The sequence below is a fragment of the Desmodus rotundus genome, chromosome 4 (assembly GCF_022682495.2).
Source record: "Desmodus rotundus isolate HL8 chromosome 4, HLdesRot8A.1, whole genome shotgun sequence".
Classification (NCBI taxonomy): domain Eukaryota; kingdom Metazoa; phylum Chordata; class Mammalia; order Chiroptera; family Phyllostomidae; genus Desmodus; species Desmodus rotundus.
Genome location: NC_071390.1, coordinates 176,547,360 through 176,619,000, shown reverse-complemented (window position 1 = coordinate 176,619,000; position 71,641 = coordinate 176,547,360). Strand labels below are relative to the sequence as shown.

The following is a 71,641-nucleotide window of genomic DNA, read 5'->3' as shown; positions in this document are numbered from 1 at the left end:
TCACAAGCTTTACAAATATCCATAATAGTCGATGTGATAGTTTCATTCCTGAAATGCGTCCTTAAAAAGAGAATAGATATAAACATGTTCATCACAGCATTATTTGCAATTACAAAGATCTTAAAAGACTTTAAATGTGAACAAAGAGGGTTGATTACACATATTCTTTATTTTTAGCCATAAAGTGATATTTACATATGAATGTTATATCATGAAAATTTTATCATAAATGACAACTTAAATTGGAACATGCAACTGACTATAGATGTTAAACATGTATATATCAAGATATGCTATAGATACTAATATAGGCTATATTTTCAAATGTAGTTTTAAAGCATATAAAAAACAATAGCTACGAGCTTTACATGTGCCCAGAATGGGCTAAGATGTTCAAATGCTCACAACCCTACTGGACAAGTGCTGTTAATACTTTGGACTCTACTGTATAGACATCAGAACACACGTCCAAGGTCAGAGAGCTGTTAGGCGAGACTGAACTCTGAAACTTGTCCTCAAACGAAATCCCATACTCCTAACCTATGCCTTTGGGCCTATGTCTTTAGAAGAAATGAAAGAAAATATACACTCAAATAATAATAATGACTATTTTTAGGAGATGGGATTAAAATGATTTATTATTATTAATGTTATTATCGTTACTATTATTACCATCATAATTCCTGTATATCATCTTATCTTCTTCTATGTTCTTTCTATTTTCTTAATGACTATGCATTCATTATTAATTATTTTAATAAACAAAATTAAGGGAAAAGTAGGTTTTTGGAATGGATTCCATTTCTAGACACACGAGGAGATGTACAAAAAGGATTTTACTTGCTCTAACAAGCTCATAGGAGAGATGAGGTTAGCATGGTGACTCTGGGGTCTAAGGTGACAAAATTGTCTGCCTACAAAGATTCATCCTGTGCCTCCTTTTTATTGCCTATGTCCACAAATGCAAAATGAGGAGGTTGAACCAGGTTATTTTCAGGCAGCCTTCCAACTCTGTCATCCCGGGATTCAAATGGTGTCATTTAAGTGCTAATATTTACTTTCCCTAATAGAAATTCACGTTGTGCCCCAATAATCACATAATTATTTCTCTACAAAGAAAGTATGCACTTTTAGAAAATGAGTTGGGGTTTCCTATGCCAAGGCGTTTTCCTTTGTAAATTAAAATCTCAGTCACAGAAAGGGATGGGCTTCAGAGTGTTCATTCATCTCTCTCTCCACATCAAGTGCCATCAGGATGCTGCCTGCGGAGCCTCTGTTTCATCCTCACCGGGGTGACTGTGCTCTTGGTAAGGACCATACACTACATGCAGGGGCTGGAAGATATTTTCTCATAGGCCTTAGACACATCTGTGAACTTCCTGCCCCTGAGACTCCCTTAGTGTTTTGTTGACACCTTTCCCTTGGAGTTGAATGGGCTGTGGGCTGTTGGGTGTCGTCTGAGCTTTGGAGAAACAAACCCACATTAATGACCCCAAATAAACTATTTTTGGCACTTGGTGGGATCTTTTCCACTAAATTATTACTGTGAATTCAAGGAATTTCCTTTCATCTTCCTACAATTACTATAAATGGGCATTCAATAAAATAGAAGCTCTAATGCAGTCAGTCATGCTCCATTATGCCCGTTTCTGGAGAGGGTGTGCACTGAATAGCAAGTGGTAGAATAAAGGATCAGGAGAAGGTTCACATGGGAAGGCTTCAGAGCAGTGCTGACCATGTTTCGTTTGAGCTGCTCGTGAGAAAATCCAAGTGCAGAGGTGGAGTGGATGGCCTGGGACTCTAGGTACAGATCTGGAGTTGTCAGGATGTGGGTGGATGACTTTTGAAACTGGTAGTGGATGAGCTCACCTAGAGGAAATATGCAGAGACAAAAGTATCCAGGAAAAAAAATCCTGAGAAACTCCAATATTCAACTCTGAGATGCAGGAGAATGAGGCACAGAACGTGGGAATAAAGAAGGTAATGGAAGAATAAAGATGGAAATATGTCTCGGCCTCCAAAGAAACACACTATTTCATGGGAATTTGGTTGTTTGGGTCAACTAATGACAAATCAAGTAAAATGACAACTGAAAGATGTTCCTTAGATTTTTCCACAAAGTTGTTACCAGAGCCTGGGGTAGAAAACTATTGGGTTTTTGGGTGTTTTTTTTTTTTTTTTTGCTCGCTACTCCTCTTCCCTGGAAATTGTTCTCTTCACTCTGCCCCTTGTGAACAATCTCCCTTCTCCCTAGTCAACCTGGATGCTCCTCTGGGAGGTATTCCTTGGTACAACTGCCTCCCATCTCCTGGCCGTAATTGCTTAAATCGATAATGAATACCTGGCTCAAAACATGCCAATGAGAATGCTTGGCTGGAAATTGGGTATTAGATTAACATTCAATCTAAGCTTGGTTTCTATCTTAAATTCAGAAGAAGTAAACCAAGAAAGTGTTGGCTATGGCCATGTTTGCTCCATCCGGACCACAGGAAAGAGAAAGCCTGTCTGCAGCAAGAAGAATACAGAACGGTGTGGGAGTGTGTGTTTCCACCTTTCCCTGTGTTCTGGCTTCATTCTGGTCTTAGCTTCTATAAACGTGCCATTACAATAAATCCTTCTTTTTGCCTCAGTTTATTCTAATTTAATTTTGTTATTTGTGGAAATAATATATTGAACAAGTAAATGATTTTATACTATGACAGTTAACACATATTACTAAAAATGTGTCACACTATTTAATCTCCTTAAATACTCACAATAAACCTATCATTAACTCCATATCATAGATGGGGAAACTGAGGCACATAGAGGTCAGGCAACTTGTCTAAAGTCATGCAGCCAGTGGGTGGTAGAGCCAGTGGGTATTAACACATATACTCTGGATCCACAGTGAAAATTTAATGACTTAAAACAATATAATTTCCTAGTTGTTTATTCTGCAGCTTGGCAGTTGGGGCTGGGTTCAGCCAGATGATTTTGCCTGGCTGAGCGGGTCTCATTTACTGTGTCACTGGTCAGCAGCTGGCTGGTGGTCTGCTGGCGCTGGATAGTGTAACATGGCCCGGTTTCACTTATGACATCACCTAGGGCGATAAGACAACTGGACTCTGTCCCTTCAATCATCTAATTGGCTTGTTCAAGCTTGTGACTTTCAGGACCCTGAGAAAGGGAAGAGGGCGAGCCCTGACATGGAGGCCCTTTTCAAGCGTCACGTGGGCAAGACTTTGTGACCAAAGCAAGCCCTGTGGTCAAGCCTGGACTCAGAGTCATGGAAAAAGCATCATTTTGGGGGCATTTCAATTAAAATGTCAGCGGCTGGTACAGTCTTTCATTTTCGTGGACCCCTATCATTTATTTCTGAGAGAAGGGTTACAGCACCGAAAGTTCTTCCCTTTCAGAAGTCGGGTCAGCCCACGGCTGGCAGTGTGCTGGGCTGAGCTCCAGAATGATGTCGTGTTGACAGAGTTAAACGTTTATGGAGAATGTGCTTTTTTATCACACAATCTATTTTTAAACTTTTATTGAATTTATTGGGGTGACATTGGTTAATAAAATTATAGAGGTTTTGGGTGTACAGTTCTATGATACATCATCTGTGTGTTGTATTGTGTGTTCACCACCCCAAGTAAAGTCTCTTTCCATTACCATTTACCCCCCTCTTTGTCTCTTCCCCCCAATCTCCCTTCAATCACCATACTATTGTCTGTGTCTATGAGGATTTTTCTTTGCTTAATCCCTTCATTTTTTTCACCCAGTCCCCAACTCCCTTCCCCTTCGATAGCATTCAGTCTTTTCTCTGTATTTATGAGTCTGTTTCTGTTTTGTTTGTTACTCTACTTTGTTCATTAGGTCCACATGTGAGGGAGATCATACAGTATTTGTCTTTCTCTGCCTGGCTTATTTCACTTAGCATAATACTCTCCAGGTCCATCCATGCTGTCACGAAAGGTAAGATTTCTTTCTGACTTTAATTTTTATTTTTTTCTAAGAAAAAATCTATTTTAATAGATTTATACAATCAAAAAACTATTACTGTATAATCTTTTTTTATAATTTTAATTTTTTATTGTTATTCAATTACAGTTGTGTGCCTTTTCTCCCCATCCCTCCACCCCACCCCAGCTGAACCCCCCTCCCTCCCCCACCTCCACCCTCCCCCTTGATTTTGTCCATGTGTCCTTTATAGTAGTTCCTGTAATCCCCTCTCCTCACTGTCCCCTCCCCACTCCCCCCTGACCATTGTTAGATTGTTCTCGACTCCACTCCAGGAAGACAAACAACCCAATTAAAAAATGGGCAAAGAACTTGAACAGACATTTCTCCAAGGAAGACATACAGAGGGCCCAGAGACATATGAAAAGATGCTCAGCATCACTAGCCATCAGAGAGATGCAAATTAAAACCACAATGAGGTACCATCTCACACCAGTCAGAGTGGCCAACATAAACAAATCCACAAACAAATATTGGAGAGGATGCAGAGAAAAGGGAACCCTAGCGCACTGTTGGTGGGAATGCAGACTGGTGAGGCCACTGTGGAAAACAGTATGGAATTTCCTCAGAAAACTAAAAATGGAACTGCCCTTTGACCCAGCAATTCCACTGCTGGGATTATAGTCCAAGAACCCTGAAACACCAATCCAAAAGAACCTGTACACCCCAATGTTCATAGCAGCACAATTTACAATAGCCAAGTACTGGAAGCAACCTAAGTGCCCATCAGCAAACGAGTGGATCCAAAAACTATGGTATATTTACACAATGGAATTCTATGCAGCAGAGAGAAAGAAGGAGCTTATACCCTTTGCAACAGCATGGATGGAACTGGAGAGCATTATACTAAGTGAAATAAGCCAGATGGTGAGGGACAAATACCATATGATCTCACCTTTAACTGGAACAAAATAAATAGAAGAAAAAAGCAAACAAAATATAACCAGAGACATTGAAGTTAAGAACAATCTTTCTGATTTTTAAACTCATATTCTCTAATCTCCTTGAGATGCTAATAACCCATGTTTCTTTCTGCTCTCCTTCAGGTTTTTTGACAGGAGTAAAATATCTTTTTGTTCTCATTTATTCTATAAAGAATGACATCCTAGAGGGCATGATGGCTGCATAAAAGGATATTGCCAAGAATAGGAGTGGAAGAAATTGACAAGAACCTATTTTCAATCCAGTCAGAGTTGTTGGTCCACATAGCATAAGCTGGTTGGTTGGAGCAGAATAAGCAGTACCGAAGAAAGGATTTGCACAGATTAGTTATGACACTAGGTCTGCCTTTTCTCACCGTTGTGACCTTTGACAAATTAACCCCTCTGAGACTTATTTTCTTCATCACTAACATAAAGATAATTTTTTATATTTCATTCCATGTGTTAGCTTCCTATTGCTGCTGTAACATATTACCACACATTCACTGGCTTAAAACAACACATGTTTATTACAGTATAGTTTGGGAGGTCAGAAGTCTGTGATGGACTGGCAGAGGTGGTTCTTTCTGGAGGCTTTAGAGGAGAATCCATGTTCTAGCCTTTTCCAGCTTCCAGGGGCTGCCTGCATCCCTTGGCTTGTGGCCACACATCACTCCAACCTCTGCTTCCATCATTACTTCTCTAACTCTATCCATCCTGCTTCTCTTTTGGAAGGACCTTTGTGATTATATCGGGTCCATCTAGATCATCCAGAACATTTTCCCATCTTTAACGTAATCATGTCTCCAAGTCCCCTTTGCTAGGTGTAAGGTAACCTATTTATAAATTGTGGGGCTTAAGGCATGGACATCTTTGGGACATTGTTCTACCTAATATGTCCCATATGGTTGTGGTAAAGATGACAGCATCCTTGAAAACACTCCACACATTGCTTGGCACACAGCAAAATGCAAACAGACACTGCTGCTGCTGCTGCTCTGCCTTGCCCCACTGCCGTTCGCTGAATCCTCCCACACCTGCAGGAAAGTGTCCCAGCTCCCTAGCATGGCCTGGGAAGGGCTCAGAGACCCATCCTGATGTCTTGAGCCTCATGCTCTTTTCACCCAAATCTGATTATGGCCCATTTTACTCTCTTTCTTATCATTGGGGCTTCATGCTTTCATTCAAACTATCACCCACCTCTATCCACAGAATAATCTTTGCATCCTGATTAGATGGTAAGTTCCCATTAATTCTACAAAAATCAGTTAAGGCTTTATGTTCTTCAGAAAGCCACCCTAGATCCCACATGAGAACAATTTTCTCTTATTCAGCTGGGCCAGATGTCTCCTCTGAGCTCTACAGAGTCTGAGCTCTTGTTTCCCTTCCCTTTGTCATGGGACTTCTCACACTCTCTTGCAACTATCTATTAGAGGTATCTGTTTTCTCAGTGAACTGTGTTTTATTGGGGGAAGGTCATCTCTGCATCTTAAGTGCATTTCAATGTTTGGTGCACAGTTATCTCTCAACTCAAGTTTGTTTCTATAGACACCCTCAGGGCAGTGATGTGTTGTATCGCTCTCCAAGCTGCACTCTAGACAACCAAATGGTAGCAATGCTTCTAGCTAACGGCAGAGACAGCACTGGGGACCTGGACAGATTCACCGAGCTCTTTAGTAGTGAGGCAGAAAATCCAAAAAACTAAAACCAGGCAATGTTTAGGGACCCCAAAGATGTTGGCTGAGAGGCAAATCCCCTTCAGAATCACTGTGCCAGTGACGAGGGTGGATGGTTTTAGACACAATGTAAGTCAGTCTATGAATTAACAAGATGTGCTTGAGCACTCAAGTGAATCCTCCTTCCCAGATAGGTATTCTTTGTCTCCCAGGTGCCCATTGTCCCACTGAAGAAAATAAATATGCACACATTCAGATGGCAAGGAAGGGTCCTGTGGGGGATGCAAAATAGGTACAACTTTAAGAAGGGCTCTTTGCACTCTACAGGTGATTATTCTGAGACGCAGCTGGAGATTCAGGACATGGGTTCGGGTGCCTGCCATGAGGAGAGGGCTTGCTGTGGTTCCCACATTGCTGTGCACAGGCCCTAGGATCCTTAGAAAAGGAAAGGAAGTCACTCTCTGAGTGTCTGCGTACTGTATGCACACTGTTTTCTAGACTTGAGGTGCTCACATGGTTAATTTGCAGAGCAATCCAATGAAGGGGAAGTTTTCACAATGATGATTATGACATTGATGGTGATGATGACAATGACAGATGATGACGATGGTGATGATGGTGATGATGATGATTTGTGATGATGGTCTCCATTTTAGAGATGAAGAAACAGGTTCAGAGATTCCTGGAGCTCAGAGAGATAAAGTCCCCTGCCCAAGTTCACAGCTACTCAAGGCAGAGCCCAGACGGGAGCTCACAACTCTGAATCACAAGCTTTTGTGAAAACCTCACTGTGCTTCAAATAGAAGTCTGTTAAATCAGTGAATGGACGATTCACCTTACAAAGCCAAGTCTTTGACATCTCAAAAAATCTGCACTTTCACAGTTGGGGCCCCGGGCCGCTGTACAGGGCTTCATGCCAGTGAGAACAGATGAAGACACCCAGGAGGGGCCAGGAGGTGTGTAATGCCATTTGTTTCTCTAATAGTCCTGTGACACCAATATCTCATTTTCTCACTGAGGCTATTTCTCATTGTCAGCAGAGCCACGAAAATTGCTCACGCTTCTATTAGAGAGAGAGCAGAAGGGGTTTCTGCACTGATAGAAACCCCAGGTAGTGGTGTCCACCAAGGGCAGACAGCATTTGATGTTTATATTTACCCCATCATCCATGCTCCCCTGCCCCACCCTGCAGGACAGGCCACCTGTGCTCTCCTTGCCCTGCTCTCAGGGAGGAGGACAGAGCCCCCTGTCCTCATCTGTGTGTGTTCCTGGGCAAGTCACTTTCCTTCTCTGAGCTTACTTTTTTTTCATCTGGAAAATAAGGATAACAACTTAATATACCATGGTAGTTTTGAGGGTTAAATAGGATGACCGGTGAAATGCCAGGTAGAACATTCACTCTGTCATGGTATTGCCCTGTAGATTTGGCTGAGTTTGTCATAGGCATTGGTAAATAGGCACATGAAGGAAAAACCATGGGCTTAGAGCCAGTTCTGCACCAGGTCAAGTTCCAAGTCTCACTTACCAGACTGGTGACATTGTCACCTGAGATTTCTTATTTGTCCTAAGAGATCTACAGCATGGCCAGTTCTGACCGCTGGAGTCCTCCACTTCCCACTGTAAGAAAAAATGGCTCCTCCCCCTATGTCAGGGCTCAGCTCCTGGCTGGGTCAATACTCAGGGTCCAGCACTGGGTGGTCAGCTGCATGTGGGTCTGCTCCAACCTGCAGCCTACCAGCTCCCGGGGTCACTGTGCATCATCTGTGACTGAGCCCGTCAAACACAGCACCCCCTTCTCCAGAGGGGGAAGCACTGGCCTGCGCTTACCATCTGAGGATAATTGTTGATTGGCTAATGGGTATGAGTCACTGGGGCACCAAGGTGGACCAAACATAGCACCTGCCTTCAAGAAGATCTGATTTTAGGAGAGGAAAATAGAAAGGAAAAATAGCACTGAGTGTTTACTGCTGGCCAGAGACAAAGCCAGCACCTTACTCACAGCCAGTTCTGATACGAGGCTCATTTTTATAATACAAATGTGTTTTGACACAATGGCTACATCAGGGAACAATTGGAGCTGGATGCCAATTTTGTGCTTGCTTGGCTGAATTTTGTCCACAAGAAACATTATCAGATAAACAAAGAATACTGCTTCCACCGGAACAGAGGCAAGTAGGAATACATGAAGTGTGCACACACAACAGCCCACACGTCTTCCAGCTGCCCGGGCTCCCGTGTGTATCGGAAGCCAACCCCCACCCACATCCCCCATTACAACTCTTCATCCAAATTCATGTCACTCCTTCCACCACTTCGCAATTGCTTACCAGCTACAAACCTCAGGCCTTTGCAAGGTCAAGGGCCGTGTTTATTGAACCACTTTATTTCTTATCCACTTAACTTATATGTAGAACTGTGCCGGCTCTATTAAGTCCCTGTCTTTTTCATTGAAATGTGGCAGTGATTAAGTTTTTGAGTGCTGTGCCAACAACTCCATTTCCCCCTTGAGCCCAGTCGTGCGTACTGTGATGATTTTTAGCAACTTATATGTCATATTACAGCAGAATTGTCTGTGCATAATCTCATTTAATTTAGCTTAATAGTGGCAGGTGCGTATTATGTCTGTATTTACTATGTGGCTGTTATTTTTCCCGATTTATAGATGTGGGATTGGGGCTCTGGTTGATCAAGTCACCACCTACTACACGATAGAGCTGGAATTAAAACCTCGGTCAGTCTGAGTACCAAGTGTCGCTGTTAGCCATGGTGCTTCCAGAACTGAAGAAGTCTGCCTCCTTGTGACTCAGGACATGCACAGAGTCAGGACCAGCTTTTCACAGGGCCTATGGAGGTTTCTGAAAAACAGTTTTAGCGTGCGGATGCCATCCAGGGGAACTGCAGGCACGACACGGCCCACGGCTGCTGTTAAAAGTGCATGGCATCTTAGGGAATGGAGTCCAGGCCTCCCACCTGGAAGAATGGAGATGTTCATTAGTTTCTTCCCCCAAGGGGTTCACTGCAATTCCGATACTGCCAGGCACTTAGACACTGAATGAAGCAGTCGTCTTCTGTGCCTCACTCAGGGGGCATGAAGAGGAGACCGGCTCCAGGAGAGAGATATCAAGGAGGCTAAGCAAGGGAATCTTTAACCAGAAGGATGAGAGTAAGGTCAGAGACTGCTGGGCCCTCCTGTGATGTAAATGCCAAAATGCAGAGGCCATGGGTGAAGGCGGGAGGGATGTTGCAGATAAAAGAAATAGAGGCTGGCAGTCTAGGGAAACCTTTGGGAAAGTGTCATTAATGGACAGAGAAGTGTAACAGGTGGAGGCATGAGAGTATCAGATCTTTTGTTAGGGCGAAGGGAAATGAGCCTGTGCAATTGCTGACAAGAAGAAGGAGACTGAAGTCAGCGGAGAGGAGGGTGGTGGCTGACAGAAGAAGACATCACCATGTGAAGGTGGAGACAGAGCAGGTGATGCCCTAGAAGCCAGAGATCGCCAGCAAAGCACCAGAAAATGAGAGTGGGGCATGGAACAGGTTCTTTCTCACAGTTCTTGGAAGGAAGCAAAAGCAACCCGGCTGATACCTTGACCTTGGACTTCTGGTCCCAGTTTGTAGTACATTGTCATGGTGGCCCTGACAAACTGATCCAGCAGGATTCAATGCCAGCTCTGTCCTGAAACAAAGTGCTCAACACCCACCTACCAGCAGGCTGAGAATGGGTAAGCACACACACACACACACACACACACACTTCCACACCCTTTAAATTGCCAAGAAATTTCAGCCACTAAAGTTTACCTACAACTCTCAAAGGACTGAGTCAGGCCAGCAGGTGGCACGTGCTAAGTTTTAGTTTATTCACAGTTTGACAGTGTATTTTCCAATCAGGGAAGAGATGAAAAGGAAGAGAAACTGACATGTGCCAGGCACTATGCTTATGATTTATGGTCACAATAGACCATGTCCATTGGACAAACTGCTCTTATTTCTGTTTACTTCAGTATGCATGATCCCTCCACTCTCATAAACTGCGTCTTAGGGAAAAAATGAAAAAAAAAACCCTGGAATTCCAAAAGAGTAGGAGCCCAGAGTGATCAGAGGTAAGGTGCTGTTTACCCAAATATATTCCTGGGGTCCTACGGCATTTTCATGCTGCATAACAGTGCACGTGATGATCCCGTAAGACATGAACATGGACACGAACATAATTTTCCAGGAATCTTGTCTTAGAACCTAGGAAATCTGTTTCCTTGCTACAAAATAATCCCACAAAAATGATATAATTCTAAATGTAAGAGCTTAAGTGAGCCAAGTTTTACCCACTTCAGAATATTTAGTCGTTCTAGAAAGTGTAATTCACTGGAATTCAGGAAGGTTAGCACTGGGCAAACTTACCTTACCATGTTCACTCTTACCACATTACTTAGGCACGGTCATCAGAAAACAGGGTGAGAAAACATGAGTTACAGTGATCTAAACAGCATTCTCCAGAAAGTCTCAAGTCCCAGGGTCTCTGAGATACCAGGAAGGGCATCTCCTCCAGTCCATGTGGCATTTGGAAATAAAACAAAATCCTGGTAATTTTCTTTTACAAAGGTTTCTGATTTGATGAGTTATCAGAAACCAACAGCAAATGCAAAATAAAATAGCAAAGACAGACCACGTTGACCACTCTTTCTGGACCTGTTTCTCGATACTTTGTAAGCATCAGAGTGACCTTACTTAGGCCCCTATTGGCACACGCATCATTCTGAGGAATGACCTTGGCAGGGTCAGTAGACCTTTCCATGAGTTTCTTGAAGATTCCTTGCTCCGACCTGTGCTCTTGGCAAGTGAGACCCATAAGAATCTGCTCCAGGGCAAGCACTTTTCTGGGAGTGGCTGAGAGTCAGAGACCCAAGACAGTGCTGACAGTACGATAAACCTGGTGTTTTGGGAGTATAAGGGGAGACTACATTAGGACAGGTACGGGCAGATTGGGACAAGATCCACGAGCCTTGCTGTATTAGTTTTTGCTAGGGCAATTGTAACTAAGTACCACAAATTGAGTAGCTTAAACAACATAAATCTTTGGTCTTGCATTTCTGGAGTCTCGAAGTCCAAAACCAAGGTGCTGGCAGGGTCGACTCCCTCTGAGGCCTGTGAGGGAGGGATGGAGTCTAGGCCTCTCCCCTTGGCTGGTAGGTGGCCTGCTTCTACCTGTGCCTCTTCACGTAGTCCTCCCTCCATGTTTGTCTGACTCCAGATTTTCCCTTTTTATCCAGTCACACTGGATTAGGCTCCCCCAGTGACCTCATTTTAACTTGATTTCCCCTGTAAAGACTCTATCTCTAAATTAGGTCCCCTTCTGGGGTAGTAAGGCTTAGGACTTTAACATATGGACTTGGGGGGACACAGTTCAAGTCATAGCTCATAGTAAGAAGTGCAGAAGTTGGTCTAGACTCAGCAGGGATACACTAAGAGTCCCAAGTGCAGGATAATGTATCTGTCATTCAGGCTGAGGTGTGAAGGGGGAGCAGGAGGATAAACAGGAAGGTGAGAAAAGTTGTTGCATATCTTGTTAAGCAAATGTTTAGGGGATGGAGAAAGGTGCTCTGTTTTTAAGAAAGCATTTATGATCATTGTTTTAGCATTTAAAAAATTCTGAATTCCCATCAATTTTGCCTGGATATTTATCAGACTAAAGTTATACATGTTATTATCTCCCACAATAATTGGGAAATTCATAAAATGCTCAAAACCCAATAGAGTGAACTGAAGAGAAACAGAATGAAATCATGTAATGGGAACAATTTTTTACAGAACACAAACTTGGGTGCAAAAATTGGTAACTTTTTTTTTATAACTCAACTTAATTTATATACACCTGCTGGCTGAAAATTCAGTCCAGGAACTTCCAGGTAAACACTGTTGTATTACTTCTCTGTGGCTGCTCTAACAAAGCCCCACAAATAACAGAAATTAATTTTGTTGTAGATCTGGAGTCTAGAAGTCCAAGGCCAAGGAGTCAGCAGGTTGGCTCCTTCTGTTGGCTACAAGGAAGGTATCTGTCACAAGCCACTTCTTGGGGTTATAAACAACTTGTTTTGAGAATTGATCACCAAAATTCATATGTTAAAGTCCTAAGCCCAGCACCTCAGAGTGTGACTGTAATTGGAGATAAGGTCTTTAGAGAGGAGGCCATATGGTTCACCCTGATCCAATAGAATTGAAAGAGGACATTAGGAGACAGACACACAGGGAAGACCAAGTGAGGACACAGGGAGAAGACAGCCATCTACCAGTCAAGGAGAGAGGCGTCAAAGGGAATGAACTTGGCTGACTCTTTGAGCTTAGACTTCCAGCCTCCAGAACTGTGGAAACAGATTGCTGTTGTTTAAGCCAGTCAGCCTGTGGTGCTTTGTGACGATGACTCTTGCAAACCAATTTGGCATATTCTCCTTTCTTCTCTTCACATCATTTTCCCTCTGTATATGTCTGTCTCTATGTCAAAGTTTCCCTTTTTGTGAGGACACCAGTCATATAACCTCAAGGTCTACCCTAATGACCTCACTGTAACCTGATCATCTTTACACAGGTCCGATCTCCAAATAAGGGCACGTTCTGAAGTATAGGGATCAACGCATGTATTTGGGTGCCACACTTCAACCAACAGCAGTTGTTATGTCAGCTTCAGGCACTGGTTAAAGTGTTTTATTCTTAGTTCCAAGCAACTCAAGTTGGCCAGTAAAAACCATAGGAATGAGGGTTTTAGTTCTTTATTTATGAGGAATTGAGGGGAGTGAACATGTAGATCCTGAGCTCTGAATTTCTGTGATGCACAAGTAGCTTTACCTTCCACAAATGCTTGCTTTGTTCCCGTTCATGAAAATCAACCCAACTGTGTCTAGCTAGTGGTAAGGGAGACAGCCCCTGGGTCCCCCTTAACTTGAGCTTAGAGTGATCCCTGGGCGATAAATCTGTATTCATATCAGTGCATTGCTGTGGGCTACTCAGAGTTCTTGGTCACAAGATGAGGACAATAAAACAGCCACGAACGGTGTTGCAGGCAACAGGTTTGGGTGGCAAGTCTGTGAACTCAGCCAAATGTCTGCAGGAAGGATTTGCTTTTGGAGTTGGCTGATGCCCATCAGTCATGCCTGTTCCCATCATTAATGTTGCTATGGGACTGGGTGTCAGTGAGGGGCCAGAACCAGATGGCCTTGGCCAAGTCCTTGATCTCAGAGCAACCTGTGGCCTATAATCCTATTCAAGCCGATTAAAACTTAATGATTCCTATCCCTACTAGGATTCCTATGAAAATTAAATGAGATGTGTTCATTGACATTTAGTAAATGTTAAAAGTGAACTCTGGCTGGTGTGGCTCAGTGGATTGAGCGCTGGCCTGCAAACCAAAGGGTTGCTGGTTCGATTCTCAGTCAGGACACATGCATGAGTCGCGGGCCAGGTCCTGGGTAGGGGACATGCAAAAGGCAACATTGATGTTTCTCTCCCTCTCTTTCTCCTGCCCTTCCCCTCTGTCTAAAAATAAATAAATAAAATCTTTAAAAAAAAGAACCAAAAAACCCAGCAAAACCAAAAAAACCCCCCCATGTATCCTTTCCCTATTGTACAATTTACATGGGAGTCTTCGCTGAAGCATCTGTATATCCTTCAGGCAGTAAAAAGGAAAGGAGAAAACACCTGCCTTCCCTCCACATTCAGTGTTCCTATATTAATAGTCTTTAATGAGGAAAGATCAGTAAAATAAGCCATTTAGTCATGAATTCATTTTTAACGTAGGGGAAGCTGATTAATTTGTTGCTGGATGAGTGTACTCACTGGCTAATGAATTTTATAATGTGGTTAAATTCTGTACCTGTTCAATGAGGTTTTATTTTATGTGCGTTCACTTAGCACAGACATTCACTTAGTAAATTTAACTTCATGAATATTTATCTAGCAGAGTTTCACTTTTCCGCATTTCAATGTATTATGTGCCCCTGTGTGAATTTCGGCATTCTATGGGAACCTGTAAGAACAGGAGAGGTGCTGCCTGCTTTCTCCAGACTCCAAAGAAAAGCAAGGGCTCAGCTTCTCCGAACAATGGCCTGTAAACAACACGCGCAAAACCGGAACCTAGTGCTAGTGAATGCATTAGCAAACTGACGGCCACAGGGATGGATGAAAGAATGAACATCCGCAGTGGGCATAAAGGTGGGGTTCTTAAAAAGCAGACCCAACATGTTTACATATACACACACACACACACACACACACACACGTCAAAATTTCCCTTTTTATGAGGACACCAGTCATATAATATCAAGGTCTACCCTGATGACCTCACTTTAACCTGATTATCTTTACACAGATCTGATCTCCAAATAGGGTCACGTTAGTATGCATGCAAGTATATATATTTGCATGTATATTAATAAAAATTAATACTGCCCATGGGGTTTCGTTAACCACTTAACATGAATTAGCTCATGTAATCTTTATACTGCTAATGATGGTGTGATAACCCTTTTACAGAAGAGAAGTGTGAGTTGCAGGTGAAATAAATTTCTGAATTCACTAAGCAATGGGAAGGCTCAGCATGGCCCCCTGAAATCCGATCCAGTCTGCAGGCCATTGTGCTTTGTGCAAGAATGGGGGCAGGCTTGGGGCAGAGTCCATGGGTTTTGACTCAGTAAACTGGGCCACCTGGAAGGAGAGAAAAAAATAATAATGGTAAGTTATATTTCTTGAAAATTTATTATGTTAGGTACTTTACATGTAATACCCTGGTTGGTCCTCAAAATAAGCTATTCAAATAGGTATTATCATTCCTTTTTTTTTTTTTTTTTTTTTTTTTTTTACAGATGAGGTAACTGAGACACAAAGACATTAAGCAACTTGCCCAAGTTCAAAGAGATAACAAACAATGGAGGCAGAATTCCAGGATTGTCACCACTCAGCTAGACTCCCTTTGGGGTCAGGGGCTGAGGTCCTGACACATTCCTACCTACAACAGAGGTAGCTCAGACACAGGGACAAGTCTTGTTCTGAAACAAAGTCCTGTAGTCCCTTCTGGAGCTGGGATGTTGGGAAGACAGTTGGGAGCCTACACTTAGGGATTCTTTTTGGGAGTCTGAAATAAGTTTCTTATTTGCCTCATAGTTTACTTTTTGGAGGAAGACCTAAGTGGAAAGAAAGTCTAAAATGGCATACCATAGTATGTAGAAAAGCCATTAGCACAAACGTATAGTTCCTGAAAGCCACCAATTATATTAATAGCACAGCCATGGGGTACTGCACCGTGGCCATGAGGCCGTCTCACTGTGATGCAGCCACCTATTCAGGGACCACCCCCCGCTTAGTAATATGAAGGAATGAAGATGACTCCCATGCCTATGCTTGTCACCACCAGAGCTTGTCATTCCAAGAGACACAGTACAAAGTGAGCTAGACTCACCCATGCTGATGCAAAAGGTAAAATTTCCTTCCTTTTCTTTTACGGCCAAGTAATAGTCCATTGTGTAATGTACAACAGCTTTTTTATCCACTCATCTAGTTATGAGTACTTGGGCTGCTTCCAGATCTTGACCTGGAGAATATTATGCTAAGTGAAATAAGCCAGTCAGAAAAAGACAAGTACCACATAATTTCACTTATATGTGGAATCTAATGAACAAAATATGCTAACAAACAAAGTAGAAACAGACTCATAGATACAGAGAAGAGGTTGACAGCTGTCACAGGGGAGGGGGTTGGGGGGCTGGGTGAAAAAAGTGAAGGGATTAAACAAACAAACAAAAGCCCCTCATAGACGCAGGCAATCATGGACACAGACAACAGCATGGTGATTAAGAGAGGGGAAAAGGAAGCTGGGGGAAGTGGAAGAGGGTAAAGGGAGAATAAATAGTGATGGAAGGAGACTTGACTTGGGGTGGTAGACACACAATTCAACATACAGATGATGTATTGTAGAACCATACACCTGAAACTTGTATATTTTTATTAAATAATGTCATGCCAATAAGTTCAATAAAAAAAGAAGTGAGCTGGAGAACAAAAGTTAAAATATTTTTAGAAACAATGACATATTCAACAAAGTCACTATTAAGAAGTTATTTCAATATGGTACATTGTTCTTCAGAGCATAATATAATCCTTCCAGAACTCAGGGTAACAGGAAACAGTACCCGCTGTCTGTATTTCACAGTGCAGGTCATAACCAAGGGAAAATCCAGTGGGACATTCCAGGTGTTCTAGCATATTCCAACAAAGACCTTTATAGACTCTATAAGCAAGGATATAAACTGTCAAAGGAGTACTATGCATTGGTACTATGCATACCTAAAATTGGATTTTCCCCCCAAACCTGTATTTGATGGAGAGAATAATTCTTTTTCTTTAAAACAAAACACACAAAAAGGACACAAGCCTAAAGCCATGTCTACTAATGCGATTAAGTCATGAGTGGAACTTCCAAGTGCTAGCAGACCATCTTAGTCTTCACTGGGAGTGAAACAGTAAAAATTCTTTCCTATAGGTTCTTTAAAAGCCTGAAGAGCTTCGAATACTCGTCAGTCTGGAAAGTAAAGAGTGGGCGTGGGTGACCAGCCCATGAAAACACCAGGCTCGCCCACTCACGAGACTCATGCCGGTTGTTGAGGTGCTTCTGCTTGTCTGCAGGGGAGCACTTGGCATCATCGTTTCTTTTCATCCTCACCACAAGGAAGGGAAGTCATCCTCACTCCCCAGGTGCAGGAAACAAATGCAGAGAAGCTAAGGAAATTGTCCAAGGCAAGGCAGCTCCTTAGCAGCAGAAATCCTCACCTGTGTTACTCCAAAGGTTATTCTGTTCTTAGGGTAGTATACACTTTTCATTTACACTTTTAAAAAATGGCTTTGAAAATTGCTTTTTAACTTTTATGGATGGGTTCAAGGAAAGAATGATTAGAAACCATTGAAAAGAGTATACTTTGCTGAAGATCAGATTGTAATAAGAAAAAAGGACCTCCTTGACTCATTTTTTTTCTTTCTTTTACCTCGGAAAAAGCAGCTTCTAACATAGGGTACGACAGTAACACAGGTTCTAGTCGGAACTTGACTATGAAGTTCATAGATAACCAAGCTGGGAAACCACACTGTTTTCTTGTTCACAGGCACATATGAGGCAATGTCAAATCTAGGCAAAGTTTCTGAATGGAATGTCCTGATACATCCCCCAGAAATCTCATGATGGGGGAGGACAAGGAAAGGCCATCTTGACAAGTGAGAGTATTTTGTGCACTTTTGAGCAACAGAGTCAAGAACAATTTCTACAAATAACTCAAAAGATGGGTCCAAATAGGAGTGGGGAATATTATTTATAAAAGGCTTTGTATATCAGCTGATGTCCTAGGCTCTTAAATGTTCACTCAGTCCTCCAAGGGACCCATGAGTTAGGAATGGATATTCCCATTGTTTATGCCGTTATACAAAGTCTCAGGGCAAGCACTGTGTATGAAGTTTCATAGCTGGGGATGTCGAACCCCATTTCCATTCACATCTGTCCAACTCGCCTCAGGAGAGTGAGAGGTGAGAGTGAGGCAGCATCTGAGCTCTGTGCCCCCACGAGGAATGAAAGGGCCAGAGACGTTTTGCTGTCCTGAAGTTTCGGGTTGCAACAGAGGCCTGACTTCCAGTCAGGCAAAATAGAGAAAATCATAAATGCTTTGCTTAAGTGAGGAAGGATAGGTATTCCAAAAAAGTGTTCCTAAGGCAAGTTAGGCAAGTCAGCAATGCCAGAGGCAGGGCAGCTTAGTGAATGAGCAGGTAGATCCTCGAGTCCCACTGCCTGGGTGTGAGCCCCACTCTGCCATGCCCTTGGTCTGTGAGTTTAGGCAGACACCTGAAACTCCTGATGCTCCATGAGTTCATTTGGGTCCACTGAGAACCAGGTGCCATGATGGGATTAGACATGTAAGAAGACATTTATTGGGAGCGTGGGTTAGTATAAGCTTGAAATGCCATAACAAAATAGCCGCAGAGTAGGTGGCTTAAAGAACAAAAACTTATTTCCTCAAAGTTCCGGAAACTGGAAAGCCCAAGGTCAAGTTACTAGGCAGTTAGGTTTCTGGAGAGGGTCTGCTTACTGGGTCTCAGATGGAAGCTTTCTCACTGTGTTGAGAGAGAGAGAGAGAGAGAGAGAGAGAGAGAGAGAGAGGGAGAGAGAGAGAGAATCTCCCTCTTTATATAAGACCACCATTTTACAGGGCTAAGGCTTTATCCTTGTGACCTTATTTAAGCTTATTTACCACCTAAAAGTCCTATTTCCAGATACAGTCACCTGGTGTTAGAGCTTCAGCATATGAATGAGGTGGAGGGGCTGGCACAGTGCACAGCAGGGAGGAAGTTGGAGAAGGTCAGGGGAGCCTGCAGAAGTGTATGTGGATCCGATATCTGTGAAAGGAGACAAGGCGGGGCAGAAGAATTGAATAGGAAGAATCTGTGACTGCAGCCCACTGTCAAGCAAGGTTTAACCCGGCTCCTGGGTGTTGCCGAGTGGCCACCCATTAGAGGAGTCCTGCCTCTCACTGGGATGGGGGTGAAGGGCCCTGCTATGCTCTGTTATTGGGCTGGGAGTAGCCCACGGGAAGTGTGGCTTTAGAAAACATGGTGATGGGTGCAAAGGGGCAGCAGCTGGGACCATCAGCATGTGATGCCTCCTGCAGCAAGAGATATGAGCAGTGCACACCCCTGGCGGCTCCTGTGCATAGACGAGAATGTACTGTGATTACTGCACAGCTCAGAAGACTCTTGGCAGGATTAAATGTGTTGATATAAAGTGCATGGCTCAGTGCCTGGCACATGTGAATGCTTAATAGTCATTAGTTCTTATTAAAATGTATTTCTCCTACACCTGGTCATGGGATGACAAATGCAAAGTACTCTAATTACACATTCATCTCAGGTTGTGTTTGTTGATCATTAACACCCTTACTTCAATTAAATATACCATTGGTTTTATCGCTTTGTAAAAATCTTTCACAGATAATCACTGTGGATGCCTGAAAAGGTTATTGCTCCGTAAAAGGGATAAAGTGCTCAATTTTCCCGACTCCAGGTTGGCGACCATAATACGCAATTGCAGTTGCCTCAGTTATTTATATGTTTCTAGTTCAGTGGAGCTACCTTAAAATGACAACATCTCAGATTTAAATGGAAAATTTTAAGCCATCTGGTCCAAACACCATGCTCTACCTGGAGTTCCCCAAAAAATAATGCTTCAGCCTCCCTTTCCCAATAGTTACGATGGAAAACACACTGCGTTATAAGGCCAGCTGCTCCTTTTCTGGGCTGTGTTCAGTCTATCTTCTTTCTGACTCTTGTCCATGGTCCATCCATCTCCTCCCTACACTTTTCTCCACGAGGCTGATCTCTGTGGACTACATTCTTCCTTTCGGTTGGATTTAGCCAACGTCCGACAGGATATGGGTGGATGGGAAGAGAGAAGTCAGGTTGTTCATTTCCTTGGGCTTGCCCTAAGGGTCATGTAGAACAGGAGGGTCCCTGATTGAAGTCACTGCTTCTCTCAAGCGAATGGATGCTGGTACCTTTCTCATCTGGTCATTTTATTAACCCAGATGATGGCATTATCCCCGTGGTTCTACAGGCCACAGGGCTTTTTAGTTAGTTCCGTTGGTAAGTCCATGTTGAGTTATTCCAATTTCAGTTTGCTGTCTGTTTCTCATTCATACCCTGACTGCCACAGACCACTTCTAACTAATTGAAAGATCTTCCTTATCAAGGCAAGGGGACCCCTTGTTCCACCCCTTGGAGTCAGACAGACAAGGTCCCACACATCCCTCCAAATAGTAGTCATTTAAATCTACAAGGTGGATCTTAATAGAAACCTAAATATCTGGACACTGTCACTTTCAAAGCTGAAGCTTTTGTGACAAAGATTTTGAGAGGCATTCTGTGAAAAATCAAATCAAAAGCTAAGTGCTCTCCCTAAGTATTTTACGGAGCTCAACAATCCTTTGTACACTTGCCTTTGTACATTCAAAACAGTTCTCCAAGTCCTTTAATAATCTACTTATACGTTTAGTCCTCACCACTTCCTAGGAAAACACAATCCTTCCTTGTTGACGCTAGACGGTCTCTCTGAGTGTGTTGAATGAAGTATTAGAGCCTTTAATTTTTCCTCAGTTGCTGTGCTCAAGCTCCCCTGAAGACACACCATACGTCTTTAATGCTCATATACGTTTATTGTAAATGATGAGTGAAAGAGCTGGGGAGCAGGAGGCGGAGAAAAGGAGAAAACAGGGAAAGAGGAAACACGGAAATCTACAACCTCACCACACAAACCCCTAGGTAATGGTTTTATGAATAATTCATAGTCTTCTTAGTGTAGAGAAGCATTTTTTTTTTTACTATGGTAATGACATACTCTTTTTTAATCCTACCTTTTCCAATTAACATTAGAAGCATTGTCTTGTGCTGTCGTGTAGCTCTCTGAAAAGTCCTGCGTTAAGACTCTGTGATACACTGTGACGTATCGAGTGTCTGTACCACCATGACCTAACCACATCCTGTCATCTGGTATTGTAGGTTGTCCCTACATAACTGGTTTATAAGCTTTGACTATTCTAAATGCTATTACAGTCTTTGTCTGTTAAAGGATATCTTCGGATATCTTTGGATATTAAGACTTGCTGTTGTTGCCCTTTTTAACATTTTTCTTCCTTATGTTTCCCTCTCAGCAATAGCCCTAGAGGCCAAAACATATAAACAATCACCCATATCAGTAGCATGAAATGGGTAAGAATTTCCTCATAACCACATCTTGGCCAGCAAGATGTTGTCACCACTGTCAACCCTACTAACGTTTCAGTTCCAACCATTCTGACATTGTTTGTGGGCGTGTGTAATGCTGAAGCAGTTACAGAAATGATTATTGACCCAGACGTGTGGTACTAACCATTAAAGAGTGCTTTCCCCAGACCTGGCTTTGTTCCTGACTTAATGCCAGGGGGGCTGATGCCTGTAAAATATTAAGCAAGACCTCTCATTTTCTACATTTTAATATAAATCATGTTTTATTTTTATGTGTAAAGTATAGCATATATACCTTACTAGACAGTTTCGTTGCTTTCAATATCACTTTCATGATATAACTACTACAAAATCACTTTAATGCAATTTTTGTTCATAAGTCTCTGCTTCAGGTATTGTAGTTTCCTTAAAAAAGATTTATTGCATCAGAATTAGTCAGCTAAAGGCTCTAGTCATTGTTAAGGACCTTCATACATATTGTTCAATTACTTTCTAGAATGTTTTTACCATTTGAACTTGAAGTATGATCATGTCTTATTGATAAACCCTTATCACTGTTAAACATTATGTGCATACAGATTATATATATATTTAACAATTTGATAGGTGAAGTAGTCATTCATTTCCCTTACGGTTATCTTGAAGTATTCCTAGAGTGTCTGAGCAATTATCTATTTTTTTGCTTGGTAATTATTTTACCTTTTGGGAGGATACACTTTTTCTTTCCTGCTCCTAGAATTATGGACTTTGATACAAAGCTTCCTTACTCTACTCATCCACTTCTGAAATTTGAGCATAATGCCCCTCGGTTTCTCACTTTTCAAAATGCAAGGAACAAATTTCATGGGAGCTGCACGGGAGGATGCCCAGGTTGCATCCAGTCTGTAGTACCAGGCGCGTCCTGCTGGAGTTCCAGTTCCAGCCCTTCTGGAATTGTCTGTGGTTGTTCTCATGCTTAGTCTGTTACAGAAATGGTGACTGACCCAGAGATCCCAGTTTTGAAGTGCAGCCCACTGTGTGAGATACCACGCTGCTGGGTCTGATGCCTGCAAGGGAGCTCCTCTTTCTCGTTCTTCACTGTGCACTAATGACTGTCATATAGAGGCAAAAGTGTATATGTATTTGTCAAATCACTAAGGAAATGAGTCAGCAAGTGGACCCTTGGGGAAAGTCCTACAGAAATAGGGCCCAGGGCAGAAGTGTTCATGAGTGATCCAGGCAATCGCCTGTAGAGTGGAGGGGTGGCTGAGACTCTCTGTGGGGAGGAAAGTTGTGTCACCGACAATGGTTAGCATCACCCGTGCACGGCAGACCCACTGCTGATTGCTTTCATTACCGTGTTTAAACTCCCTATAGACAACGCGCTCCTCCGTGTCAGCACCCAGGGCAGATGGCTCCTCTGCCCTGTCCTTTGTGTGCCGTTGGATTCAGAAGCAAGTCCTCTTCTCAGTGTGGCTGGAAAAAGTGTTAAATGAAGGCAGCTGGAAGAACACTAGTATCTATCAATATCTATTAACTATTCCAATATTCTTTCAACCAACATTTTCTGAGTACACACCAGGAGAACAGTGCTGAGTGAGGTGCAGGCTTTGGGTCTGGTTGGGGACTTGGGCCAAGGCATGACCATGACATGGAATGCTGAGGCCTATCCCACAGGTGGCATTTTTATGAAGTGTGTTGGGGATGCTGTGGAGGTGCTCAGTTCTACCTCTGAGGACCAGGGGAAGTTAAATCCAGGAGGTGGTGTATCAGCTGGGCTCTGAGAGGCACACCAGCCACTGCCAAGTAGCAAAGGAAGGAAACTGTTTTGAGCAAGTCACAGAGGCATAAAAAAGTGTGGCCTGTTTGGGAATCCAGGCTAGTGTGTCCAGCACTTTTGTGGCTTGAAATGTGGCCAAAATGCAGAGGAGTGGAGAAAGAGGACAGGAAAGTAAAGTTGGGCCATGCCTGCAAAAATGAAACCCCAGAGAGCGAACTTGCCTGCTGTCAATGAGCAGCCATCGAAGCACAAGTGAGGACGACTTCCCCTGTGAGGACCCAGCCCACCAGCAAACTTGAACTCCATGTGCCACCGGCCAGTCAGCTGCAGAGGTGAAGCACCCAATGCCACCCACCTGCCTTCCCTTTTGCAGTCCCCGTCCTGTATTAACTGCCATGTCTCTTCACCTCCCAAACCGGAGGTGAAGGTCTGTAGCATGTCACTAATGTGACTTTTAAAAACTTGAGGTTGTTTGAATTACAAGATTGCCAAAGACACGGGTTTGAAACCCTACAAGTCTACCAGCCCCCACAGCTTCCACAGAATAGCTCGAAGCGTTTTCAAACTCCAAGCGTTGTTCATAGGAAGAGGAGCCAAGCACGAAGCATTCCGAATATTTGCTGTTGTTTCGCACACGATGAATGTGTCAAGGTCTTCAGCAGGGAAGGCCCATTGTTCCTTGTGTAGGGAGAGCCAAGTACCCAGTGGGACGGGACCGTGTGTGCATGGAAACACAGCACAGGTGGGCACAGGGTCCGGCGTCACTGCTGCATGGTGGGGGGAACACTGGCCACAGCATGAGGCAGTCCTGGGCTCAAACTGCAGCCTCAGTTTCCCTGTCCCTAAGGAATCGTGGTCAAGGTCTAAGGAGACGAGAATACACGGAAGACCTTAACTCTGTGTCTAAGGAAGGTCACATGTACAGTTAATCAAAAATAGTAGTGCCATTGAACTCTCGTAGCTGGACGGCAGGGTCTCAGTTTCTCTCATCCTCTCAGTTCCAGTTCTTTCTTGGGTCCCCAAATGGTGTATGGCATAGGCCCACAATTATCAACTCATTGTCACTGCCTGTGGGTTGTGAATATGGTTAAGTTTAGGTTACTTCATACAACCTGAGGTTTCTACCATGGCAACACCCCCAAAGCTTCATATCCCAAAGTTGTTTCTAGCTCACACAAAATCCACGGAGAGACAAGGTGACTTCAGCACAGTTGTCCCCAAGCCACTTGCTCCTGCTGTCTGTATGGCTGCTCTACTGGGAATTCCACAAAATCTCTCCTGAAACCAGCTCCCTCAGCTACCCCTTCACACTATCTCCATTTCTACAAGGATAAGGTTCAGTTTTCAACACATGCTAAATCAATGTTGTCTCAGCAGTCCCTGGCCAGGCCCCACCTTGGGACCATGACAACCTGACTCAGTGTAATGTGGGAGGTGCGCTGAACCCCTCCACCTAAACCACCGGATGTGGGGGCAGATGGGCTGTGCCCAAGATGAAGCTTGTGGACCGATGGCTCTCGGGGGGCAAAGGGAACATGGCCACCAAGCACTCCTCCAGTTTCCTCCTCTAAGAACATCCTGCAATGGCTACAGCTCAGAAAAGATTATTTTTCTGGCTTCTGCCCAGAACAAGTTCAAAAATTTAAGGTATTCATTTCAATTAGAACAGCCTGTTACTTAAAATCTTGGCACATTAAAAAGAGAAGAAGAAAGAAAAAGGGAAAAGACAGAAAGGAAAATGGAGGAAAGGAGGGAGGGAGAGGAGGAAAGATGGGAAGAAGAAAAGACGAGACAAAACTTTATTTTTTTAACCTAAGAGAAGTTAAAATGTTTTAGAACTTGCCAGGAATGTAAGGGTCACCTAGTTCCATGACCTTCAGAGGAGGTCTGAGCTCAGAGAGGTGAGGGCGTGTGTCGGAACCCCCAGCTAGCGAGTAGATGAACTAAAATGTCGTGCAGCGAGTTCACAGACCCACGATGTCTAGATAAACAACAGATGAGGTGGGAGGAAGATCTTGCTGGGCGATTATCTCACCCGGAGGGAAGATAAAACCAGAGAATCCAGCCGCCCATTTGTATAAAGTTACTTCATTTCTGTGAGGAGAGAATCGTGGTTGTCTGAGTACCCGGCCGCCGTCCCGAGAACTGGGCTCTGGAAAGGGTTCAGCGGTGGGGGGCAGTGAATGGGAGGGAGGCCCCCCACTGGGGGCTGGAGGGGGATCTTGGCTCTCCACTGAGGAATGCGTAGGGATCCTTCACAAGACACGGCTGAGAAATCCCTCCGGGATGGTCCACAGCAGCAGGTGCCTGACTGCTGGCCAAGGAGAAAACACTGGGGCGAGCAAAAAGGCAATAAAATGCCCTGCTTGGTTTCTCTCTCCTCCCCGACCTTCTTCTCTTTCATCTATAAGCCCCAAGGTGATTTCATTGTTTCAGGGGTATAAGCCCCTGGGGGTTTACAGACCCCCACATCTGTTTTGCATGGAGCGTGTGGTGGAGCCCACAGTGTAGAGGGACTTTGTATGTAACTGGGGTCTCTGCTGATCCTTCCTTATTTCTTCTGGGCACGAATCGGTGTGTGCTGCTCTGAACAGATGCAGGAGACAGAGCGTGGAACTGGTGGTCCATTCGTCCTGGACTGGCATTCAGGCTCTGTCCCTCTCTGGCTGTGTGTCCATGAGGAAGTTACTTGACGTCTCTGAGTCTCACTTCCCACAGCGGACCACAGGGACAAAGCACAGACCACAGGGAATCGTGAGGTTGACAAATGAGAGGCATTCCATCACCAGTTCCCTGTCAGTAAGAGATCAGCAAAATTTGCCCTTCTTCTCTCCCTGGTGTCGATCCCTGTGCACCAAATAAATAGCTGATCAATCTATTCATTCACTTACTAAGTTTTGATGGCATGGGCCAGGCACTGTCCTAGGCTCTGAGGATTCAGGAATGAACTGAAGATACAACATCGCTACCCTCCTGGAAATGGGAGTCTAGTGGGGAAGATCAATAAGCCAACAGCAGAAGGAAAGCTTCATGATGGAAAGAACTTTGTCTTTTTATTTACTGTTCCATTCCCCGTCTGTGGACAGTGGCTGGCCCGTAGAAGAAAGATAGAGTAAAAGAAATAGAAATAATAGGACGTTATAGGGTAGAGGAAGCCCCTGCTAGGGAGGTGATATTTGAGTAGAGAGCTCAGTGTTAGAGTGAGGTAGCAACCATGGTTAACATTTATGAACCACAAAATTAAGCAAGCACAGTTTTTGGAGTTTACCATGTGTTGAATTATTCAGCTCTCAAATTGCACCGTGAGGGGGTGACTTTATCACTGCCATTTTAATGCTGGTGACACGAGGCTGTGGGAGTTAAGTGGCCTGCCCCTTGTGGTCACACAGACAAGAAGAGAGGTGGAGATTTGACTCCAGCAGCCTCACTCCAGTCTGTGTCTTCAACCATGACAGGGCAGTGCCTCGATTCCATCAGATGGGGACAGAGCCTCTCTCCTTGGGCCTCTAAATCCAAATTACAGAGCAAAGGTTCAATCATCCTGTGTGTTTCAGAAAATAGCTATGGTCCTCAAAAGAAATTTAGATTCCTGAGACCTAGCTTCACCCCCGGTGAAACCAAATCTGCTGAAGTGGAGCCTGGTTGTGCTTCTTAACAAGCCCCTCAGCCTTCATTGAGAAAGCTTTACATATTTAAGACTCTACAGAAGGATAGGGCCTGTGGGCCGTGATGGGGTGGAGGCAAACTTGGGTCAAATGGCCCCTGACCTGTGACGCCTCCCCCAATCCCGGTGACTGCCAGGTCTCCTTGTCTGTCCTGTCTCTGTTCACCACTCCGTCAGGGTTTGCAGGCTGAACCTCTGTGTCTTCTCCATTCGGCCGTGAGCTCCTCCAGGACAGGGACTGTATCTGAGCCACTTGTCCCCATTTTACATACATCAGAGGTCTCGTGCGCATATTGCAAGAATGTCCAGGAATGCACGCTCTAGGGTTTCAGGGTGCAGGCCGAAAGACACAAAGTATGATGTGGGATGACAGGGCAGAATAATGTGGGGAGGAAGGGAACCGAGTGAGGACAAGCCTGGCTTTGCCGGCCCCATCCCTTTGAAGCTGTGCATTTATTACACAGTGCTCTTCGTCACTGTCTCCCTCTGCAGCCCCCGACAACCTCTCATTTACCTTTTGTCCCTACGATTCCCTCGTCTAGATACACTGTGTAATTGGCATCATATGACAGTCATCCTTCCGTGTCTGGTTTGTTTCAGGTAGCACAATGTTCCTGAGGCCCAGCCGTGTTGCAGCCTGTGTCAGACAGCATTTCTGTCCATGGCTGAAGAACACCTCCTTGTATGGATGGGCCATATTTGTTCATCCAGGCATCTGTGGGAGGATGCTTGAGTTGCTTCTACCTTTTGGTGACTGTGAATAAAAATAAGTTTGAATTTTAACAAATAAAGATGGGCATGGCTAAAATATCTCTTGAATATGAAAACTCTTTTTAGTTTTCTTTTTACAAAGTTGCTATAATCCCCAGGGAGAGGAGAGCAACTAAATAGGACATTGTACACTGAAAGAAGGGAGAAACTGAATTTTAAAGGAGCAATTTTGTTAAAAATGAGAGCAATGACAGCTAATTGAAAAATAGCCACTTTATGTCCTTGGAAAACAGTTAGGAGCCTTCTTTACCCAAACAAGAACATTTGCAAGTGATTAGGAGAAAAAAAAATTTCTATTCAAATTACCTTTAATCTGCATCTGTCATGTGTAGAGAAGGAAGGAACAAAGAGACAATTCAACCTTTTCTTCTTTTTCTTCATTATTTGAATATTTCAGAAAAACATAGATCTGTATCATCCAGATAATTGCCTCAAAAACTGTTTGTCGATGGCTTGGATTTTTTGTGCTTACAGGCACACGCACACAAAATCTCATGGATTTGACTTGGAATGTGTTGGCCTTGACATTCGCAATGGGCAGTGATAGCTGAAGGATGGTTCTACACCAATAGTGAGTTTCTGTCCACAGACCCTGCAGATGTGTCCATAGAAGGTGCATTAAAAAACGATGAAAGCACATGTGTTGTGTGTCTGTGTGGCCTGGCGGTGCTCCCAGCCTATAAGAGGCACGGCTCCTGAAATACAGTCGTATTCCCATTTAACAAGTGAGCCGACGGACCCTCTGAAACGGTTAATCAAGGGCGTCCGGGGTTACCCACATTTTAAGTGATAATGTCAAGATTCAAACCCCAACTTTCTTACTAGGATGCAGATAAACAGAGGGAAAAAATGTAAATTACAGCTGAATTGGATACTTGAAGTGTAAATTAGAACTAGGTACAGTCTTTAATTGTGTGGAAAATGTAAATTGCTACTAAAGATAGAACTTCCAAATTACAGAAAGCGGAAATGGAATCTGCCATGCATTCTTTTTTGAACTCTGTGCTCAGCTTTTAATATGCAGTGTTAAATGCCTCAGCAGCATTCTTCCACGTTTGACGAATTATCCCAGAGCTCTAGTAGGTCTGCCAGCGGGCGTGCCCACGCAAGACAAAGTTTGCCAAGGTGACCCCAGGCCACAGCTCTTTTTCTCAGAGTAGGTTTTTCTCACACGGTTTGGTGGGGCTGTAAGAAAATACAGGGGGAGCCACGCAGTGTCTGTGCCTGTATTCTCCTCACGGAACAAAAGAAGTTTGCAAAGTCACGTACTCACCGTCACATATGATCAAATGATGGGACTGAATACAGTCAAATGCCTTAGGTCAAACTACTTGAAATTACACAGCAGGCCCAGTGACTTATAATAATGATAGCTTGCATTAGTCTAATAGACTCCCGAGAGCTGACACCTGTATTAATCTCCTTTTCAAGTGTGACCAAAGATCCATTAACTAGGTGTTCTGTCCATTTTATTGTCAAGGAACAACCAAGAATAGGACCTAGTCTCCAAAGAGGGCCCCCGGGACTGCACCTCCTATACTCAGCTCCTCCGGAGGCCTCTCCGTGCTGAGTCTGGGCCAGCCCCACTGAAACAGCTGAACATGTCGGGGGTCTCAGCGTCTAACACTGGCAACTTCTCCTTTGGTCTTCTGGAATGTTCCCTCTGGGAAAGCCAGTTCCCATATCCAAAGTCCCACCAGGGACCCTAAGTCTGCCGTGCTGTGAGGAAGCCCAAGTTGCCCATATGGAGAGAGAAAGAGGACGGTGCCCAGGCAGCCCCCAGGTATTTCAGTCACCCCAACCGAGGCATCAAACGTGTGATTAAAGCAACCGTCTTGGACGCCCACCCCAGCCCAACCCCCACACAACTTCGGTCCTCACCACCATTTGGCGACAACCAGGTGAGCACCCAAACAAGACCTGCCCAGCTGTTCCCAGCCCCCCACAGAACTATGAGAGACACTAGATTATTACATTCAATCACTAAGTTTTGGGGTGGATTCTTACACAACCACAAGTAACTGGAAACCAATCTGTCTAGCTTTTATCACTTTTCCCACCGCACCAAAAACACTGGGAAGCAAGGAATATGACTTCGATTGACACTGTCAGCTGGTATCGTTTACACAACAATGAACCACTCGTTTCTACCTGGGGAGCAGACTGGCCAGTGGGGAGTTAGACCGTAATTAGACAACAAATATATAGTGTAAAGAGTATTAGGGAGTAAGTTCTGAGTGCTCATCTCTGAAATTCAGGGAAAATAAAACACCTTTCTAAGTTGACTATTTTAGACTGGATGCCATAGAAGCAAAGCCTAAAATGTGGATTTTTATATTCTTGGGCAAGTCATTTGCTGGGAAGTGGGGTACAGAAGATATGAGTAAGTTACTATGGACACGGGACAATGGAGAGGAGCTCTAAATCATGGATTGTACCCCAGAGGTTTTCCTGCCCAGAGACCAGGAGGTGGGGCTGCTACAGCACAGCCCAACCCCCCATCTCCCATCACCCTAAGGAAAGTGGAGAATAGGGTGGGCATAACTTCCCAGGCACCTCCAAGTCAGAGAGCCCTGGCAACAAAAGGAAATTCCCTGGAAAACAGTACAGGGTGAGCCATTAGCCACCAGCTCTTCTGGTGGCGGACTAGAGGCCCCTCCCTGGTAATGGAATCTGGAAGGGACATTCCCAGCAGTGGCTGCAGCCCCAGTGCTGGAACTAGATGGGGAAACAAAGGCAGTAGGTGCCTGCTCTCTGGTTCAAAAGCAGTTTGGGCTTGTCTGCAAGGTCCCAGACCCTTTTAACCACTACGTCACACACCCAACACGTTTATAGTTTCTACCTCCTTGAACTTATTTAATTTCCCCCCAAACAGAGGTAAGTAAATATCAGCCCACTGAGATCGACAAGGAAATTGAGGTTTTGAGAACATGAACTTAAGTCCACTTGGTCAATGATCGATCAGCAGAGGTGGGATTCACCCCCAGGTCTCCTGGCTCACATTGCTTTTCCTCTCGGGTTACCTAACTGGGAAATTGGGAGAAAATGGATCTTGATATCAAGGTGTTGATCCAAGGCCATTTCCTATGTCAAAACACCTCTGTAAAGCAACTCAGTCAGAGTGTTTGTAGCTTGGTCCTCCTTGCTGGCCATTTGGAGACTCAGTTGTGTTGCTCTGGTCTCTAGCCCAATTTGGGCTTCCTCAATGAACTTGTGTGAAGAACGAGTATGCTTCGTCATGCACCAGTTGTATTCAGTCCCAGCCAGTCTTTTGCTTGGAGATCTGATCTAGTTTATCCCTTTCTGTGTACTCTCACATCCTGTTGCCCCTCATTTCCCTATGGGCTCTGCCCAATAGACAGATGCTGATACTGTACTTCTTCCTCCCCTTACCCGCAACTGCACAGGCTTTATTGGAGCAGGGCGAGGACGCTGCAGCCTACAGTCCAGTTATAACAATCAATGGCTCTGCCACCGTGGCAAAAACCTTTAATCTCAGGTTTTGAGTTTCTGCCTCTGTAAAATTAGTACTATGGCATTTCCTATTTAGAACTGTCATGGGGATTAGAAGCAACATATTTAAAATACCAAGCACATAGCTCCTGTGCAATAAATGATAGTTATTTTTATGTGACAGACACACCTGCACAGGAGACAGAGACGCACGGGTGCCTGCCAAGAAAGCTACCACTACTTGGAAAGCAGATGTCAAGGCCACAATTGTCTGATGTGTATTTTTTACCCTTTTGCATGCCCAGTAGACAATTCTCTGGCCTGCAGGTCCCCTATTTCCACCACCACAGTCTTGATGCCTCAAGCTGCCCTCGTCCAGAATGCCCAGCTCTGGTTACATCCATCAGTCTCCCGTGCCCTGGCTCCCCAGCACATCCTCCGAGAAGCTTTCCTGTGGTGACAGCATGCTCTCTGTGGCCCATCACTCTCTAAGTGACCCGGGTCATAGCTCTGCCCTGCGGCCTTTAGGAAGACTGTTCATCTGTTACTACTCCTGAGTGTTGGCATTGTGATCGACGCCTCTGTCACCTCTCTGCCTCTGTTTATGACCCCTAGTGGCAATAATCCCCATCTCTGGGGTAACAGTTCCTTCAGCATGAGTGGCAGTCCTCTTCCTCTGAAAGCAATCAAGGTAGGTCCCTTCCTACACCTCAGTTTCCTCCTCTCTGTGATGGAGCTATTTGTTTGTAAATTAAATGAGAAAGCACTGGCCAGTTCACAGTGTCATTTCCCCTGCCTTCCTGGCCCCTCCAGGTTTTTTTTTTTTAGATTTAAACTGAGAACTGTTAATGACAATTAGTTCTTGATGCTGCATTTTCTTTTATACCCCGAAGGGCTTAATAACAAGTTAAACACAGAGTAGGAGCTTGAAAGAAAAACACAGTGTTAATGAACGTCTATACTCTTGGTTGTGACCTCTGATTCCCCCGTAAGTAAGTAGCAGGCACCCTGGTCATGAGCTTCTTCTTCTTACTCCTTCCTCCCTTTAGCCTCCTGGGATAGAAACAGCAGCACCCTATGCTCAGGGGCTGTGTCATTTCTGCTGAATTTGCAGATTTTCATAACCAGTGTTAACAAGGTTTCAGCACTATCTGATTCCTGGGGGAAGGGTGGGGCGGGGGCTGTCTTGACTCAGAAGCGTCAAGTGCCGTGAATATTCTAAATATAATAACTGAGGTTCCACACAGCTGCTCTCAGCCGCCTCTCCCAAAGGACGCCACCCAGAAGCCCCCAGGTTTCCCTTGGGCCTGGACTGGTTCAGGCAGGAAGCTCACTCTGTCCAGTTGGTATCTCTCTCTTTGTTAATGTAATTGGTATTGGGTGTGTTTGGGGAGGCATCAGGTGCCAACCTGGTTCCTGAGTCATGGCATTTGGGCCAGTAGGAAGGTGGGCAAAGGTCAACCACAGGGCATCCTCTGAATCTGACTGTGCGCACACAAGATTTAAGAGCATGGGTCAGGTCTGGAGTGAGGGCTTCTTACTCCTGATCCTTCCAAATAGACGTAGCCACTGGAACCTGAACCCCTTGCCCATGGCAGGACCTCCGTGAACACATCCTTAGTCATCCTTAGGACCCTGCATTCCCAAATCAACGATTACTGAACTTACACACACCAATCATTTTACACTGGACCACCTCCATCGACTGTGCCAGCCCCTGCTGTTAGATCATGCCCCTGGGGCTTGGTCCTTCCTCCATTCCCATCCACCACCTTTTGCCCCCAGCACTCCCTGCCTCCAGCATAGCATCCCCGTTAGGGCACAGGCCTTTTGCAAACGCCACCCTTTTGAGAGTTGGAAACCTCACACTGGGGTCTCCACTTTGTTACCAAGTTCCTGGGCAGCCTTGGAAACTCGATTTAACCTTTCTGGGCCTCTCATTTCTTCAACTCCTAAGTGGGAGTGATAAAAGCAAGATCCGGTGCTGCAGAGGGAAGCCCATGCTGTCTGCAGCATAAGGGGCAGCCTGCTTCAAGGATTCCTGCCACACCCTCTGGGGAGCTGGTTTTTAATGACAACCTGGATGGCTTCTAAAGACAGAGGTCTTCTCTCTGCTTTCTAGGCAGGGCCTGGGGCATGGGCCACTTCCCCGCGAGCACTGCTGGGAACTCAGGCTCCTTCTCTCCCCATCCCTCTGACCTGGCACGCCTCTTGGGATGGACGACCTTTGGCACCAGGGCAGGAATTTGTCTGGTGAAGTGAAAAATAACTGTCTCTGAGCCTAGGCCTTTTATTTTGGGTTCAGAAAGAGTTGTGTAGAAAGAAATAAAATGTGTGCTTTAGCTGTATGTGGACTCCAAGCCCTGGCTTACTTACAGTCAATGTGAACCTGGGCACGTTCTTTATCTTCATGCCTGTTTCCTCCTTTTTGAACTTGCCATAATGATTCCTACTTCCTGAGGTTGCTTGGGGGAAAATTTCAATGAGTTTCTGTATGTAGAAAACGATCAATAATGTCCATTTCACTCCTCTGCCGTAAGTATAAACTCTGTCAGGAAATGGCTTTATTTTGCTTGTTTGTATTTTTTCGTTCTACCATAATGAGTATGTTTTGCTTTCATGAGAAGAAAGTCCAATTGATTTAACCCTGTAAAAGGCTGACTGAAGGAAGGCAGCATGAGAAAACTGGGGCTCCTCCTATGACCCAGCTGTTTCGGGGGCAGAAGACAAGACAACGTTGTGCTGATGGCCAGAGGGAAGGGGGTGATGGGTGGAGGTGGCGAAGGGGGGATGGGATATCGGTGATTGTATCAACAATAAAGTTAAAAAAAAAGCTGAAATAGGCCTATGTAAGGCGTTTATGTGTAAAAATGCATCCTGAGCTCTCAAGATATAGACAAACCAAAGCAAAAAGGCTTCCCTTTAGTCAGCTTTTCACAGAATCTGTAAGATGCGGACACACGGAGATTTTGTAATTCCTCCTTTCTATTCTAACTCGCTCTGTGGAGACCCATTGCCACCTGGGGCAGTATACACAGTCCCAAGGTCATTCTGAAGGCCAATGCTTTAAACCCCTTTATTGTAGGATTTGCCCATCCTTATTGTGGGTTTCTCCCAGTGCTGAGATCAGGAATACATGCCCGCGCTTTCTGGGGCAAAGGTGCTTCTTGCTAGCTAAGAAGGGAGCTTCTAGTTATCACAGGGAGCTTCTTACTAGTTACTGACTGCTTCTCCAGTCTTACCATTGCTTTGCCCACCTTGGGTTTACGTGGGGTTACAATCTACACTCAGGGACGTGCTGAAGTCAGGAAGGGGTGAAACTGCCTCCTCCAGGAATAATAGGGCATCTCCGTGAAGATACATCTTACAATGCAAGTAAAAAATAAATCGATGACCATAGCGAGACATTAAAATTAAAAAAAAACCACACACACAAGAGAAGAGGGAGGGAAAGATGAACATAACAACCATGAAAATCTTTTTTTCTTTTTTTTTTTTTAGTAACAAAGGAAAATGGATTCTCCAATGAGTTCAACACAGACAGCTAATTTGAGTCAGGGGCAGATTAATTATGTTCAAAAAAAGACAGCGTCTCCAGAATTTGTTTCTTTTTTTTTCTTTTCTTTTTTGCAGTGAAATCTTTTAGTTCCTTCATATAGAGACATATTACACAATGTTAACAACCATGAAAAACAATACAAAATGCCCTCAATTTAACAAGTAGAAAAATATAACTAGTATATATGGCAATTGTGAATCTAATACTGTACAGAAGTAATTTATGGATTTTACAAATAAATTATAGCTTAAATGCCCTTTTAAAATTATTTCCCCCCGGTAGATGTACCCCAAAACTTACAGTAGGAAAGGCTCTGAGCCTAGCTCATCACAAATCAGTGCCAGTCAAATGTTCTGCCCACAAGCTCAAAGAACTTCTTATTTGGCTCGTGAAAATATTCGTGCAATTTATTGAGGAGTCTGGGGTCCACTTGAGGGTGCGCCCGGCCTTTGGACTCGTGTAAGCAGCGGTCCCGGCCGCTGTCCCGCAGGCAGTAAAAGCCCTTGGTTTTGTTAAAGTAGAAGTTCGAGGCGTTGATCTGTGGCGACAGCTTCAGAAACCTCTCGACCTTCTGGATCTCGGGGAAAGGGTCCCTGATGAGTCGGTCGCCGTCCACTATGTGGATGTGGCGCAGCGGGAAGAAGTGCAGCCAGTTGCGCATGTGCACGTGATAGAGACTGCGGTTGAGCGCCTTGTAGTCCACGTTGAGCCGGCCATCTCGCACAAGGAACTCCTCAATGGACGGGTAGGGCTTGCGCTTCTGCACGTGGTTGTACAGCACTTGCGTGTAGTCCGACAGCACGCGCTCCGACGGGTCCCGCAGGATGAGAAGCAGCCGGATGGCCGGGTTCATGCTGTGGACCCGCTCAGGCACTTTGGGTGACGTGAAGTACGCGGGGGTCTTTTCCACGGTGAGCTGGTGCGGGGCCGAGAGGGGCATCTGGCTGAGGTACCAGCCCAGGCCTTGGCTGTAGTGCTCTTCCCAGTCGAAGAAGTGCACCTCGTTCTCAGCGGCTGCCACGTCGGGGTGCAGGCTGAGCATTTCCAGCAGTGCGCGGGTGCCTCCCTTGCGCACACCGATGATGATTGTCTGCGGCAGTTGCTGGGCTGAGCCATTGGGGGCCATGCCATCCAGGGCCTCATCCTGGAGGGTGGCCGCTTTCCGTACAAGCCCCTGCTGGCCTGTCTCGGCCCCGGGGCGCGAAGGCACTAGCTGGAGCTGTGCCACCAGCAGCACCGCGCCCAGGAGCAGCGTGGCCATGCTGGACACCACAGTGGCTTTACTAGGCTGGACGTCGGAGGGTCATGAAGCGCTTCCACAGGAAATATTCCTGATCAGTGACACATGGGTATCGCAGGTAGCCAATTACTAGGAAACAAAGAAGGGAAAATATTAACTGCAAATCCACAAGCTTAATGGAGCTAAGACTCTGGAGTCTTGGGCAGAGCATTCACCTCCCCGGGGTTCTCTCGTTTTTTTTTATCTTATAAAGCAGAGGGTGGCAACGTTTCTGTGCAGGGCCAGATAGCAAAGGTTTAGGCTTCAGGGACAGAGAGTCTCTATGGCAACTCCAAGTACACTGTTTTGCTCTAAAGTAGCCCTAGACAGTACACAAAGGAATGGGTGTGGTTGTGTCCCAATAAAACTTTATTTATGGACACTGAAATCTGAACCTCACATAATTTCATGTGTCATTAAATATATTTTTGTTTCCCAACAGTTTATATGTTCTCTGTTTACAGAGAGAGAGAGAGAGAGAGAGAGAGAGAGAGAGAGAGAGATTGAGATAGATATTTGGCCCTGCCGCCATGGTTTGCTAAACTCTGTTATAAAGGAAAGAGTTGGGAGAGCCTTCTGGACCCCAACAAACATCAGTGGTATATCCACCACCTGCCAGCCCCAGGTGCAGGAGCTGGTGATACAGGGACAGACATTGTTCCTGCCCCTGTCCATCAGGAGCTCCTGATCTAATAGTGCAGGTGAACCTGTATGAAAAATTGTTTGGTTCCAATTTTTCAGCCCGCCCTACATGCAGTTCTTGCTATGGCCTCATTGTGAGGGGAATGTGCTTCCCAACAATTTGATTTGTGTTTGGCCAATGGCGTGTGGGCAGAAATGACAATGCGTCAGTCCCCAGCCCAGGCCTTAAGAGGCCTCGTGTATCTCCACTGGCTCTCTTGCCATAAGAAGAGTGTGTCCTAGTCATCCCCTGGTCCCAGGAGGAGGAGGAGAAACAGGTGAAGCAGAGCCACCTGGCTTGTAGGTGGGAGTGCATCCTGGTGGTTTTCAGCCACTGGATTTTGGGGTGGCGTGTATAGCAGCCAGACTTCGGGAAAGGCTAACTGAGGCAACCTGACTCCCGGCACTGACACGATGTATATGTTATGATCACAACTTAGGCAGGACACCGTGAGGGCTTCACAGCAGAGGAAATGTTTGAAGTGGGGCCAGAGGGATAAACAGGTGAGGTTACTAGAAAGATCGAGAAGCTTTCATGCGTGCAAAATCTTACTATTTATCAAGTGGCCTTACAGTCTGCTCAGTTGAGTTGTCACCACAACCCTACACTGTAAGGTAGGATGGCAGGATAGTTATAGATGAGAGTCTTGCTCAAGGTCACCAAAATGTTCATTTCCAAATTCAGAGCCCAAATTCAAAACTCTAAACTCAGGGATGTCTTTCCACAAACGGCCTCCTTTATACCTTCTCCTCTTTACCCATCTGGGATTTGTCACGGTTAGGCATTCGAGTCCCTCAAGCACACTGGCAGTGCGGGGCAGAGGGCATCCAGTTCCCAAAGGTGGGCGAGTTATGGTTCGTGTTTTCCGGGTGCTGATAAACAGTCCATGTTTGACCCTCTCCCAGAGAGAGGAGAGTGGAAGCTGTCTTTTAAGTGATCCCTGCCTAACTGAATAGGGATGGCTCAGAGACAGGCCAGGCTTGGGGACTTGGGGATTTCCAGGACCAGTGAAAATGTTCCCATCAAGGGGGCCCATCATCTGCTTTAGACCAGGTTTAAAATTCACTTCATTAGTTTGAAAGTTGTCCAGAATGTATAAACAAAGAACCACATCCAGGGCCAACTGATCTATTTCCCTCAGATGTCAACTGAATTAACTGTTTGGGAAAAATGTGTATTAAAGAATAAGCAATTAAATAGCTGGAAACCTTCAGAGAATCACTGAATGCTGGTGAAGAGACTGGCAAGATAGAGCGGCATAACTGTTTTGGGGAAAAAAAGGGAAATATTTAAGGATGGCTGGCCAAACAAGATGTGGTTCAAGGTTGGTTCTACTGATTGGATAAGCTCAATTTAATGGGCCATTTGCTTTAGTCAGTTGAACATTTTAGTATGTTTCAGGCAAATTCCATTTCCTTCTCAACTGCTCATGTGGGTCTATGGGATGGACCAGCTGCGCTTGCCTTTTCCATTTGTGTGTATGCACAGTGCACGTGTGTGCCTGTATGGGTTTGTGCATGCATGAGTGTGGGTGCATGTGCACCTGTGCTGGGGGGGGGGTGAAGCGGCGGGCAGGGCTGTCTCCATCTTATTGCTCTCTATTCTGACTCCAGAAACCACTGCCCGTCCCAGCCCTGCGGCACCGGAGTGGCAGAGTCAGAGGCCAGGATCTGAAGTCCTAGTGTCTGAATGTTCTTCCCACTCTATTACGAGGCATCCTGCTTAGCCTGGTGCCGGTCTGAGATCTTTTTCCTAAAGTGGAATTGCCAGCAGTCACAGAAAGAAGAAACTAAATAGAGTGTGTCCTTGTAAAAATAGAAATAAAAAAATAAGCTGGGCAGTTAGTAGTGTAAAAGCTCCTCATTTCTACTTTAAAAGTTCTAAAAATGTATTTGCTTATTGTCAGCCTTCTACATGCCAAAATATTTAATATTTGAGCTATATGGAAAATAAAAGCTTAGCTAAAGTCTCATGCACACAGAGAAACAGAGGGGAAGAGAGAGAGACATATATGTATAAGTTAGAGAGAGCCATACGTACAGCATGTGCATGTATGGAGCTAGCTATGTTATATGTGCACATATGCATTATGTGTATATGCATTCACGCACACACATGCATATCTAAATGTGTGTATAAAATAGATCACGCACCCACACCCACACTGGCCATCACAAGCCAACTCTTTCCTGTGGTCATCTGCTAATCTGAGTTTCTCAGGGGCATAGTCAGAATTTCTGGGCCTTTTAGAAACACTCTCAGAAAATCAAAGCTCTCCAGGCTCAGGTGAGCCTGTAAGCCAGGACATCTGAGCCACACGGATCTTGACAATGGGATTACAAACATCAGAACAAAAGAGGGTCACTGAGTCCCTGCCTTTCATCGCATAGGTGAGCAGGCCCCGAGATGACTTGTCCGAGGCCACATAGACAATTCAGGCCTAGAACTCGTGGCTCCTGAATTCTCCTTCTCTGCTCTGTCTGCTATTAATGCTGCATCCCTGCTAATGGCAATGTTTTGGGGGTCCTAAACAAGAAAACCACCCTCAAACCTACCAGCAGTGACAACCCCTGGCCACCAACTCCAGAATCAGCTGATACACAGGGTACATACAACATAGGGTCGAACTCATTCATTTGTTCTATTCAGTAGAAAAGTTGAAAGAAATTGCACAGGCTACAGAGTGAGGAATCCTTTCTAGGTTTGACTTAACCTCTCCTAGTCTCCATCTGCTCTTCTGTAACATGGTAATAATTCCACCCCTCAATGGTTACCTGGAGACTGGGTGGCAGTGAGCGACTGTGTACCAACAAGCTCCGTCCAACAGAAACAGTGTGAGCCACATGCACACTTTCACTTACCAAACAAATAATTTCTTGAATTTGTGGTACAAAGCTAACATTTCAGTCCAGCATTGAGATGAACTCCCATTTTACCAATGACTTCTGTCCTCTGTACTGCCACCCACAGCATCCCCCACAGCAGTCACACAGTGGAGGAATTGGATAGACAGAAGTATAGCACAGTTTTCGTACTTTCTCAGAAAAACTGCAATCTTCTCGTGCAATGAGGAGATCTCATAAGGGTAACAGCAACCCTTCCCAAAGATGGCAGTAATCACTATTTACATGTCTCTGCTACTTAGTCAAATCTTGCCCTGCGACAAATCATGCATGGTTATCACCTTTATCCTGAATGTTAAAATGATCCACTCATGCACTTAAAAATTTTCCAGAAGACACACGAAAAACAATGCAACTTATGGATTATAGAATTGTACACTTGAAACCTACATAAGTTTATTAAACAACGTGACCTTAATAATTTTTACTGTATTTTATTGCTTATGCTAGTCTAGTTGACCCTGTTTTTCCCAATAATTTAATACAATCTAAAAAAGAAATATTTAATGTAAACCAACATAGCCAGTATTTTATTGCCGTATAAATTTAAGAAGGTATTTTTGCATTGTTTTGTGTGTTAAGTCTTCACAATCCGGCAGGTACACATTTATTCTTCCAGCACATGTCAAGGCCACGTATGGTCAGTGGCAACCGGGCTGGACACCACAGAGACACAGGGCACAGAGCACAGTGGGGATCCTTAACCTGGAAGCCCTTGCAGTGTGCAAAGTGCTCTCCTACAGGCAAGATCCCCCACCCCACTCACAAATTAGGGGCTTCCTAACCAGGAAAAGGACGAGGGAGGCAAGTTTGAGTTTGCAGGCAGCACAAAGACAAATTCATTATTCTCCCACCAGAACTGAACCAGGTAATACCGAACAAATGGAACCTTCTGAACGTCTGAGCCCTGGGTTGGCAAGGACATGCACAGGGTGCTCGGCAGCACCTGGAGCCCAGGCCATGCCCCTCACCAAAAGCGGTGGTAGCAGCTGCCGTCTGTGGCACTTGCTACTGAGCAGACTCCAGTCTGGTGACTTTGCACGTGGGGCCCCTGCAAGGCTCAGTGCAAGTCCCCAGGAAAACTGACAGCATCACAAGGGAGTGGGGTTTAAGACAAATTAAGTGAGAAGCTCAGCCTGGGCAGGCAGAGCCTCGCTTCCCCTTCAGTCCTTGGCAATGCCCGATGAGAGCGGCAGTTGGTACTAGGCTCCTCACTGTGAGCTCCTGGTCCTATTGAACCTTCATGCCTGGCATCGGTTCTTTGATGACCAGGATTTCTTAGAAGGGCCCCAGACTGACTGGGATGAACAATCTGAACCCCTCCTTCTCTGCGTGGGTGGGTGAAAAGGCCCCAAAATGTGATGTAGTCCCCTCTCTGTTTCCTGCCCTAGACGGGGAGGCTAAGTTTTCTTCATCCTAAGTTTCAAGGACTCCAAAGAAGAGAGTCTTTCCCATCAGCAACACTTGGCTTCCTTGGGCCCCACTGTGAAGATGCTGACCAAGTGCCAGATGTGGGGGACCCAAAGAGGGCATGGAATTTTCTAGGTGGAGGTTCCATTGTGCTTGGAATTAAATATAAACTCCTTTCCAGGCCCTGGAGACCCTTAGGATGGGACTTGCCTGCCCTTCCAGCCTCAACCTGCTCTTTCAAACCCAGCTGCAGCCTCGCTGACCTTTCTGTTCCTTTGTACACAAGGGGCTCAGGCCAGGTCTGGGCCTTGGCGTTCGCTCTCCCTCCCTCTTTCCAAGTTTCTGGGGCTGGCTCTTTCTTGGCATGTGTATTTCATTTCAAATACTGGCAGTCCCTGACATAGGGGCCCACCTGCTCTCTCTTAATTACGTTCTTTACATCATCCATTTTATATCCCTCACATATTCTCCCAAATCGTATCTACTTGTTTACTGTCTGTCTCTTCAGTGGACGACATCAATTCAGTGCTGGCTCCTTGTCAGGATTCAGGCCCCCGGCTGCATCCACAGGCATGACTGCCGGGACATGGTGGGTCCTGGAGAGCCTACCTAGTGAACGGCTGTGCCAGATGTAGTGGCAAGTAAGGCAAATGTCCGCAGACAGTGAGAAAGACTTAATTCAATAAAAAGGGAAACTCGATAGTTTGTCAATGAAAAAGACTACATCAAAAAAAAAAAAAAAAAAGCTAGTTTTCCTTCCCTGGAGAGTGAAGCAGAAACCAGATGTTGAAAGGTGGGGAGGCAACATTTCCAGTGGTAGTTGGGCAAAGTCACCTGAGTCTAGAAAATATTTTAATTAAAAAAGGAGGGGAAACAGTGAAATAACCCTTTGAACACATTTTAATTTTGTCCTTCAGTCTTCTTATTCCATGATTCACATCGTGACCTAGATTTCAAATGTAATTAACTACAATATATTCTCCGAGTCCCACCCCTGGAAGATTCATGGATAAAATGAAATACCAAGAGAATTTCACAGGAGGGACATGGAGTACATCGGGGACAGTGGTGCCTGTGATCCATCTGTGGACACATTCCCAGCCCCTCAACACGAGAGAGAGAGACACAGCTGTCACAGGCAAGAGTCTCTCCCAGAACAGGGACAGTCAAAACTCTCCACCACACTTCCTTTAAGGGATTCAATAAAAGGATCGAAAAGGAAGAGATTACTTACTGAGTGCCCACCGTGTGCCAGGCGGTACGCCCTCATGTGCAAATTACATGTGTATTTTATACATGTAATACTTGCAGCAATACCAGGAGGTGGCTCTTCTCATTTATTTTTCACTTTTTAAGCGATGAAAAGATAGTATGCAGTCACGGAAAAACAAAGGAGATTTTGCAGCTTGACAGATCCAGGCTAGAATCCTTAGAGTGAACGGAGCTCCGATAAGCTGCTTCACTGCCTGAGTCCAATGTGCATTTCTGCAGAATGGGCTAAATGTACTTCCTATGGATGCCTTCGTGATTAAATAAGATTCCCCAGGCCAAACAGTCAACACAGTGCCTTTCTTCCTATGACAAACAGGAAAACATGCTCTTCAGGTGGAATGACCTTCTCAAGGTCACAGACCCAGGAAGTGTGAAAACTAAAATTCCACAGGCCACCTTTAAAGCCCACTGCCCTTCTTCTCCTGGGACTGCTATGCCCCCCAGGGTGGTGGGAGAGCTCCAGGCAGGGGGAGTGCAGCAAGAGCGTGAAAAGCTAGCAGAGAGGACCAGAGCGATGCTACTGTGACGTGGGACTGCCTCTCTCCAAGCTTCCCAGGGCACTGAGTGATTTAATTTTCTGGAATGTACTGCAACCTGATTAAAGGCAGTTTGGACAACAGAATTGTCATGTCCCTATCCAGCTGATTTTCAGAGCCATCAACAGGGTAAGATCATTTGTTCCCCTTTGCGAGTCAGGCAGGCCTTCACTTTCATCATGCACAACTACTTATGAACACTTGGCAGTGGGGTCAGCTTTCCCTCCTGGAGGGTCCTCTTGGAAACCAAGACAGAGGAGACAGATCCAGCTCGTGCCTGTCAGTCTCGGAAAGGACAGTGGATAGCTCAAGCCTCCTGGAAACAGTTATTTTCTAGAATCTGCCCACACACGACACTCTTCAGCCAAGGTTGATATGTGCTGTTATTTGGATTTACTTATGGCAATTGCTGTGAGGTAGGATGGGTGGAAAGGGTTCAGAGTAGAAGGGACCCAAGGTCATACACACGATGTTCATCAGCGTCCCTGGGCCACATTTAGCGTCTGGGACAAGGAAGTGTGATAGCCCCATTTTCCCCCTGGAAAAGGGGTAGACTCTTCGAATGCATCCACACAAGGCTGACAGGTTCCATATTTACAATAGGGTAACTGGATAATGAACATATCTCCCCAGGATGGAAGGAAAGCAGTACCTCGGCAAGCCAGGGAGGGAAGCGTGGTGTGCAGACAGGAGCAGGGAGTTGGGGCCAGAAGAAATAAATTGCAGTGCTGTTTCTGAGCCTTTAAGAACTCCATGGTACAATGAGGATGAACAAAGCAGCCTGTCCCACATGGGCTGACGTCAGCCCACGCAGCCTTCTTTCCAAATTAGACGGGAGATTAGGGCCCAATATCTGCACTGGGAACTGCAGGGGTGAGGTGACTGAAGCTTCCCTCCCAGGAACTCTGGCTGCCCCATTACGATCGTCCAGCACAGTCCTTTCTAAACTCAGATGTGTGCCCCAACCCACCAATCCCTGGAATCTACTTCAAAAGGCAGATTCTGATCCAAGAGGTCTGGGAGAGGCCTGAGTGTTTGTGTTCCTAACGAGCTCCCAGGGAAACTGGCTGCCCACCCTCAGCCCTTGGAAGGCGAGGGCCCTGTGAGCTTGGAACGTCTGTGCTCATTTGGAATTCGATTCCGATTGCCTTGGCCTTGAGCCAGTGTGGCCCATTTTCTGTTGGTTTTGTTTCTTACTGTCGTTGGGCAGTTTGTTTTTAATTCCAGGACGAAAACAGCAGTGGTAGACAATCTAGAGAAGGATTGGTCTGGCCACAGGGGTGGTATTATCCTGGGAGTGGGGGAGGAAGGGGAGACGGTGGGTTTCATAAAAGATTTAGAGCCCTAGAGCTGCTCAAATCTCAGCTCCGTGGCTGAAAATCCTGCAGGCAGCATCGAACCGCGGAGCCTTAGATGGACTGTGCTGGCCGTATATTCCGGCTGCGAGGAAAAATGGAATAGTCTACATGGATGCCGAGGATATTAACATACTGCCTGGCCCGTGGCGAGCCCTCAAATCATGGGAGCTATTTTGTCCCTGAAAGAAGGCGGCTCTGCGGTTGTTGTACACTGATCCGGGGTGATAGTCAGTCAAACGCGTTTGTGCAAATCCCGAGCACTGCAGTGACTCGACCGCACAGAGGCTCATGGAGGAAAAGACAGTGATACCCCATGGGGGCCAGGCTCTCTGTTTCGAAGGCGCAGGCAGTGCGTGGGACCTTCGCAAGCACCTCGCACGAGTCACGGGCAGCCCGGTGCGTGTAGCCTATGAGGGAACAGGAGGAGGAGATACCTCTCCACAGGCGTTGAATCTGCGCTGCTGTGCACAGCAGGCGGCGACCTAAGTACATCCTCCAGGAGAGGCAGAGATTCACCAGCACAGGCAGCGCACGCGGAGCTCCGTGATAGGAGGGCGGCCGGGCCTCTCTCATCACTGGGTGAGGCCGGGAAGAAAGGGGGCTGTGCCTGCAGACAGGGAGCAGGAGCCGCCCCCACAGTGTGTGCCATTGTGCATGGTTTCAGTGCCTGCTCCAGGTGAGAGCCAACGGCCACACAGGTGCCCTCTGGCTGTGGGAGCCTCCTGGCTGGATGGGCAGTGAATGGAATCACTCCATGGATGGTGAGCACCCATGAGTCCCACCCATCTCCCCAGAAATAACCAGGAAAGACACACGGGGCATCATGGGCCACGAGCCACCATCTAGTCCTGTCCTCATCCCTGCAGAAGGGAGAACGGAGGTAGGCCACGACCAGCAACGCCAAGTTCAAGCATGCAGGGGCTGAGCTGAATCAGAAACCAAGGGCTCCTGATGCCCGTCCCACTGGATCCCAAGGCATGGGAATCTGTGCTTCTTTTGTGTTGGGGTAGAAAACATTAAGTAGTTTGCACCTGAGGGGAAATATTTACAAACCAAAGTGAACTCTTCCCCTGGACTGGCAAAGGTGGGGAGGATTGGCTTCATTTCTTGAGCCAACATGGCCTGAGTGTGGCCCCCAAATGCATGTGTTGAAGCCCTTGTGCCCAGTGACATGGTGTTTGGAGGCGGGGCTTTGGGAGGGAATAGGGGTTAGATGAAGTCATGAGGGCGAGACCCGCGATGGGAGAGGAAGAGAGAGCAGAGATCTCTGCCACAGGAGCACCCGAGCAGACGGCAACCATACGCAGGCCAGGAGAGAGCTCCCAGCAGCAGCTGAGTCTGTTGGCATCTTTATCTTAGACTCTCCAGACTCCAGAACTGTGAGAAATAAATACTTGTTGTTGTTTAAGCTGCCCAGTCCATGGTATTTTGTTACAGCTGTCTGAGCAGGCTAATATACAAGCCCTCTGAAGAAATACAGTAGTAAGGTCTCTGCTGTGTAAGTCCTTCCAGGGGTGGTGCTCACCTGTCTTCTGGATTCAGGCAGGTGGTTCACTGGTAGCGGCTACAGCCAGAGGCCCTTTATGGGGTTTGCCTGAAAACCCAGCTGCTGACAGCTCTGTGGATGCTGTTAGAGGTGAGGGACCAGTGTGGTCTGATCCTTTGCTTTTACAAGATTCAACCATGGATATTGATGTGGAAACTGCTGATTTTTATGAATGTAATACAGGAGTTTTAGTTGCCACGTAATGTGAACTTGAGAAAAAAATAAAAGACTAAAGGGTAAGTCTCAGAGACAGATGCCTGAGGTCTACACTTTGCCTGCACATGATTTGACAAGGCACCTCAGGTTTCTAAGACTGGACAGAATTGCTGGGGATGCAGACGTCATGCAGCCGCTGTCTGCGGGAGCACCCTGAAAAGGAGAAGCCACGCATGCAAGAAAACCACAGGGAAAGCAACCACCAGCTTCTGTGTGAGCCCAGATCCAGCCCCAGCTGCATGAGAGCCCAGCGGAGAGAGGCAGAGCCGTGCAGGAGCAGAGAGGGCCTGCCTGGCAGGGTTCCCTGGGAAAGGCCATCGATGTTCTGCAGGCAGAATCTGGGAGGAGATGTGGGGTCTGCTGGGCAGGAAGTCCCGCAGGGACATGCACGCGGTAGAGTGTGCAGCAGGGCAGGGCTGGGCAGGTGCTTCGGCTGGCGCTGCACGCAGTCTATGGGGGGCAGTGGGGACACGAGGCCGCACCAGCCAGCAGGCGACTGGGATAACCCGAGACAGATACACAAGTGACTGTCAGAGTGGCTGTCATAAAAAAATCAACAAACAAGAGTATCAGCGAGCATGAGACAAAGGCACCCTTGTTCAGTGTTGGTGGGATTGTAAACTGGTGCAGCCACTATGAAAAACACTGAGCCCCCGCACAAACCAGCAATTGCACTTCGGGGTATTTATTTAGCAAAACAACCACCCAGAAACACTAATTTAAAAGATACATGTGCCCCAATGTTCACTGCAGCTATATTTACAATAGCTCAGACACAAAAGCAACTTAGGTGTTCTCTGACAGATGCATGGATAAAGATGCAATGGCTCACACAATGGAATATTACTTGGCCATAAAAAGGATGAAATCTTGCCATTTGTGACAACATGGATGGACCTAGAAGGTATTGTGCGGAGTGAAGTAAGTCAGATGAAGAAAAACAAATACCATCTGATTTCACTTATATGTGGAATTTAAGGAAACAAAATAAATGAAAACAGTAAACAAAACAGAAACAGACCCACAGATAAAGAGAGCAAGCTGAAGGTTGCCAAAGGGGGGAGGGGGTTATAGAGTATGTGCGAAGAAAAGAACAAGAGGAAAAACGGGGGAAGGGAAAAGGCACTGTGGTGATGGGATAAAGCACAACGTCCTGAACTTGAATCCCAGCAAGGCCACAGCCAGGCTGCCAGCTGGGGCAAGTTAATGGAAAATCCTGGAAGCCACAGCTGAGGTTTGGCCCAAAGGACTGTTTCTGCCATTCCTGTCGGACATGCATGTCCTTGGTTTGACCTGGTCACTTGAACACAGACATTTCAGCGAGCCCTTAGTATGCACGGTGAAAGGCTCGAGGGGTGGAACAGCGACTGACCCATCCCTGCCGGCATGGAGCTGACGAGAGGCAGGTGTGGAGACAGTGGAAACCCAGTGCCTGGGCTGGGTTTGCTTTTGCAGTGCCCGAGTCGCCTCCTTTTCCAAATCAAACTGTAGCAGTTCATGGGATAGCCCCGGATAATGCAACAGCACGCGGCCCTTCCTCCCACCACACACTCAGGCATGGCTGAGACTTCTCTTGTCTCTGGCTTGAAACATTTTAAAAACAGTATTCAAGTTGCATATTCCCAAATTCTTAAACTCCAGCTTCTGCAAAATGAATTACTATTTCATTTCCCTCTGGTTTGAGCTTTAACTTATCTAGATGAATTTGCCTTAAACAGGGAATGCCTGCCTGATTACCTCACTCATCTTGAAATGTCTCAGTGCCATTTAACCTGTGCAGGAGAACACCACCTGGGCATCGCACTTCACACAACCGTCGCCGTGGTCTCCTGTTAACTTTTCCTGTAATTTCAGCGTCTTTAGATTCAATACAGTACTGTAGGTTAAGTTAAATCATCTCCAGATCAATCATTTATTTTTTCAGAATGTTGATGCCAAAGGATTTATATTTTATACTTTTACAATATTACGTATTTACTATAACAAACTATTTGAAATGAGCTGGCACAAGGGGGACACATTCAGGAATCATCAGGATGAATTGTAACATCTCAGAGGTGAGAGGCTGCTGGTTTGAAGGGATGGTCCGACTCCATCCCTTACTCCCTCTGGTTGGCCTAGAGCAAGTCACGTGACCTCTTCCTGCCTCATTTTTTCACCTGAAACAAGGGTTGGTAACTCTATCAGCTTCCTAGAATTGCGGTGAGGATTAAAGGAGATATCACTACCTGAAGTGCTAAGAAGAAAGCCTGGCACACAGAAAACTGCCGCTAAACATCACCATTGTCAATGGCAGATCTCCACCATCCATCGCTGTGGCCGATGGAGGTTGTATTCAGATGACGAGTACCGCTAACACAGATCATGTCAGGCACACAAAATGCATCTCGACAGTCTTCTCTGCTGCAAGGGGCCAATGCACACGAGTGAGCAGGCTGCTGAGCTGGGAGTCAGGAGCTGGGATCTCGTCTGAGTCCTGGCCTGACCTCTGTGGGGCCTCGGCCAAGACCCAGACATGCTCTAAGCCTCCTTCACAAAGGGAAACGATTGTGTTGTAAATTCTAAGATCATCTGCCCTCTCATATCTATCTGAAATGTGAAGGCTTTAGAGAATTAAGAAGAATGCTTGTGTGTCATGGCAGGTCACTCTTATTCCAAATTCCACCCTGTTCGCTTGTGCTGGTGTCAGAGGACCACTCCGTGGGCTGAAGTTTGCAACATACATTGTGTTTCTGCACGTGGCTGGGGCTTTTGCGATGAGGGGAAATGATGCAGCCTCTAGGAGGAAAGACAGTTCCCTTGTGTCTAGTCTCCCAAACTGCCGTGGCCTCCTGCTGTCAGAGCGTATCTCGTGTTCACTGAGTAAATATTAACTGAACCTCGGCCATGACTAAGGGGTGGATTGGCCAGATAAGGGGCCAGTCCCTAAAGGATGCCGAGACAGCACCAGAACAAAAGATGAAGAAAAATAGCATTATATACAAAGCTTCTCAGTAACAAAAATCAAGCTCAATGCTTTTAACTGAAGTCCAGGCCGAAATACATAAATGGGAAAATCGAGAAACAAATGAAATGTTGTGGGAAAGTCAAGCAAGCGAGTGCACATCTCCTGGGGTTGAAATCCCGGCTTAGTTGTTTGCCCATGGAAAAGCTTCTTTCCTCTCTGAGCCTCAGTTTCCCCATCTGAAGAAAGGGGGTGTTTCCTATCATGCTGGGTGGCTACAAGAGCTAATGAAACATTAGAGAGAAAAAAAGCTAGCCCACTTAACACGGCACCGGGAGAACCTCAGGACACAGGAGCCAGTGATACTAGCTCAATCACCGAAGCCTGATGACATTAGCTTGAAGAGAAAAATAAAAGGGCCATAATAGCAATAATTTAGATTTTACAACAACTAGTCTGCTTAAATAATGATAAGAAAGGAACTGCTACATTGCAAAAATTGACGAGCAAGAAAAAAGCATTCTTCAAGAAAAGCAGAAAATTATGAGTATCGAGAGCAAAGCAGAGAGAGCTAGATGACAAAAACAAAAAAGAGCAGGATGAAGCGTACAGTGGCTCTGAATCCAATGTTTTCAAAGGACGATGACTATGAGATCATTAGCCTTTGTACCCTCTTTAGCAAAGGCCCATAAAGAACCGTTCAAGTAAGAAGAGGCAGCAGGTGAGGGCAATTCTGAACACAAAGGACTATTGAACTCAGCAGGGCCTGGTGGCCTGTGGCACCAGAGTCCCAACAAATGGCTCCATGCCAGCCAGAGACCGTCTGCTGCTCTGTGCCATGAAGGGATGGTGGCTGGGGATCAGGAACAGGCAAAAGCCTGCTCCTCCTTCAGGACACAACTGCAGACATGTCCCTGGAACAGGGGCCTGCGAGGCTGTGGAAAATGCACACAGAGCCACCACGAGTGAGTTCGGAGAGGACACAACACCGGCTGACGTTGACTTTGCCCAGGGAACATTTTCTCGGGTGCCTCTGACCCCACTGTGGGGCAACAAAGGATGGCTGCCCATCTGAGCTCAAGGAACCTGAACTGAGCCATCCTCCTGTCCTCCAAGACCGGTGCTTCTATCTACAACACCGGCATTCTCACTCCCAGCTCCCAGGACCTGAGGCCCTGCACCCTCACACCACATAAATCTGCATTTCATGTAGCAATCCTGCAGAACGTGCTGGACCAGACCTGAGGGGGGCGAAACCAGGACCCCTGGTTTGTCCTGCTCTGGGAGTGGGGTGGAGGACGGCGAGCTATTTCCTGAGGTCCTGTGTAGTAAGGCGTGACCCAGGACAACTGAAAACTGTGCCTTACCGGTGGCTGTGCTCGGCTTCGCTGAGATCGACACGTCCCAGCGCCTCCGCCCTTTGCCTGCCTGTCTTCCAAGGGCTGGTGGCGGGACTCAACCCACTCAAGTCTCTCAGAAACCCAGAGAGACAGAGCACCTGCCGACTTGAAGCAAGCAGGTCACCACGCCACAGAGGAATAGAACACGAGCAAAGCAGGAGTGCCTCTTAAAGTTTCAGGCTAGATGGGAAACACTTGAACTGGCACAGCCCACAGCAAGTCAGGACTGCGCTGACCTCCGAATAGAAGGGGAGGTACAAGCCTATCACATGCCCAGACGAGAGGTCCTCTCCCAAGTGCCATACACAGAGTTACTTATTACCGGGTGGGGAGGAGGCGCGTCAGGAGAGGAGATGAGACAGACCTCAAAGAACGCTTCAGTCTGAACCTGAGGACAAAGGGGACAGGTGCAGGGATTCGAGGCGGAGGGAACCGCAGGTGGCAACGGTGGAAATGCCCATATTCCTGACTTATCTGGGGAATAACAGGTGCAGTCCTGAGGTCAGACTATGAGGTGTGTGTGGAGAACAAAATGGGGAGAGAGGCCGCCTGAAAGACGAGAATGTGGCTGCCAGGCTGCGGACTTGAACTTCATCATGACTTCCACTGTTCCGCGAAAAACGGAAGAGGCAAAGAAGAGCCTGCTGTGAACACCCCCAGGCGCGTTCAGCACTCTGCGTGAATCACTGTGTTTAATCCTGACAGCTCCAGGGAAAAGAGGGTGCTGGGGTCCTCGGTTTTTTCTTTTCATTCAACAGTTATTTCGAGGGTGCTGGGTACTCATTCAGGTTCGATCCGGTTTGGTTGCTCTCGAATGTCCCCATCCTCCTACAATTTAACCCACTAAAACAGACTAAACATTACATCGATAAGTGTATAAACGTACATCACTAAAAACCATGAAGAAAATGCGAGGTTTCGAGGAATTATAACCTTTCCCACGGGGCTATGATGAGGAAGTGGCGTGTCAGGGCTCAGCTCTCTTCTTGCAGGGAAGAGTGCTGATTCGGAAAATAATGGGCGTGCACTGGACATTCTGCAGCAGGGGACAGGGAAGGGACCTGATTCATTTTGCAAAGTTTGCTCAGGTCAGGGGGAGAGATTAACATGAATACAGGTGTGGGCATAAGTAGGTCAACAGTTGTGAGTACACAAAACATAATTTATTCCTTTATTATTATTTATTAATAATTGTATTATTTTCCAAATGAACAACTGTAAGCCTATTTCTTGCCCACACCTGTATTGCAGATTGAAAATGATTGTAAAAGTTATGATGCTGGGGAGGAAAAAAAATGCAAAACCAGAAGAAAACAAGGTTCGTATTTCAGCTGAGGACAGCGATAAAACAGAGCTTATGAAGCTGAGCGGGATCAATCGCCAATTGCAATACATAAGCACGACTGTAAATAGTTGCTCAGAGGCAAGAGGGATCAATTAGGGTTGTCGTGTCCCCTAACCATCCTCTTCCACTGTTTCAAAATGTCTGTGTGCCTCGGTTTCCTCTCCTGTCACTTTGGCCTGTGTGCACGTGACCAAGTTTTTGGGTAATGGGACCTACTGGGAAATCTTCTGCAGAGTCCCCCACCCTCGCTCTGGTCCCACGTTAGAGCAGAGATGAAAAGGGCGGCCCAGGGACACTATGGTCCTCTCTCCAGTTGGACAGGGTCCACCAGGTGGACGGGCAGGACTGGACGATACTCCACAGCTAGATACTAAATGACATTCTTGATCTTCTGTTCAAACAAATTCGGGCTTATCAGAGCGAAACGCTAATGATGCCTACTAAGTGCTGCGTTGCAGACACTTGGTACCAGGCTCTCGAATGGTGTTCGATGTACATTATAAACTGTTATTCTCCCAGCTAAAGTCCGTGAGCAGGTGTAATTTCATTCGGCAAGCCAGGCAACCATGCGTCAGGAAAACAAAATCCTTGCGTCAAGGTCAAATGCCTCAAATGGTGCACACCCTTTGGGCGCAGAAGGCATTCTCCAGTGCTGAGTCACCAGGAGCTCCTCACTGCCCCGCCCCAAGGAGGCTCCAGCCCCCCAGAAGCGGCCTTGTCCTGTGACGTGAGTGAGGATGGTCAGGAGGGAGGGCAGCATTTCACAGGGCGGAGTCGGGAAAGGAGACAGGGGCCCTGAAACTCTCTTTAGTAAGAACTGATAAACAGGAATTTAAAACCAAACCAAAAGGAGCAAGCCTCTGGAAGTCCGAGGAGGACAACTAGGGGCACCGTGGCCAATCCCTCCACAAGATGGCACTCAGTTCCCTCGTCTTCAGTTTTTATCCGTGATTTTATGCCATCAGAGAACACTTTTACATCGCATGCCATACTCTTTGCAGACCATTACGGTCTTTGTGACCTCCCCTCAAGGTTACTAGCATTAAGTTGGAGTCCGGAGAAGCCTTGGGAGAACAAGAGGGTGTGGACTTACTTGAATGACTGTATCTCTGTATCTGGGGATTTAATCAGGGACTCCGGAGAACCGCCCTGCTACAGAATGTTGCTGGATTTCCATGTTCTTCAAATTCTTTGGTCTGCTTGCAATAGTTTTCCTGTCCTGTCTTCCCCTCTGTGTTCTCCTCTTCCCGCCCTCTTCCCGGGCTCTCTCCCTCCCTCCTTCTCTCTCTCTGTACCTTGTGTCTTCCCTGCACAGCTCTTCCCGACCTTTTCTACATTGCTGCTGCTAATCTGTTGGCCCAGAAAATGAAATCATGAGGTTTGCTTGAATTATATTAATTAAGACTGAAAAAAAAGGGCAAAGGACTCAGACACCCTCCCATGAATACAATGCATGAGATTTGGCCCCAGGTCTCTGCGACATGACCCTGAGTTTGCAGCTGGAGGCCTACATTGCTCTTGTCACCTTATTAATAGCATCTTTTTTAAAGATGCTGACTGTGACCCAGGCGCTGTGTAAATGCTTGACATAACTTATTTGGTTTCATGTGCGCTGAGTGACCTTCTGCTATAATTTCAATTGTGACCATTTTGCAGAGGTGGAACCTGAGGCTTAGAGATGAGGAGTAACTCATCTCCTCTTACGTGGCTGATAGGTAGCAGGCAGGACGCTAAGCAGATCTGCCTGGCTGGTGAAGCCTGTGCGCTAACCATCAGGCGGCTTCGCCTTCTTTCTGGTCTGTAGTTCATCTGAACACACGGCCAGGGAGCAGCCAGGGTGAAGTGAGGAGTTAGTAATGTTATATGCAGCAGAAACTGGTTGTTTCGTCATGAGGCAGATCTCCCTATTGAAGAAGCCACAAAGCTCTTCTTTGGAAAAGCTCGCATGCAACCAAAGCGTTGTTAATTTAGTTCCTCACCAGGTTATTACCTGAAGTAGAAACAGGCCATTTTCACAGCCATCCTCAGAACAACACGCGCCTGCAGTCTTAGGGGAGGTCTCGGTCTCAATTTACAGCCTGAGGTCATGTCCTCGGGAGGAGCTGGTCTGAAAGGCCTTCTCACAGTTTTATTAGCTTTGGGTCCATCGGAGGAGGGAGCAATTGCAGGTGTGAGTTTTCAAAGCACAAAGTACCCCTTCAGCCAGCTCAGTGGGGCCCTGTGTGAGCTTCCTCTTTCCAAGTCCAGCCCTACAGCCATGTTTGTGTTGAGTGGGGGGCTGCCTTCTTCGCCTGGACGCTGCCCTGGCGGCCTCACTGGGCTGAAATACCTTCTTTCCAAAAGGTGTTGGGTGTACTCTGTGTCTGCCTTCATGACGCGGGAGAAAATATGGCTCACTCACTTAATGCACTGAAAAGTTTGATGTGGCCCACAGTTCCTTGCTGCTTTCAGCAAAAATTAAGATTGCCTTGTTTTGATGTGTTACTCAGCTCACCAGAGCAAGCAACTCTTCTTTGCTCCTCAGACCAGACCCTGGCTAGGTCATTTCATATTCAAGGTTACTGAACTCTCTTCTCTCTGGCTTCTTAGGGTTCTAGAACTTTCACTAATTGCTCACAACTGTCACCACATGAATAGGGATGCTTAATAAATGACAGGGCTTCCAGTTAAATTTAAATTTCAGAAAATAAGTAATTTCTTAATACTTAGTGTCTGGAATATATCTATACTGAAACATTCTATGTTGTTTATCTGAACTTGAGATTTAACTGGGTGTCCTGTATAGTTATTTGGTAAATATGGCAACTCCACACAAGAAGAATGTAAGTTTTTCTGAGCATTATGCTAAGCATTTTATATTGGAAGTCTCCTTTAATCCTCATTAGAATGTAGAAAAAAATGAGGTCCATAAAGCTTGTCTATTTCTCAGGATGATACAGTCAGTAAGCAGGAGATGAGAAATTCAAACAGATGTGACTTCAAAAGCCATGCTTTTCCCCACAAGAATAACTCCACAATCAAATCTGGAAATCTGTAATTGACACCTTCTCCCTCCTTCCTACCCAGGACGCTGGAAAAAAATCTGGTTTAAGACATAATTTAAGTAAAGAGCAAGCAAGTTTTGCAGAGGAGGCGCCCAGCCTCTTTCTCTCAGTGCCGCTGAAGTGTTTATTTTTCCGAGCACAGCTCGGCGAGCTCGCCTTTTCATTTCAGCTGCATCTGCAATCCACCTTCTCCCACTGTATTTGAACTGCTGATACAGGACTCTGATTTACTTTCCTACACCAAAGAGTGAGGACATTTACACAAAATCACCTACCAAACGGTACTCCTAATCTGTAGGAATTCTAGGGGAAGTTCAACAAGACACCAAATGAAGCCCGGGAAGTGCTGAAATGGAAGTTCTTGATGAATACAAGGAGACGGACGGAGGTCAATGTTTTAAATCTAAATAGATTTCTTCGTTTATAGAAAATATGGGCCACTCGGTCCTCCAGGGATTTCAGGAGTCTCCATCTTGTGCTTTTCACTTCCGGTAGGTGGAGAGTCTCTGCCCTGAATCTGGGCTCTGCAGCCTTTGTTTTGAGGGTCTGAGAAAACTTGCTTCACTTCCAGACCTCAGTTTCCTTAAGCATAAAGTGAAGATGCTATGAGCTTCCACCTCCCATGAAGGACTGCGTACAGAGGGAAAAGGAGACACCTGGTGTTACCACACTACATAGAAGTAAGGAATGACCATTTTCATCTTTTTTATTCTTTTGTTTTCATTGTTCTTTTATTGGTTTCATTGTTGGGCACAGCCAGAATCTACGCGGTGAAGGCTTGTGTCAATGTGGCAGCTATTCACCTGGGCGGACCACAATGGGGACCCCTGAAATGGACAAGGAGTTCCCAACAAGAGCTTGGGGGCCACCAGCAGTTCTGACTCTGCTTGACCATCCTTCTTTGGCTTTTCTCTCCATGCCTCACTCTTTCCTTAAATATTTCCTTCCCGCGTGAAGCCTTTCCAAATTTCCCCAGGCCGAAATGTTTCCTCTTGTTTATTTTCTGAGCAACTAACTGCAGGGGCCAGACACAGTGCTTCAGAACCTGGTGGGAGAAACAAGCCCCACGTCCAGACTTTGCTCTCCAGGACACCTATTGTGCAGAGGAGCCAACGAGTAAGAAGATAAATATCATGGTAATAAAATCATGCCCTGGGAGAAACTGTTGCAGCGAAAGCAATAGACGGGCGACTGGAGGGGATGGGTTCTCACAGAGAGGCCTGCCCAATCATTATGCATTTACCCCTCACACATAAAACCTTGTTGATCTACCTGACTGGCACACAACACCTTAAGGTGGAGAACTGTTTCTTACCTTCTGCACATCACATCTTCCCTGGCAACAACACTCAATGACAGAGCCTGGGGTAGATCTTAGACAGGGTGTATCAGGGGTTCAAGGGCACAAGTGCATTTCACACATAGAACACATTTTTAAAATACTTCCTTTTTTTGTGACACAAAAATGAGATTTTGTAATAACACAAAATGTCTTTGCCAGGTAAAGAAATTAAAGTTTCAAACTATCTTCACTAATGAGAGGGCCAGGGTTCAGGCAGACTGAGGAGCATGGACCTGAACTTGGCACAAATCAGACGCTCGAGGAAGAAGATGCTGAATGTCTGAGTTCTGAGAGTCAACTTTCACTCTCCTTCCCACACTCCTTGCTCACCCTAGTTACCTATGCGTTGGTGATCACGTATCAATGTCTTTTGTGCTGGTCTGTGATTTCCTTGAGGTTTGGCCTTTGATTAGTTTTGTGCATTAATGGATTCTAGCACTTAATCCAGGGCCTGGCACATGGTGAGTTCTCAATAAATGTGCTCGGGGGTTCACCCACCATAGTCACTCCCAGAATACAATCAAGCCTCCAAACTCCCACACTGAAAAACCTTTCATGTTGGACCATGAAGCTTGACTTTGGTTGTGCTGAGTCAGAGGCTAAACTTTGAGGTCCCTGGTTTCACCCTGGCCCCCTGCTACTTCATGGCCCTCCACCGATTGGCCACCCTTGGCACATCACTGTCTAACACAGCACAGGTTTCACTGGCCAGTCTCGCTCGGACCTGTCTCCTCCACTAGCAGATTAGCAGGGGGCACGGATTCCCACCTGTCTCACTCCCTGTAGCATCACCAGTGAGCAGAACATCAGGTGGTGCACAGCTACCACTCGATAAACACATGTTAAAAGAACATGTTTGATCATTGTGACCCCTCACTAGGGTAAGGAGAAGGAGCATCACAAACAAACACTGTGAAAGTGAAGGTTAACTCACTGTCTGAGCCCCACTCCCGGCGCACCCTTCCTTGATACTCTGGGTAATTGATTTCACTAAGGTTCACATTGCAACCGGTTTCTTCTCTACTCCCCCCAACCCCCAAGCCATAGATCAGGGGTCAGTGGGACCAATATGAGGCCTACGTACGGAGGTATTTTCTTTGGCCAATGTGGTATTATTCAAAAATATTGAATTAGCTGCTGGTACTGAAAAGTCAATAGATTCTATATAAAATTGTGAACTAACAGCCTATCTTAAAAGCAAACAAATGAACAGATCTGGCAATACTGGGCCTGAGGTCTCACTGGTAACCCTTGTGCTGGGTCTGAGCCGCGGCACCCCCTCTACCCTGGCCCAGGCCCCAGGCCTGCTTCCAAGGCTGTTAATTGCCTGGCCACTGAAATGCGTTTGAGTTTGCGACCCCTACTGGAAAGCTACCAAAAAACATGCAGCCTGGAGGGAAAAGAAAAGATGCCTCCTGGGATCTATTTCTGTTATGTTCAGGCTATTCCTTGGAAGAGTAATGCATTCATTTTTCTGGAACTCTCATGGTTCCCCATAACTACTGACAAATTGTGGCCCACGAAGTATTATTCCGACAGCCTGAAAATGCTAGGGGCGCATTCCCTGGGGGTAGAGGAAGCTGAGAATGCCTCACTCCTGAGGCAGGCCCGGAGATGAACCTGAGAAGCTGTAGTCAGCTGATCATAGATCAGACTAACTCAGAGAGAAAGGGAATGGACTTGGAGGCCAGGGGTTAACCCCAGGAGTGGATGAGAGGTGGTCAGCCTGGGCTTGGAAACTGAGAAAGATAAGGGGACCCAGACACCAAGGAACACGCCAGGATCACACATGAGAACTGAACCCCTGGGACATCCTGGGACATCCATGCTGCTGGACATGCCCCCTGATTCATGACTCTCAGTAATTAGTAAGTACTCAACTGCCCTTGTGTCCGTTAGCTGGTCCCTCAAGATTCCAGGTCCCAGGTGAGATCACCAACGGAGCCCTAGCTCCGGGCCTGGGGAGATGGACAAGGTGACAGAGCTCCACTTCCCGCCAGAACATCTCTCTGTGAGAGGAGGTCTGTGCCACCTGAATAAGAGGGCTGTTTGGTTGCTGGGCACCTTCCAAAATGTGGAAGTGCTCATGGGTTAGGAGGACTCTAAGTGGCGGTGGGAGGACAGGGCCATGCAGCACCAGCCAGGGAAGGGAGTGGAATGAAAACAGACAGACCTGAGCTCCAATCTGGAATCCTTCCTACCTCCAGAACATTAATTAACTTTTCTGATCTGCAGATTCCAATTCTTCAAAATAGAAAGGATGCCATCTGCCTGTGCACAGCACTGGGTTTCTGCGAAGACTCAGTTCAAGCATCCGCTCATTCTTTCAGAAATGCTTACCAAACCTCCATTAAGTGCCAGGCACTGAGCTATGTCCTGGGGAAACATTTTGAACAATGCTGAAAATGCGACTGAGAGCCAGTCCTTTATGCTGATGACAAGGGACGCCCAGGTCATCTCCTGAAACTGGTCATGTGTCACTTTTCCCCAATGGATAGGCTCATCTGCAACTCTCCTTCTTTTTTGATTAATCAATAGCAGGCCTCTTCTTCCAAAACTATATTACCTTAAGATGTGCAAAATGCATTCAGCTAAAAAGAAAAAAAGGCCTCTAAAACATTTTACTGTGACCCGAAAGCCCAGAAACTAATGGTTCTGAGAAGCAGTGAGGTGCTGGTGGGTTTCAGGTAGAGTGCTCACAAGGAGCTACTGGAGCCTTGTACGACAGACTCCCCTTCACTTAATGTTCACTCGAGGTCATTTATACAGACATACATAAACTACCATTAACATTGAAACAGACAAAATGATATTTGCAGGGAAAGCAAATTAAGTAACCCTGGACCTTTCCATCAGTATTTTAGAATTTCCAAAATGCCCTTCGCATGCATTTTTTTCACTTTCTAATAATAATCTTCCAATCTCTGTATTGCAGAAAAAAGGTCTGGGGCTCAGAGAGAGAAATATCATTAGCTTAGGGTGCCGGGGAAAGAAGCTGCCTCCAAATTCAGCCAGCACCCACCCATTCCCCACTGGGAAAGGGCAGCCAAGCTAGGGAGCACCGGGCCATTAGTGAGATTTGAAGGAAGATAGGTACTTACGGTAAAGTGATGGGGAACTACCCAGGTCTTTTCCAATACCAGCTGGAAAAGTATGGCTTTCCACAATAGCTGGAAAGTTACTGCGTTTCCCACCCAGCAGCTAGAAAGTTGTAACTCCTCACCCCTCCAGGACAGTCTCTCATGCAGGTACCCTGGTGGAGAGGCACGGCCTGGAACCTGGAGTCTGAGCCATGACTGAGGGTACAAGCTCAGTTCCATCAAGACATCAGCACATTTACTGCTCCTCCCTCCAAACCCCAGCCTCAGCAGCAGGAACACGACTCCGTACTCAGAGCAGGTATGCTCCTCGCAGGGTGGATGCCGTGCTCTGGGAAAGGCAGTGGGCATGGATCAAGCAATTTTTCACTAGCCAGTCCATCTTCCGAACCTCTTTCTAGTCACCATCACATTTTAATTAAAAACAAACAAACAAACGCAACCTTCCACATTGCTTTTCCTTTCAAAGACCTCAGTACTTTTCCAGTAAGAGAATGTCTTCTTTCGACAACAAAATCACAAAGCCCAACTGCACGGTGGAATCCAAAGAAAGGGTTCCTGGACATCTACGCTGTGCAAGACACTGATTGAGACCACTGGACTTGAGGCTTCGCGCTAGGCACACCTACATCAGAGCCAAAAGAGCCCTGGGTTTCTCCTGATGCCATCTGCAAGTTCAAGGTACCACTTCCTCGCCAGTGTTCCACGTCAAAAAAAAAAACACCCCCAAAACAAAACCCTCCCATTTTAAAGCTACAGTGCCTTGTGCACCAGGCAGCCTTGGCCTGGATCCACAGCCCAGAAAAACACTCAGGAAGCCTCAGTAAGGCATCCTCATTGGACGCTACTGTCCTAATTAACTGCCGAACTAAGAGTGCTTAGTCACGAAGTTGTCAGCCTTGTCAAACTCGGCTGAAAGAGTTAGAGGGACCTACCGACTCCGGGAAAGGATTCTTTCTTGATCCTTCTCTGCCTAGCGCTGGGGAAAACCTTACGTAACACAACGGTCCATTTCAATACGTAATTTCTGCAACCCTATGGGAGGGGAACATCTAAGCACTGGAAATACGAAGCCTAACGCTGGGATTTGCAGCCGAAGTGTTCATCTCCTGGAATTTCTCTAGGTCAGGCTTATTGTAATCGTTCCCGGTTGTTACTGAGAGAGCAGAAAGCAAAATAAGAATTCCCAGCGCCAAAGGATGGGCTTTAGAAACGCAGGAAGGCAGAAGTTGGGTTCTCTCCCCGTCCTTTTAATTTTTATTTTTAAGATGTAACTCCTGAAATTAACCCTTGAGTGGAAGTTGCTAATTGCGTTTCAATAAATTATGGTGAGATTTAGCTACCAAGCGAGAACACACAAGTCAGGCCCAAAGAATCCTCCGTGCGCACTGACTGCAGCTACAGAAGCCGGCGGAGCACCGACGCCGGGGCGCGAGCATTCTGTCCGGGGAGCTGCTCCGCGGAGAGCTGCGGGCGGCGCAGCGGAGCGCTTGGTGCCCGGGTTCCCGAGCTCTGGCTGCTAGAGGAGGAGCGGGCGCACTATGCTCCTCTACGATGCCTCGGCTGCTCCCTGCTAGCAGCGGACCTCTTCTGGGAGCTCCACGCGAGGACAGTGGATTTGGATTCGCCTTCCCAGAATCGCCCCCCTCCCCAGCACCCCGCCCCCCTTCCCCCGCCCCGAGCATCTTCGTATAAGGACTGGATAAAAATAGCCGGTGGATAATGCTGGGGGAGGAGCAAGACTCGTGCAAGGCGAAGCAAGGATGCCACTGGTCTTGCAAAGTAGGGGGCCAAGGAGGAAGGATGCACTCCCCGCTTGCCCTCCGGGTAGACGGTCCTATGTGTGCGAGGAAGCGTGGACGTAGGCCCAGCGAATCCAAGAGGTGTAGGACGAAAAGCGCCGGCAACAACCGCGGCGCGGAGCACACCCCGCGCCCTGCATCACGGCTTCTGATCCCGCGGCTTCCCCATCCCGTCGCAGACTCTCAAACCCGCGCTCCGACTCCCCAGGCAGGTGGGGCCAGGAGGGGAGCAGTGCGCGCTGTGACTCGGAAAGCGCACCTGAAGATGTCAGGTTCCCGGAGGGTGCCCTTCGCTCGGAACTGGGGCTATGCGCTCCCACCTCGGGTTGGCGCCCCACCTCCCCTCATCCTCACCCGCTGCCGCCACCCGTGGTGCTCGAAATAGAAACAGAGGCAGGGAAAAAAGTGTGTGTGTGTGGGGGGGGGAGATAAAAAGTAACGGGAAAAATCAGGACCGTGTATAATTGCCATTGGGGAAAGAGGTTACTTACTGTCAGGCCTGGAGCCTCAGTCTCTCTGCTCCCGAGCATTCCCACCCCTGGGGAAATGCCCCATTTCTTCTCCACTCCAGCTGCATGCAGAAGCAAACGAGACCAAGGCTCCCCTACCCTGGACGCTCCCTGGACCGACTGACATTTTGCTAACCGTGTCCCCGCCCCGGTTCCCAGCCCCAGTGGTACCCGGGATGCGCTGCTCTCTGCGCTCCAGCTTTCCCCCACGATACCAGGGAGCAGCGGTGGGCGAGACCGAACCTCCGACTCTGCTAGGGGTTAACAACCAATCCACTAAGAGTGAGAAACCCAGATACCGGCCCTGCCCGCAAACTATAAACAGTCCCTGGGGACTTGCCGAGCTGGGGGGTGGGGGGTCAAGGCAGGAGGCGAGGAGGATAGGAAAACCCCGAGTCTTCTTTCCTCGTTCCCCTACATCCACTACATTCGCTCTAGCTCCGACTCCCCTTGGCCTCTGCTCTTGCCCTAAGTCCAGGACGCCAGATCGGGCCACCTCGTTCTCCCCACGTCCTGCCACTCCCCAGCCTGGTGGCCCCAGCCCCGCACGCTCCGCACTCACCTGAGCTGCACCGCCGTCCAGCCGGTCCGGCGCCCGAAGTCGGCTCTCGGGCTGGGCCATGGGCAGCGCCGTCGAGCACTGGCAGCAGGCGGAGGGAGCTTCGGGACACCGCGGGACAGGCGGCAGTGAAGGTGCCCGGGCACCCAGAGATCCGTCAGTCGCGGCTGCTCGTGGCTGCCCGCAAGCCGGAGACTTTGCGAGCGGGAGACTTGGAGCTGAGTCCCGCCGAGGGGAGGAGCAGGAGGAGGAGCAGAGGCAGAAGGAGGGGACGCGGGAGGCCGGGCCCTGAGGGAGCCCGCGCAGGGCAGAGGAAGATCGCGAGCGCCCACTGCTGCCAGGCCGGCTCAGGCGCTGCCCCGCGTCGGGCCCGCTGGGTGCCGGGATCGCGGCTCCGTGCCCGAGGCGGCGGGGCCCCGCCGCGCTCTCGGCTTCTGCTGACAGGTATAGGCGGAGTCGGTCCCGCCCACCTGGAGCGCTGGCTCCCAGGGTTTCAGTCCGCGGCAGAAGGAACCGGCGCGGCCAGGAGGGCGGGGCCAGCTGTGGGCAGGGTGACTGTGCCTTTGCCGCAAACCTGGGGCGTCCGGTCTACTCCCTCCCCCTGCTGGGAAAGGGCAGGTGCGAACCCTGAGGCCACCTCTTCCTCCACTCTGCAGTCCCGCAAGGTGCCGGGTACCTGCGCCCCTCCCTCCTGCATCCACACCACGTGTTCCCTTTCCGGCAGGTGACCCACCTTAGGCTCCGATTCTCCCCGCGCCGCCTGGGAAGCAGGGGGAGCCATCCTCTCGAGCTCCCAGCGCGGCGGGGCTGGGAGGCCAGCGGCAGGGCAGCCGGATCCCGGATCCGTGTGAGGAGACTGCTCCTGAGCGCTCCTTGTCGCCATTGAACACGCCCTCTCCTTTCGGCGTGGAGTCTGGCAGTAAATGACGATTCACCAGGAGAGCGCAGAAAATCCAGCTCGGCTCGGCTAGTGCACCGGACTGCAAACGTCATCTCTGAAACTAAGCAGGGTCCCCTGTCCCCTCCCCCAGTTCCGGTAGGTGGGAGATTTGGTGTGAGAACTCGGCTCAACTTCAAATTCAGATTTCCAGGGGCGTGGAGTCGGAGTCTCCTTGGAGAAGCTGGTCTGCCTGCTCACCTGCCTGCCCAGAACAAAGCAAGTCACTGCAAAGGCAGGTCAGCAAATGTGTTTTTAAAACATGCCAAAGGGACATCAAAGTACAGGGTTTTTTAGATGAGATTTCAGTAGATCTTCCACATCTTAAATATTACAACATAAGTGTTTGGAAGAATTCGAATATGTCACTTGAGTTTTGAAAATCTTTCACTAACTTGGTTTACTTTATGAACACTCTCCCACCTAAGGAACGGTGCCCGTAGGAAAGTGACCTCTTCACTCGCGTGTTGCAACTGGCTGTCCTTTTAGAAAGCAAAGCAACAACCAGCATTTTTGGACTATCTGATGAAGCCGAAGACAGAAACATCAGTGAGGCCAAACACAAGCCTTATTCTGAAAAATAAGCTTTTAGGGGTTTTAATGATTCTGGCTATTTCTTCAAGCCAGACTATTATTGACATGCCCATTTTTAAGATATATATGAATTTTATATATGAGTGTATACATGAAGTTTTAAAAGTCAATTTAAAGCCCCGCTTTGAAAAATCGTGGTATTTATATTGACATTAGCTTTGAAAGAAGGGCTTTCCCCCATCCTATGAAGTCATGTGAAATCATGGATGAGGTTGTTCCGGGTGAAATGGTAGTCCAAGATCAACCCTTGTCAGTGACTGGTGTGTGTAAGCTCCCACCAGCAGCTAAGCCCAATGCAGGTCATGAGTTCTTCCAAGCAGGGAGAGGCTTTGGCACTCTTAAGTTGCTATGATTACTTTTCCATGAGAGTTCACAGTGCTTCTGTGCCCATATTATGAATCTCACAACTCATTTGCCAGATGCAAAGGGAGTCTGGTGGTGTGATTTGTACCCACAGAGCCAAAGGCAGGTTAACTGATCTGCTTAGTTCCCCCCAAGAAGTCCTAAAAAGGAACCAGAACCCAGGTTGCAGCCCTGAGTCTCTGTTAGAAGCTTCATGTGCAAAAAGTGACTCCAAGACGATCTGGGAGGTGACAAGAATTTGAAGACTGGAATTTTAGCTTCTCGCGTTCTTTAATTTCAGCCAACATTCACTGATCAATGATCAGTGTTCTCATACTTAGATAAATAAGACAGTATTAATTGGCTCTTTTGTTCTTATTTAGTTTTATGCATTTCTCCTCAGCCCCCCTCCTTGACCTCTTGGGGACGTGAGTTAGGTTTCCTTACAGGCATTTACATATCACTGAAACTCAGCTCTGTTATAACATGAACATTTTATTGAAAATATCTGCCTAGAGATCTGTCTGCTCCACTGGAGTAGAAGGGCTTTGAGCTTGGGCACCGTGATTTAGTTCTCTCTCCCAAATCCTGATTGGTGTCTGAAACATAGTATACTCTCAAAAATAAAAAAAAAGGTCTTCTAAACTGAACTTCCCCCAAGGAGTCATGGCTCACGTCGGACACGTTTCCATGTCAGAAAGGGGGCTCCTAGGAGATATGGCAGTAGTCAACTGGAAGTGTAGCTGTCACTCTTCCGTGTGTGGCCCCAGACCCTCTCAGGGTCATCAACTGGAAAGAGAGGGTTTTAGTCAGTGACCTCTAAGCTGCCTATATTTGAACATGCAAAGCCTTTATCGGGCACCTAGTCCGTGTTCAGGTACCCTGGAAAGTTAGGGCATCACCACTCCCCTAAGGGTGCAGAAAATCAGGTCTCAAGGGGAAACAAGATGAACACCCACAACCTATTTCTTGCTCCCCAAACTCACCGGCATCCGTTAAGTTGCAAACCCTGTTCTGCAGAGAAGACGAAGGCTGAAAGTGTGAGATGGAAGCGCAGCAACTGACCTATGAGTTTGGTCAGCAATCAGTCCTGACCTCCGCTGGGAGGCATGCAAGGCTTTTGTGCCAGGCACTGTGCAAAATGCCTTACACGAGTTGCACATGTTGTCCTTGCACCAACCTTCTCAGAAACCGTGATTTCTTCACTCTACAAAAGCAAAGCACCCAAGTTCAAAGCCATGGCATCAGTGCAGGGGAGTAGCTGGGGCACCAGAGTAGGAGGGAATTTATCCAAGCAAAAGCTCAACTTCTACTGGAGTGATTTCTGTAATCGAATAGTTTGCTTATGTTTTCTTTTGTTATTTCTGGTTGCTTCCCCCCCACACCCAGGTATGTGAGGGAAGAGAGAGACCAGAATTGTGATGGAAGAGGGGGACCAGGAGGGAGAGAGGAGAGATGGGAAGGGGGCAAAGGAGAGAGAGTTTGCTCCTTGGGCAGATGCTCAGGATCCACAGTCCCTCTACCCGCCTGGGCTCAGTGTATTTCATCTGTAACTCCAGTCCGTGGGGCTCCTCTGTAAAGCGTTTCCTCCCATAATGGCTGTTGGAATCTTTCAGGTTAAGAGCATGAATATTAAGCAGTCCAGTGGGATTTTTTTTATAAGCAGAGGAAATTGGGATCAGGTTAAAAATCGAATTTTAATAAACTTTCCAAGTCCCGATTTAGATGGTGCACTAATGGCTCTTCCTGCTGAATCACCTGAAAAGTCAAGTGCATTTTTAAAAGGCCCTTGTTGTATGGGAAGCTTGATGGGTCTTGTCGAATGGTAATTGTGCTACCTGTCTTCATAGACAAGATCGTGTGTAAAACTGATGAGAGCAGATAAGAAAGGCCACAGTCCGTCCACAGAACTGTTTGGGTGCCGGGGAGGGAGCTGGGTTTGAAAGATATTTTTCACTCTTTTGACCAAAACAAAGAGACCATGATTACACGGTGTGAAAGTGGTATCTTCAATTAACTCCCTTAATTTGATGGTGCTGAGGTCTAGAATTCTTCCTGTTTCTTTTGATTTGCTCATTAGCTAAAGCAGTACACTTGTGAGAGAGAAAATGACGATCATATCCCCCAAACATGTGGCTTGTGAAAGATTGTGGGTCCTCCCCACTCAGCTCACCCATCACATGCTTCCCCTACTGGCCTGGCCCATCTCCCCCAACTTTACCTGTATGTCCTTGAAAACAGTCCAGCCATGTATGATTAATAGATTGCTTGATTTTTTCTGAAAACAGGATTTTATCCCCTCCATGACTCCGCTTTCCTGGGTGGAGTTATATTTGCCTCTGGGGGACCTGTCCTTCACCAAAATAAATAAATTAACCGAAAACTCCTTGTCATGACTGCATTGGTGTAAACATGAACACATTGTGGTTTATTTGAATGTTTTCTGAGATCTGGAAGCTCATTTGTCTTCTGACTTCAAAAGCAATGAAAACATTTTGGAGAGGCCCTGAAGGTGTCTTGAGGTCTTCTGCCATCTGATGGAGAGGTTGGCCCCGGTAGATGATGACATCACGGACGCCGAAGGCCTCATCGATTCAGGTAAAGTATGCAGGATTAATGCGACTGCACAAACAAGTCTAGCAGGCCCTTTGTTGTGCTGGGTAAGCAGCTTTAGACAACACATGGTTTTTCTTTTGGACCCCTGCCCAGCTTTGCCCCAAATTACACATCAGTGTTGCAGGAACTGCAGTGTTGCAGGCCTGAAGTGGCCACCTTGTCCAAATGATTCGGCCCTGCTGAGTGCGGGAATGCTTCGAGCAGTGGGAAATCGGGGCGCACTCTGGTGCCAGGTTTGCGGGGAGTAGAGGTGACTGGTGCTGTCATGGGCATGTCTTGCTGCTTTTCTCCTTTGGCCTTACTCAAGGGTACTGGGGGGTTCACCCTCCTCACACACACCCTGTGGTAGGTACATGGGCAAAAGCTTATGAAGATACATCGAATATATAAAATTATTTATTTTATAGAATTTGATAAAATGGAGTCTCTTTCCTGAAGGAGCTCGTGGACATGCGGGAACGGGAAAATCACCACTCAGTCTGATCATTGTTAGGAGCTTCGTCTTCTTGCACGAGGACGGTCAAAGCGGCATTTGGACTGGGTGCCCACGCTCCACGCTCTGCCCTGAACTCTCAGCTTCAGGCCACGTGTGATTTTTCTAGCAGCTCTCCCCTCTTGGAGTCCCCACTGGAGTCCTCTAGAGTGTGGCACTGTTGTCCTGGAAAACTGACAGCGCTGCCTTGTCCTTTCTAAGCCTTGGCTTGATTCCAGATTGAAAATAGAGCCAAAGCTCCGAGAGGCCTCTCTTTCCCCATTTTTGGATACACTTTTCTTATGAACGGGTTTACGATGACACGCACAGGGGCTAACTCAAGATAGGTTTTTCTCCTTTATGGTACTACTATGTGTTTCACAGAATACATTGAAGCTCAGACAATGTAGCTCTTAAATGAAAAAAAAATAGCGTTTTATGTTTAACATGATCAAGTATCAATAGTTATTATAAACTAATATACTTTTGCAAATTCTGCTGCTTTATTTCAGTGCAATCGTACAGTATTCTGCACCCAGTCCTTTCGTTCAGTGTTGTTTATGAAATTCAGCCACTCACTGCTCGGAGCTCGCTGAAGTGCATTGTTGTGGTGAGTGGCGTTATTCAGCGTGAGCACACTGATGGTGCCCAGGCACCCTGCTGCTGATGGCATTTGGGTTCTTTCCACCCCAGGACCTTCCCAAGTCAGGCTTCTCTGAACACTCTCGTGCATGTTTTCTGACGCACAGGTGCGGATATTTACAGTTGCTCTACCCTCGGGGGCGGGATTGTCGCCTCGCAGGACTTGCAAATGCCCAGCTTGAGCGGTTACTGCCAAAGTGTTTTCCAAAGAGGTTAAACCGCTCATTCCCACCAGTAGCACGGGAGTCTCCATTGCTCTGCTTCTTCCCCAGCAACTGGAAGCATCGTGCATTTACTTTTAGACACTCTGTTAAGTATGCAGTGGTGTGTCATTTTGGTTTTAATTTGGACTTTTGTACAAATGAAATTAAGCACATTTTCTTATGCTTAATGACTATTTGGGTATGCTCTTATGAAGTGCCTGTTTCTGTTGTTTGCCCAGTTTTGTATTGTGCTGATGATCATTTTACTATTGATTTATGGAAGATCTTTATATATTGGGGAAGGGCCTGTGCCTCCATTTCCTTGTCTATCACATGGGAAGAATACTAATGCCTGTCTCCCAGAGTGTCGTTACGAGGAGGATATGGGTCAATACATGTAAAAGCTTAGCTTAGAACCATATTTGGAACATAGCAGGTGCTCAGTAAATGCTCACTACTGGGCCTTGGCTCCGAGCCAAGACCACAGTGCTAGCAGGCTGTGGACACAGAAGTCTAAAGAGGCCTCCTGATGTCCCTTCACCATGCTTCACCTTGAGCAACAGTGACTCCACACACCCAGAAGGACAGGAACTCACCGTAGTCACTCCAATGGTGTCCACCCAGGGCCCCAGGGGTAGCTTTGTGGAGAAATGCCGCTGTGATTTTCTCCCCACCACCACACTGCTTTTAAAACACAGAAACTGTTCTTTCCCCCTGAGGAGAGCAAGGTGGCATTCAAATTGAACATGACTGAAAACGCACTCCCCTCACGGCCACTGCATGGTGCAGTTGACATTTGGCATATTAATTCCAAAAGTTTTAATAGAACGATGTTGAACCAGTAGGTTAACAAAAACAAAACCTCTCTGAACTCAGATATAAAGCGTATTAAAAATTAAAGGACCTGCAATGGGAGCAATGAAGTATTTTAGGCTAAGTGCCCATTTCTGCCTCATTCAACGTCCCTTGGTTTGCCAGCCACGCTTAGGAAAAAGGGGACCATTTTTCTCTTATCCTGTTGGGAATGGCTTTGCTCACGGTGCCCAAGGCAATTAAGGGTTTCTTAAAAACAAACACATACACAAACTGTAATCAGCCTGCTTTCACTCCCTCTATCTGTGAAATGTTCACAGGTAGATTAAATAAACTCTTTTTTGAGGAGGGGAGCATGAAGAGAAGTATAATTTAGGCCTTTCCAACCCAAAATGACAGGCAGTCTTTCATTTATTATTCCTCATGGAGAACAGCCACTAATAGGGTCCATCTAGGTCCCTCACCTACATTCAGTTTCTTATATTTTTCTCGGGATTCACTGTCTTTCTTCCCTGGATTAACCTAGTTCTTCACAGTTGTAATTTCTCAACTGCTAAATTTCATTTCCCTTATTTACATATGTATAGATTTCCCTCCCCAAGGGGAAAGTTTGTATATTTTTTCCGCTTCTCTCCCCAGGTAAGCCAGAAAACCTTCCACTTAGGTCAGAGCTAACTAATTTACAAACCTCTCCACTGAAATGTATTATCCCATTAATAAGTAGACGGGAACGGGCAAAGGTAGGTGTGCAGTTGTGAGGATGCGAAACACAGAGTTTATTCCTGCGTTATTATTTATTAAGTGTTATGTTCTTTATTGGTATTCCAACCACTGTTGCCCAACCCTGGATGTGTACATCAAGGGTGATTTTAGGAAGGGAGAGTGGTTGGCCCCAAGACTGCCAAGACGATGGTCTTGTCCATCCAAGAAATCTTTCACAAAACTCTGTCCTCTCAACTCCCACAGGATGTCTCCAAGAGTATGATAGGAAAGTATATTATTTTCAGTTATTTTGCTCTTGCTTCCTTCATGGGCATTCATTCCTGCCTACTGCTGTTTAGCGCCCCCCTGTGGCAACACTGCACCTCTCTATTGATCTTGGGACTGGTCACATGATGTTCTTCAGCCAATGAAATGTGAGCAGATTAACCTTATCTGAGGGGGCGCATTCTCGGGCATCACGAATTTCCACCAGCATTATTTCTCTTCTCCCACCCGAAGTTCCTTTATCCTGGTTCTCAGAATGAGAATGCACATGGAGTCCCATGTGGCATGAGCAAGAAATAAGTGCCGGAGGCTTGGGGCTTGTTGGTTACTTCCAGTCTGTCATTGAAATCGAGTGTTCACTTGTCTTATTCAAGGGCCATACCCTGGAGACAGAGAACGCACCTTCTTTGGTGGGTGTCTGTAGAGTTCGGTGCTTGGCAGTCAGTGGGAAGTAGTAACTGTTTGCGGAGTAACTAAGTGACCCAATGAAGGCCTCCAGCGATACCTATCTATCCTTCACTACAGCAGCTCTGCCTACTGGGAGACTGATCCTCCAGGGCTTCCATTGTGGGTACGGGTCCTGTTCCCTGGGCTCATATAAAAATTCAAATATCTCATCTGCAAGACAGCCTTCTAGAGTTTTAAAACAATGCTACGACCCACTTCAGGAGTTTGCCTGTGCAGATTAAATATTCCTGTCCTCATTATTTTGTTATCTTCCACGGTTCAGCCTCCTCCACCTCCTGGGGGCTCTCCTTTGCAGGTGCTCCACTCTACCCGTGTCTCTCCCAGAATATGGGGTATGGAATTAGAGTCCAGCTGCATGGGTGGACAGAGCACCACCAGTGAGACAGGGCCATGTCCTCTGGACTATTCCTCCATCTGGACTAATTACACAGAGTCTAACACAGCCTTTGCTATTTTTGGCAGCCGCTTCTTACTGCTGATTCATATTGAGTCAACCAAATAAGCCTTAAGCCTTATTCACAAGCCTTTGTTACCAAGCTCTGCCTCAACTTGTGCAGTGGGTTTAGGGGACCTGAATACAGATCCTAACACTTTTCCTTGTTAAATTTTCCACGTCATTTCACCTGGTTCATGGATCCTGTCTATTTGGGACAAAAAAGGCTTTATTCTTGGGAATGGAAATTCAGCTACAAGCCAGCAGACAGGAGAAACCACCTTGTCCCATCAACTCTGGCATGACTAGTAAGCCCCATTGTCTGGTCCAGGAGCCTGTGCTTAACTATGTCACATACTATGGTGCATCTGTTTAATTTCTCCAGGAGAACAGAAGAGTAGCTTTGAGATCCACTGGCAACAAGCATCTTCATTTATGTGTGACAGACTCAGCTCAAACGACCTGCACTTCCCAGTATTCATGCCGTCGCCAATTCCCTTTGCTTGAGTGCGGATGAGTCCTCTAACCTGCATCAGACTACCGGGATGTGGCAAAGGTGAGAGGAGTGATGTGACTGCATGTACACGGTTATGTGACATGAGATTGTAGCATCGCCGGGCTAGGAGACCCTCCCTCACTGGTTATGAGGAAGCCATGCATGTTGTGAGCTGCCCTTTGGAGGAAGGCATGGAACTGAAGGTAGCTTCTCAAAGACAGTCAGTCCTACAGCCTGCAAGAAACGGATGCAGCCAACAATCATGTGGTCCTGGAAGAGGGTCCTTCCCCAGCTGAACCTTAGAGTGAGGCCTGACCAACACTTCGATGGTGGCTTTCAGATGAGACTCGGAAGCAGAGAGCCCAGCAAATTCAGGTTTGGACTCCTAATCCACAGAAACTGTGATATAATAAATGTGTGTTGTTTTAAGCGGCTAAATTTGTTGTAATTTGTTACTCAGCAACACGTAACTAATATTCCATGAAATCAGGGGGTAGAAATGAAATTTTGTTGGGAACCAATGACATCATGAAGCTCAGAAAATATACCCATTGTCTTTCTTTCTTTTCTCTCTCTCTTTTTTTTTGCAAGTTGGGTCAACTTACAGAAACTTCGATGAAGGCCACGTACAACACTAGAATGTTAAAAGGCCACCTAATATCCAACCTCAGACAAAAGATTTTTTTTCTAGTATTTGTCCAGAATAACCTGCTCATCTAACTCATTCAGCAGTCCAGCTCTCTTCTTTCCCTACCTTTTGGGTTCCTTGGTTCTGTACTGAGGCCCGAGCATTTGGTTCCTT

The 71,641-nt window shown here is 46.6% G+C and overlaps 1 protein-coding gene and 1 long non-coding RNA gene across 5 annotated transcripts; one reads left to right on the top strand and one right to left on the bottom strand.

Annotated features, from left to right (window-relative positions):
- Window positions 1-34,503: 34,503 nt before the first annotated feature.
- HS3ST1 (heparan sulfate-glucosamine 3-sulfotransferase 1) lies at window positions 34,504-62,686 on the bottom strand. 3 transcript variants are annotated; one of them, XM_045183018.3, is made up of 2 exons: window positions 62,570-62,686; window positions 34,504-35,960 (listed from the first exon to the last, which is right to left on the bottom strand). In XM_045183018.3, exon 2 carries the CDS (start codon window positions 35,850-35,852, stop codon window positions 34,926-34,928), a length of 927 nt encoding a protein of 308 aa, XP_045038953.2. In that variant the 5' UTR covers window positions 35,853-35,960; window positions 62,570-62,686; the 3' UTR covers window positions 34,504-34,925. The 3 variants fall into 3 exon arrangements, with proteins under 3 accessions (XP_045038953.2, XP_053779264.1, XP_024429585.2); XM_053923289.2 differs by lacking the exon at window positions 62,570-62,686 and adding an exon at window positions 50,105-50,290; XM_024573817.4 differs by lacking the exon at window positions 62,570-62,686 and adding an exon at window positions 61,840-62,140 and having other exon boundaries at window positions 34,505-35,960.
- Window positions 62,687-62,817: 131 nt separating this feature from the next.
- Window positions 62,818-71,260, top strand: LOC123478033 (uncharacterized). Of its 2 annotated transcripts, XR_006653133.2 has the most exons (4): window positions 62,818-63,012; window positions 66,192-66,307; window positions 67,310-67,407; window positions 70,729-71,260. It is a non-coding gene; the product is annotated as an uncharacterized lncRNA (long non-coding RNA). The 2 variants fall into 2 exon arrangements; XR_008426741.1 differs by having other exon boundaries at window positions 62,818-66,307.
- The last annotated feature ends 381 nt before the right edge of the window (window positions 71,261-71,641 follow it).

What these genes read in the sequence shown, in the direction of transcription:
- HS3ST1 (XM_045183018.3), bottom strand. Translation starts at nt 35,852, where the DNA reads ATGGCCACGCTGCTCCTGGGCGCGGTGCTGCTGGTGGCACAGCTCCAG.